The 63,298-nt window shown below is 44.2% G+C and overlaps 2 protein-coding genes across 8 annotated transcripts in view; one reads left to right on the forward strand and one right to left on the reverse strand.

Moving 5' to 3' along the window:
- Positions 1-18,368, forward strand: part of LOC308592844 (solute carrier family 2, facilitated glucose transporter member 5-like) — a 21,357-nt gene extending 2,989 nt beyond the window's left edge. The window contains exons 5-13 of the mRNA XM_081204774.1: positions 963-1,087; positions 1,397-1,549; positions 1,649-1,774; positions 5,546-5,733; positions 6,061-6,171; positions 11,399-11,500; positions 14,351-14,426; positions 14,536-14,663; positions 17,735-18,368. Coding sequence (XP_081060900.1) covers positions 963-1,087; positions 1,397-1,549; positions 1,649-1,774; positions 5,546-5,733; positions 6,061-6,171; positions 11,399-11,500; positions 14,351-14,426; positions 14,536-14,663; positions 17,735-17,902 — 1,177 coding nt within the window. The 3' untranslated portion in view covers positions 17,903-18,368. The remainder of the gene's footprint in view (positions 1-962; positions 1,088-1,396; positions 1,550-1,648; positions 1,775-5,545; positions 5,734-6,060; positions 6,172-11,398; positions 11,501-14,350; positions 14,427-14,535; positions 14,664-17,734) is intronic.
- A 15,361-nt stretch (positions 18,369-33,729) lies between these two features.
- Positions 33,730-59,443, reverse strand: LOC308592856 (solute carrier family 2, facilitated glucose transporter member 5-like). Of its 7 annotated transcripts, none has more exons than XM_081204821.1 (13): positions 59,337-59,443; positions 58,474-58,553; positions 50,643-50,738; positions 47,299-47,450; positions 46,479-46,603; positions 44,895-45,047; positions 44,675-44,800; positions 43,435-43,622; positions 42,576-42,686; positions 40,463-40,564; positions 35,596-35,671; positions 35,347-35,474; positions 33,730-33,964 (listed from the first exon to the last, which is right to left on the reverse strand). In XM_081204821.1, exons 2-13 carry the CDS (start codon positions 58,516-58,518, stop codon positions 33,791-33,793), a joined length of 1,476 nt encoding a protein of 491 aa, XP_081060947.1. In that variant the 5' UTR covers positions 58,519-58,553; positions 59,337-59,443; the 3' UTR covers positions 33,730-33,790. The 7 variants fall into 7 exon arrangements, with proteins under 7 accessions (XP_081060947.1, XP_081060950.1, XP_081060946.1 ...); XM_081204824.1 differs by having other exon boundaries at positions 46,479-46,528; positions 59,274-59,353; XM_081204820.1 differs by having other exon boundaries at positions 59,274-59,353.
- Positions 59,444-63,298: the final 3,855 nt, after the last annotated feature.

Below are 63,298 nucleotides of genomic sequence, written 5' to 3' on the forward strand. Positions count from 1 at the left end.
CTGCGGCTTTGGTAGCTTTTGGCCGCAACGTGGTTATAAATCTGCAAGATGAATGGAAATAGAATCATAGAATTGTAGAGTTGGAAGGGATCACAAGGGCCATCTAGACCAACCCCCTGCATTGCAGGAATCTTTGGCCCAATGTGGAATTCAATCCCACGACCCTGTGATTAAGAGTCTCATTCTCTACTCACTTTAAAAAGCATGCTCCGGGTGCCTCCCCACACTTGTAACCACCATCAACTGGTCTGCAATCCCCATAGTGACTCAGGTAGTTGAGGATATAGCCACCAGGGCTAAGTAAAGTTTCAAAGTTCTAGGCAGACAAGAAAGGAAGATAAGACAGGATCAGCACCTTGGAGAGGGACCAAGCAGTAAGCTTCAGGGCAGGCATACACAAACTCAGCCCTCCAGGTGTTTTGGGACTACAACACCCATCATCCTTAGCGAACAGGACCAGTGGTCAGGGATGGTGGGAGTTGTAGTCCCAAAACATCTGGAGGGCTGAGTTTGCCTATGCCTGCTTCAGGGGAAGTGAGGAAATACAGTTGCTGCAGACCTACATCTCTGCAGTAGCATCTAATAACTGGCCTTATGATATACCCTTTAAAAAGGTAGCTCAGAGGTAGAGCACAAGCTTCCATGTAAATGATCCCAAGCTCTGCACCCCTGCTAGGAACATAGCAGGGTTGCAAAAGCCAACTTACTAGACCTCATGGAAATGTCTGCTGAAATCCTAGAAAGGGCTTGGATAATTTTAAAGTGCTTAAGAGTAGGGCAGTCAGTGCCTTGCAGGTCTCCACCCATAACTAGCAAAGCGCAGAACCAAGTATCCATAGAAAGCTGAAGGCCTTATTGCAATTCCATAGCTGCTCTCCTACTGCTGCTCTTTTGGTGGTATCATATCTTCACTAGCCAACTCCCAACCCACACAAACTTTTCTGCTTTCCTTGTCTTTTCAGGAAAGGTACTTTGATTATTGCTAATGTTTTGTCCATTCTCTCTGCTGTACTCATGGGTTGCACACATGAGGTAACTACATATGAATTCAAAATGGTTGCACGCTTGGTGACTGGAATATGCTCAGGTGAGTCAGGGTACTGGATTGAGTGATGATGATGATGATGATGATGATTATTATTTTCATTAAACACATTCCCATAACTTATGCTGTTACCTGCCATGTCTCTGCATCATTTAACACAGTGACCTCTCATGCAGATTAGAAATAACTGGTTGGCATTTTGCATACCTTCGTGGGGAACATTTTGTGGTGCTGACCAATTCCTGTTACTTCCCACTAGGGCCTCCTATACACCGTGGAGATATTCAGATGTTTATATAAATCATGTCACATGCAGATCATGAATTATCCCTTGATTTATCATCTAACTAGGAATAATCTACAGTGCTGTTCCCATATACATTGGCGAGATATCGCCTGTAGAGCTGCGAGGATGCATAACCATGACGGCCAACTTCTTTTTTTCCATTGGTGTCTTGTTGGCTCAGACCCTCGCTCTTCGGGAAGTCCTGGGGAATGAAAGAGGTAATTTAGAGAAGAGCACCCTCTGCCGTATAGCAGATCAGAAGCACAATCCCCGTTGCTTTATTGTTTGCAATATCATCAGTTACCCTTCTTGCACAGGTTGGCCGATTCTGATGTGCTTTGCTGGGGTCATGCCAGCGTGTCAGTTCTTCCTACTGCCCTTCATTCCTGAAAGTCCTAGGTACTTATACATTCAGAAGAAGGATGAAGATGGTGCAAGAGAAGGTACAATACTATCAATTGTAGTGGGACCTTTAGGAGTGGACACCGTGCAAAACTCCTGTGATCATTCCTGGGCAACTCATATTTAGGATCTCATTAGGAATGGTGGATAGCTTTACAATACTTTGAACTGTACTGGGACCACTGGGTGTGGGCAACGTACACAGTGGGGGTACTCCAAAAGCCTGAAGAACATTTGCCCATCCCATCAGACAAGGGTAGGGAACTTTTTCAGCTCCAGGGGCCAGTGGGCCAATGTTGACATGTGGATGGGGCAAGCTACCTGTCAATCCCATAACATCCTGATGACATCACATGGTTGATGGGTGGGTTCCCCCCCCTACAGGTCAACATTTCCCATTTGAGCATGGGAAAGTGTTTCGCCTACCCTTTTAAAGATTGCTGGAGCCATCTTTTAAAGGTGGAGTAGCAGAAAGACCCAAAATAATTGTTTTGACTATGGCAGACCAACACGGCTACCTATCTGTAACAGAAAGACCCAATCACTCTCCTGAGCACAGTGGTAAGTTAACTCACTTTCAACGGGGGAGGGGGAAATCCTGCTTACTGCTGAGTGCAGCTGCACCAGAGAGTTTGCTACTCAACAAGATCACTCCCCCTTTGCATCGGATGACACAAAGGAGGAGCAATCCTACTTAGTGTTTGGTCTCTGCTTTGCCCAGTGTGGTGATCACACAGGGTCCCCGGACGTTTGACGGTCTATTGACCCTGTGCCACCACTGTAATTGCTTTCTTCGCTGCCACCAACCCGCTTCTCACAGGTACACACGGAGTCCAGACAGTTGTTAACATTAACAAATAATCAAGTTTATTTTATAGGCATGAACAAGCTTATGGTTTCAGTTAATTTTTCTTGGCAGTTTCTTAATCTTAGTTCCCTAACTGTCCTATTAGTTCCTAACAACTTCAAACTGATTATCCCAACTATCTATCTATCTATGTGACTCCACCTAACAGTCCTAACAGTTCCTCTCACTCTCTCACCACACACTCGACCAACCCACAGACTTATATCCTCCCTCTTCCTTCTCCAACTCCCAACCCTCAACTGACTTTCACACAACACCCACTCTAACTCCCACTATCAGTTTCCACTGACCAATCACATCACACTCATTTTAACCCTTTCCTTATGACCCACCTAGGAGGCAAACACCACACCCAGCATATCAATGGCTCTCAACAACCAGCTGGCTGTTGGGCATTTTGTGAGCTGCACAAAGTAGTTTTGGTCAAGCACTGCCCTTTTGGTCAGGCCCCTTCCTTGCCTGTTTGGCATTCAGTGTAGGTGTGGGTGGGGACTTCCGGGGTGGCGCCATCGGCAATGGCGGATTCCCTCTGATCCGGAGGGACCAGCTCCACGGGAAACGGGTCTTTCCCACTACGGCGAAGCAGGGACCCTTTTAAAAATCACAGGCGGATGAAGCCTGTGACCATGGGACTCGGCGGGCACCTTTAGCGCCCCCCAACCCGCAAAGGAACCCACTAACGGGCTCCGGAGTGAAGAGGGGGAAGTGACGCGGAGCTGAGAGTCAACTGCTTCTTCCGTGGAGCGAAGCTGCACAGCCGTTGCCGGAGAGCGCTGCCTTTTTCCTGGGACAATTTGGCTTTTAAAACAATTACCCGTGAGAACTTTAATTTCGGACAATTGGACTTTAAATAATGATTTGCGAGTAGGAAGGAAAATTGGACTAAGAAATTTACCTCAATTTGGCACTGAAACGGGAAGGTCTAAACAGGAAGTCAGCCTTCCGTTTCTTGTAGATAGATTAAAGCAAAGACATGGTAAACTAGAGTTCAGAAAATCGCTTGTAAAGGATTAACTTTCATCATTTAAAATTGTTGAACCCCCTTCGGAAGCAGGAGAAGAGGGGGGATTTTTTCTGGACTGTTTAAACCTGCAGAAGAGAGTGTAACGCAAAGTAACTTTCCACCATCTTGATCCTGGAGCGGGGTGTCAGGACTGACGTTCTTTGGGAAGCTCATTGACCAGAGACAAACGTCTTTGACAGATAGTTAAAAGAAGAGAAACATAGTGATTCCATTGTTCCCCTTCGCATTTTAAAGGAACAAATATTGACAAAATATCAGAAAAAGGAAACTTTGTTGCTAGATTTGCCTTTAAAAGAAAAGAACAAATAGAAGCTCTTCTCCTAGAGGGAGCCTGTGAAACTGTTACCAATTTTGAATCGGGGAGCTTGTAGCTGCAACAGATTACGATCGTGGGAATAGACTTCTGACCTTGCAGAACAATGTATTCAGAAGCTCTGCTGCGTGCTTTCTGTAAAACAAGTGCCCTACTGGAACAGCTATATGAGAAGACGGACTTGATGACTGTTGCGATTAGAAGTTTTGGACAGGTAGTGGGAAACTATATAGAGCCCACCCAGGAATCAAATCAGGAGTGTGCTTTGACAGAACAGATGAGGGAAGAGGATGTTGCTGAGCCTTGGGTGCCAGAGATGGAGGGAGCTGTGGCCCAGCAGGAACATGAGTTCTTGGATTTGACAAATGAACTTGGAAAAAGCCAGATTTGGAAAGATAAAGTTTGGTTTGGTTTGGAAATGGGGGGTTGGATAGACCCCCCTATGCAGGGATGTTTGGACTTTTCAAGTCTGGCAATGGGCCATGAGATGTTTGGGGTTGTGGGGGCTCTTAATTCTGGAGGGACTTTGAAACATGTTTTTAAATACCACATGGAGTTTAGTGTGGACTATGGAAAAGGGGCTGATTTGTCGAGAAGGGTCAAAAACACTGTTAAGTTGGAGTTCCCACGAGTGAAAGGAGCAGGAGACAAAGTAAAGTACAGGTATAAATATGAAGAAGAACCGCGGAAGGGACATGGAAGGGACTTAAGGGCCTCGGACATAAGATTACCAGGTTAATGCGCTAGATTGATGGGATAGAAAGGACTGACAAAACCTGGGACCAGGAGGAAGAGACGCTGGATGAAGATTGGAAAGGGGGGGGGGAATTTATTAGGATTGTTTTATAAAATTGATGAACGTTAGAAAAATGTTGGAACGAAATTATTTGGCTTTAGCAAAAATGTTTAAAGAATTATGTAAGAATATTATGGTTATGAGAAATTGGTATAAATAAGATTTAAGTTTTAAGGTCTTTTATAGTAAGATAAGATTAAAATAGATCAAGGTAATATAATGACAGAATATTATGAAATATGGAAAGGATTTGCTGTGAAAATTAATAACAAGGATACAAAAAAAAGGGAGGAGTGAGGAGGTCAAAGAAAGAAGGTAATGACAGTTAAGGATTTGAGAATATTGGATTTGTTTTTAAATGCTGGTGGTATATTTTTGTCTTTTGATTGTGCTGTGTTATTTTTTGATTTTGATTTTTATCAATTTGTATTGTTTGATTGTGGTTTGTTTTTTCTTTGTTTTTTCTTTTTTCTTTTTCTTTTTCTTTTCTTTTGTAATTCTAAAATTCTTAATAAATATCATTTTTTAAATAAAAAAAATAGGTGTGGGCGGGCACAGCTTGCCCAAAATAACTTCGTTGGCTAAGCTGGGAACCTCAGTGGGGCAAGAGTGACTCGCAGGCTGGAGATTCCTTACTCCTGTCATGGGATCTCAGCACTCCGTCATTATTGTATCATTCCTTTTATCCTGATGTTGTGATTAACACAGGGGCTTTGCACTGCCTTTAATTAGGTGTTTAAAAAACTTCATTTCCACTGACCCCTTTGCTTATTTTGGAAGTCACCTCCTTTCTGCCTCTACTCCCACCTAGCCTTGCAGATGTTGAGAGGACGGGAAGACGTGGAGGACGAGATGGACGAGCTCCGCGAGGAGTTCTTTGCTGCGAAGGCAGAAAAGCCCTTGAACACGCCCAAATTGCTCTGGAAGAGAAGCCTGCGATGGCAAGTCATCACTGTAATTACCTTGATGGCTTCCCAGCATCTCACTGGAGTCATTGCGGTAAGAGAGATGCAGGCCAAGGTGTTCTGAGGTTGAGTCAGGTGAAACAAAGACTTGTTTTGAACACAAAGTTCACAGGCGATGACACCAGTCATTCATGCAGTGTATCTAGGGAGATGGTCATATTCTCTGCACTCGGTTGATATTCTGTTCTCCAGGTCTGCAACTATCAAGCACCCCAGCACTCATTACAGTTTTAATTGATTGTACTTCTTTTAACATTTGATGTTCTCAGCCATGGACTCCATTGGGAGGGAGGGTGGGACAGAAATGTAATAAACAAATTACTTTGAGCTAAAACCTCTGATTGTTCTGGTCTAATTTCAGGCTTACTATTATTCAGAGAGAACCTACACGTATACACATATGGGAAAAGACAATGTCCGCTTCATGAGTATAGCTACCACTTTGAGTTTCTGCCTGGCAAACATATTTTCGGTAAGCATCTCCCGACTCCTCTCTCTCTCATCATAGCTCATTCGGTAGAGCATGAGACTCTAAAATCTCAGGGTTGTGGATTTAAGCCACACAAAGATTCTTGCATTGCAGAGAGTCGGACTAGATGATCCCCGTGGTCCCTCCCAACTGTACAATTATTGGATTCTAAGGTTTCATCACCATACATTTAACGCACATGGCTTCTCCCCAAGGAACCATTGGTGCTGTAGATTATCCTTCTTGGAGCTGCAGTTCCTGGTACCCATAGGCACCAACTCCTTAGGGCTGACTTGTCTTCAGCCCCCTCAATATTGTTGATCAGGGGGCTCAGCACCCCCCAATACTGAGGGGGCGGAGGAGGCCAAGCGCTGAGTGGACTGTGGTAAAGCATCAGTAGCAGGCTCTTCTGGAGCGAAAGAGAGGAGCAGCCGTGGCCACTGAGGGGACAGTGAGCAAACATTGATTTATGAACCTTGGCCAGGCAAGTGTTTGAACTGCTTCTTTGCCTCTTGAGAGACTCAAGAGAGACTCAAGAGAACTTAGAACCGATTGCTAAAAAGGTGCACGAGCATGATGCAACTCTGGCTTTGTGGGAATTACAGAGAAAAGAGAGAAATTTGAAATTGAGATTAATTCCAGAGAACGAAGGTGACAATCTCGTGGAGTTTTTAACACAAGAGTTCGCTGACCGCTGGGAAGATTTGGAGGAAGACGAATTTAAAATCACAACAGCGTTTAGACTGGGTAAAAAACAGAACAGAAAGACTCCGAGGGATTGTTTGATTACCCTTAGATCCAAGGAAGAAAGAGATAAAATATTAAGACTACATTTTGAAAAGGCCTTGCAAATTGGAAATTCAGCTGTACAGATTTTTAAAAACATCCCTAAATACATCTTGGATCTGAGAGCTTTCTATAAGGATCTGGTTTATCTGTTAAAGAAGAATACCATCCTCTTTAGGTGGGAATTTCCACAGGGACACATTCCACCACCATCAGAGGAAGAGCAACAACTTGGAGCTGTTGGAGGAGTGTCAGAAAAATAACAAGATGGCCCTGCAATTCCTTAGTTGGAATTGTAATGGGCTCAATATGCCTTTGAGGAGACGACAAGTTTTTCATATTCTGAACAGAGAACAACTGGATTTGATATGCCTACAAGAAACCCATATAACCAGAGCTCACAGGAGATTACTTATAAACAAAAGACTAGGACAAGAATTTATCTCATCAGACAAAGTCAAAAAAAGAGGAGTTGTGATCTATGTAAAAGAGAAGTGGGCTCCAAAAATGATGTTTAAAGATGAACAAGGAAGATATTTGGCAGTTGAGATACAAGTACAAGGAGAAAAATTTCTGATAGTTGGAATTTATGCACCAAATGAAGGTAAAGCAGAATTCTTCAAGAAACTTCAAGAAACTTTGACGGACTATTTGGATTACAATATGATAATTATGGGAGACATGAACGGTGTGGTCTCCACTAACATGGACAAGGCACAAAGACTGACAGTTACCAAGGAAGGGAGACTCCCTAAGACTTTCTTTGAAATGACGGAAAATATGGACTTAATAGACATATGGAGAACAAGGAACCCTCTTGAGAGAGAGGGAACCTTTTTCTCCCAAGCAATGACGACCTGGACCAGAATCGACCAAATCTGGATTACTAGTGGGATGGCTCCAAAGATTAAGAAGGTAGAAATCTGCCCAAAAACTTGCTCCGACCATAACGCCGTGAAGATGGAAATGAAACTTACAACAACTGGTCAATTTAGATGGAGGATGAATGACATCCTCTTTCGAGACAAGGAGATCCTCATGAAGGCCCAAAAAACTTTAAAGGACTATTTTGAAATAAACTTAAGGGCCGATGTGGAAAAAAGAGTGATCTGGGACGCAAGCAAAGCTGTGATGCGAGGTTTTTTGATTCAACAAAACTCAATAAAGAGGAAGAAACAGAATGAGAAAAAGGAAAAGATTTTGGAAAAGATAAAGGAAGGAGAGAAAAAATTAAGAGTAAAACCAAAGTCCCAGGAGATTTTGAGAGAGATTAAGTTATATCAAACACAATATATGGAATTGATGAACCAAGAGATTGAATGGAAGATAAAGCAAATGAAACAAAAGACATTTGAATCGGCAGATAAATGTGGCAAACTCCTGGCATGGCAACTGAAGAAAAGGCAGAAATTAAATACAGTTACAAGCCTAGAAGTGGATGGAAAGAATATATCTAAACCTAATGAGATTAGAAATTGCTTTTTGAGTTATTTTAAAAAACTCTATGCTCAAGGACCACAAAATGAAGAAGATATAGATAAATTCCTTGATAAATATGGATTACAAAAAATCTCTCATCAAAGTAAGATGGATCTGAATCAGAGAATAACAGAACAAGAGATAGAGGCTGCCATTCAGAATATGCAACTGGGCAAATCTCCAGGACCAGATGGACTGACTTCCAGATATTACAAATCTTTGAAGGAGTGGTTGATTCAACCATTAAAAGAAGTCTGTAATGAGATTCTAGAGGGAAAAAAGGCACCTGAATTGTGGAAAGAAGCGTATATTTCACTCATACCAAAGACAGAGACTGAAAAGACTCAATTGAAGAACTACCGCCCAATATCATTACTTAATGTGGATTACAAAAATTTTGCAGACATTTTGGCAAAAAGATTTTAAAAAGTGTTGATGGAAAAGATTCATAAGAACCAAGCAGGCTTTCTCCCAAAAAGGCACCTAGCAGATAATGTAAGGAACATAATAGACATTTTGGAAAAGTTAGAGGTGGATATAAACTCTAAAGCAGTGTTGATTTTTGTGGACACTGAGAAAGCCTTTGACAATATTTCTTGGAGTTTTATGAAAAAGAATCTTCATGGGATGGGGGTAGGCCAAGGTTTTGAGAATGGTATGGGTGCAATATATTCTGAACAAAAAGCTAAGCTGATTGTAAATAATGTAATAACTGAGGAACTCAAGATAGAAAAAGGAACACGACAGGGGTGCCCAATTTCCCCATTGCTCTTTATCTCGGTTCTGGAGGTGTTGCTGAATATGATCAGAAATGACCAGCAGGTCAAAGGTGTACAGGTCGGAGCTAAACATTACAAGTTAAGAGCATTTGCAGATGACTTAGTATTGACCCTGCAAGAGCCAAACACTAGTACGAAAAAGGTGTTAGAAATAATCCAACAGTTTGGCCAGGTAGCCGGATTTAAGTTGAATAAACAAAAAACTAAAGTTTTAGGAAAAAATTTAACAGATATGGAGAAGGAGAAATTTCAAGAGGAGACAGGGCTGACGGTGGTTAAGAAGGTGAAATATCTAGGGGTTTATCTGACATCTAAAAATTTGAATTTGTATAAGGATAACTATGAAAAATGTTGGTCAGAAATTAAAAAAGATCTTGAAATATGGTCAAATTTGAAACTGTCAATGTTAGGCCGAATTGCAGTGATTAAGATGAATGTATTGCCTAGAATGTTATTTTTGTTTCAAGCCTTGCAGATTCTTGACAAGATGGAATGTTTTAAGAGGTGGCAGAAAGATATCTTGAAATTTGTCTGGCAGGGCAAAAAGCCCAGAATTAAATTTAAAATATTGACAGATGCTAAAGAAAGAGGGGGATTTGCCCTGCCGGACTTAAAATTGTACTATGAAGCAGCAGCGTTTTGCTGGCTGAAAGAGTGGATGCTCCTCGAGAACACAGACATTTTGGATTTGGAAGGTTTCAATAATGCATTTGGTTGGCACACATATTTATGGTATGATAAAATTAAGCTGCATAGGGCCTTTAAAAACCATATTGTCAGAAAAGCATTGTTTAATGTTTGGATAAGATATAAAGATCTGCTGGAAAACAAAACCCCTAGATGGGTGTCTCCCGTGGAGGCTAAGGCAGTGAAGAAACTCAATATGGAGGTCGGATGGCCGAAGTATTGGGAAATCTTGGAACAGGAGGGAGATAAACTGAAATTACAAAGTCATGAGAAAATGAAACATAAAGTACAAAATTGGTTTCAATATCATCAAATAATGGAGTTTTTCAAACAGGATAGGAAAATTGGCTTTCAGGTGGAAAAATCAAAATTAGAGACTGAATTGTTAGAACCCAATACTAAGAATTTATCAAGAATGTATAACTTGCTGCTGAAATGGAATACACAAGATGAAACAGTTAAATCGGCCATGATTAAGTGGGCACAGGACATTGGTCATAACATTATGTTTGCTGACTGGGAATGGTTGTGGAACACCGGTATTAAATTCACGGCATGTAATGCCTTAAAGGAAAACATTATGAAAATGATTTACAGGTGGTACATGACCCCAGTCAAGCTAGCAAAAATTTACCATTTGCCTGATAATAAGTGTTGGAAATGTAAAGAGACCGAAGGTACTTTCTATCACCTTTGGTGGACATGCCCGAAGATTAAGGCTTTCTGGGAAATGATTTATAATGAAATGAAAAAGGTACTTAAATGTACTTTCCCTAAAAAACCAGAGGCCTTTCTCTTGGGCATTGTCGGCCAATTGGTGTCAAAGAGGGACAGAACTTTCTTTATGTATGCTACAACAGCAGCAAGAATACTCATCGCAAAGTATTGGAAGACACAAGATCTACCCACTCTGGAAGAATGGCAGATGAAAGTGATGGACTATATGACATTGGCTGAGATGACTGGCAGAATCCGTGATCAGGGAAAAGAGACGGCGGAAGAAGAATGGAGAAAATTTAAAAGTTATCTTAAGGACTACTATAAACTTGATGAATGCTAGAATGTCGAGGTTTTCAGGAAAAAAGGGATACAGTGATATAAGATCAGATTATAGAAAAGATTAAGACGACAGAGGTTGGAAAGGAATATTTAGAAGTTGCTAAAAAATTATGGACATTGGGATGCAGAAAGGGGGGGTATGGGCGAGTCCCGGAAAAGAGGTTTATGAAAAAATGTTATGAAACTATACGTGTTCGTATGTCTTTTTAAGTGTTTGTTTGTCTTTAAAAAATTCTGTAAAACCAATAAATTTTTTTTTTTTTTAAAAAAAAGAGGAGGCCAAGCGCTGAGTGGACTGTGGTAAAGCATCAGTAGCAGGCTCTTCTGGAGCGAAAGAGAGGAGCAGCCGTGGCCACTGAGGGGACAGTGAGCAAACATTGATTTATGAACCTTGGCCAGGCAAGTGTTTGAACTGCTTCTTTGCCTCTTTCTCTCTCTAGATGTTGTTAGTTGATTCTGTGGGGCGGAAGATTCTGCTTCTCTCTGGCTTTGGCATCTGCGGCATCCTCTGTGTTCTGTTAGCAATTACTGTGGAATTGCAGGTGGGTAATTCAAAAACTTTGGGCATCTGTATAGCCATTTTGAACCTGGGCACCCTTCCCTTTAGTATGTTCAGAGTAACTGGTAGCCATTGTTAGCCTTCTCCTCCACGAACTAGTCTAATCCCCTTTGAAAGCCATCCAAGCTTGTGGCCATCACTGTGGGGAGTGAGTACCATAGTTCAACTGTGTGCTGCAAGAAGGACTTCCTTTTTTCCGTCCTGAATCTTCCAATATTCAGCTTCGTTGGAAGTCCAATGCATACTCTGAAATTTAAAATCCAATAGGTTTGTCTGTGAAAGCTTCAAGACGTGAGTGACAAGGAATTGCAAATTTTTCCTGGAAAAGTCACTTGGATAATAATAGAATCATAGAATCATAGAATCATAGAATCTTAGAATCATAGAATCATAGAATCATAGAGTTGGAAGAGACCACAAGGGCCATCGAGTCCAACCCTCTGCCAAGCAGGAAACACCATCAGAGCATTCCTGACATATGGTTGTCAAGCCTCTGCTTAAAGACCTCCAAAGTAGGAGACTCCACCACACTCCTTGGCAGCAAATTCCACTGTCAAACAGCTCTTACTGTCAGGAAGTTCTTCCTAATGTTTAGGTGGAATCTTCTTTCTTGTAGTTTGGATCCATTGCTCTGTGTCCGCTTCTCTGGAGCAGCAGAAAACAACCTTTCTCCCTCCTCTATGTGACATCCTTTTATATATTTGAACATGGCTATCATATCACCCCTTAACCTCCTCTTCTCCAGGCTAAACATGCCCAGCTCCCTTAGCCGTTCCTCATAAGGCATCGTTTCCAGGCCTTGGACCATTTTGGTTGCCCTCCTCTGGACACGTTCCAGTTTGTCAGTGTCCTTCTTGAATTGTGGTGCCCAGAACTGGACACAGTACTCCAGGTGAGGTCTGACCAGAGCAGAATACAGTGGCACTATTACTTCCCTTGATCTAGATGCTATACTCCTATTGATGCAGCCCAGAATTGCATTGGCTTTTTTAGCTGCCGCGTCACACTGTTGGCTCATGTCAAGTTTGTGGTCAATGAAGACTCCTAGATCCTTTTCACATGTACTGCTCTCAAGCCAGGTGTCCCCCATCTTGTATTTGTACCTCTCATTTTTTTTTGCCCAAGTGCAATACTTTACATTTCTCCCTGTTAAAATTCATCTTGTTTGTTTTTGCCCAGTTCTCTAATCTGTCAAGGTCGTTTTGAAGTGTGATCCTGTCCACTGGGGTGTTAGCCACCCCTCCCAGTTTGGTGTCATCTGCAAATTTGATCAGGATGCCCTTGAGTCCATCATCCAAGTCGTTGATAAAGATGTTGAATAAGACCGGGCCCAAGACAGAACCCTGTGGCACCCCACTAGTCACTCTTCTCCAGGATGAAGAGGAACCATTGATGAGCACCCTTTGGGGTTAATAATAATAATAATAATAATAATAATAATAATAATAATAATAATAATTTATTTATACCCCACCCATCTGGCTGAGTTTCCCCAGCCAATCTGGGCAGCTTCCAATCGAATGTTAAAAACAATACAGCATTAAATATTAAAAACTTCTCTAAACAGGGCTGCCTTCAGGTGTCTTTTAAAGATAAGATAGCTACAGTGGTGCCTCGCAAGACGAAAAGAATCCGTTCTGTGATTCTCTTCGTCTAACGGTTTTTTCGTCTTGCGAAGCAAGCCCATTGACGGATTAGCGGATTAGCGCTATTAGCGGCTTTTAGCGGCTTATCAGCTTATCGGATCAGCTGATAAACGGCTTAGCGGCTTAGAAAAAGGGGGGGGGAGGAAAAAAAACCCGCAGGAACTCGCAAGACATTTTCGTCTTGCGAAGCAAGCCCATAGGAGATTCGTTTTGCGAAGCACCTCCAAAACGGAAAACTCTTTCATCTAGCGAGTTTTCCGTCTTGCGAGGCATTCGTCTTGCAGGGCACCACTGTACTTATTTCCTTCACATCTGAAGGGAGGGCGTTCCATAGGGCAGGCACCACTACCGTGAAGGCGCTCTACCTGGTTCCCTGTAACCTCACTTCTCGCAATGAGGGAACCGCCAGAAGGCCCTCGCCACTGGACCTCAGTGTCCGGGCTGAATGTTGGGGGTGGAGACGCTCTTTCAGGTATACAGGACCGAGGCCGTTTAGGGCTTTAAAGGTCAACACCAACACTTTGAATTGTGCTCAGAAACGTACTGGGAGCCAATGCAGATCTCTCAGGACCGGTGTTATGTTGTCCTGGCAGCCACTCCCAGTCACCAGTCTAGCTGCCGCATTCTGGATTAATTGCAGTTTCCAGGTCACCTTCAAAGGTAGCCCCACGTAGAGCGCATTGCAGTAGTCCAAGCGGGAGATAACTAGAGTATGCACCACTCTGGCAAGACAGTCCGCAGGCAGGTAGGGTCTCAGCCTGCGTACCAGATGGAGCTGGTAGACAGCTGCCCTGGACATAGAATTAACCTGCGCCTCCATGGACAGCTGTGAGTCCAAAATGACTCCCAGGATCATGTATTTTGATTTTCCCCATTACAAGGGATCTCACAGGGGCTTCACTCTTGATTTTCTGTGGCACCTGCTGCATTCCGTGGGCCAGCAGTGCTGTGGGGAAAGACATGGGAATTGTAAAGAAGGGAAATCCTTGAAGATCAAGGGGTTAATCAGTGTGGTAGACCCCAAACTCCCATCATCCTCAATCAGCATGGTGAAATGGAGAGGGATGACTGGAGTTGTGGCTTCGCAACTTGTGGAGGGCACCATGTTGGCTACCCCTACCCTATGTAAATGTTAGTTAGCAACTTTAGTAATACATAACTGACATATACCCAACTTTCCCTAACAGGACACCATAAGTGAGATGGCGTATTTCAGCACAGTTTTTATTCTCCTATTTCTCCTTGCACAGTGCATTGGCCCAAGTAAGTACCAAGCTCCATGGAGGATGTAAAGGATATGAATAGGAAAGATAAATTACTGAGTCAGTGAAAACGTTGCATTCAATGTTCTGAATCCTTTCTCTCTACCAAGATTCAACTCCGTGTCTAATTGTATTGGAGCTGTTCCTTCAGACATCGCGGGCCTCAGGCTTTGTGATTGCTGGCTTTGTGCACTGGTTCATGAACTTTGTATCAGGAGTGCTTTTTTATCACACAGAGGTGAGTGATTTTGATGGTCAGTTTTGATGGGGAGTTCATGGTTTGCTTTAGGGCTGTGCAGCAGATTTGGCTGAGGCCTGAAACAAATCGGGCCCATTTGGAGGGACTCCGTTTTTGGATGAGTCAGGTTCAGACGGCCACAGTTGACTGCAGGTCATGTTGCATGGCCCAGAACAATCCATGGCTGTTGGGGGTGGGGAATTAGGCATGAGGGAGAGGCAGGCAGGGTGGGGGGAAACTGCATGACTGCTGGATGCTTCATCCTCCCCACATGTCCCCTTCCGCTCAACAGCTGGGTGTGGGTGATACTGTGCAAGCAGCTTTCCTTTAGGATCTGGGTGTCAGGAGTGAGCCAGCAATAAATCACACTGTGCATGTTGGAGTTAACTCATTATTACCAGGTACACTACAGACTTGGTTGAATGTCAGGCCTAATGAGCAGAAGAGTTCATTCCCTGTGGTCTTACTCCATGAAAAGAAGAAGAAGAAGAAGAAGAAGAAGAAGAAGAAGAAGAAGAAGAAGAAGAAGAAAAAGAAGAAGAAGTTGATTAAAATACAATTTAAAAAACAAGATTAAAATACAACATTAAAACATTAGGATGCAGCCTCTTCACAGGAGGTGAAAGGAAAAAGAAAGAGGGGAAGGGAGTCAAACTGATTCTAAGCCAGAGGCCAGGCAGAACAGCTCTGTCTTACAGGCCCTGCGGAAAGAAATCAGATCCTGCCGGGCCCTGGTCTCATGAGACAGAGCGTTCTACCAGGCCGGAGCCAGTGTTGAGAAGGCCCTGGCTCTGGTTGAGGCTAATCTAACTTCCTTAGGGCCTGGGACCTCTAGGGTGTTGCTATTTATGGACCTTAAGGTCCTCCATGGGGCATTCCAGGAGAGGCGGTCCTTTAGGTACGAGGGTTCTAGGCCATGAAGGGCTTTAAAGGTCAAAACCGGCACCTTAAATCTGACCCTGTACTCCACCGGGAGCCAGTGCAGCCGGAAAAGCACTGAGTGAATATGCTCCCATGGCAGAGACCCTGTGAGGAGCCTCACTGCAGCATTCTGCACCCACTGGAGTTTCTGGGACAGCTTCAAGGGCAGCCCTGTGTAGAGCAAATTACAGTAGTCAAGCCTGGAGGTGACTGTCGCATGGATCACTGTGGCCAGGTCGGGGTGGGAAAGGTAAGGGACCAACTGTTGTCAAAAATCAGTTGTCAAGGCTGAAAGTCCCCTCTTCCCCACAACAGTCTTAAGTCCCTTCCTCTCTAGGGCTTTTTCCAAGCAATCTGAGACTGTGCCTGTATGCAGCCAATCTCTCCTCTGCCCTTTTCATGCCACTTCTGGTTCAGGGAGAAAAGGAGGGAGGGGAGCTTGTCACAGCAGAAGGAGGAGACACTTGTGACTCCTCACCAGCCGAACTCATCTTGGCCTCTTGACCTCCCTCCTCCTCTGCTTCAGCTTCTGCCTTTGATTCTAGATTTCACTCTGCCACAGACTCTCCCAGCTCGCCAAGTCCTGCTACCCCTTCAGCTTCTGGCATCTCCTCTTCCCAGCCTTCTCCCTGTGACCACTCATCGTCATCCCACCACCACTCCCTGGGCTCTGAGCTTTCCTTGGTGCTTCCTCAGCTTGTTCCTCCCACCATTCCTCTGTGCCCAACCAGTCCATGACACCGGGGATGGGGTGGCACCCTGGTCTCGGTAGGGAGAGGGGAAGGAGACACAAGTTTCCTTCCCGCACCCAACTCCTGACGGTGTTTAGAAAAGCTTTAAAAACCCTAATTAAAAATTAGCCCTGGCCACAAACGTATTCAGGAACAGATTGGGGTGAGGAGTTGGTACCCAGGTTGACCCTGGATTGGAACCATAAAACAGATGGCCAGTGGTTTGCACTGGTAAATTAATCCCAGCCACATGTAGCACTATTACCTCCCCCTCTAATTAAATCCACCCAAATATAAAGTCATATGGTTGTACCCCCTCCCATTTGCTTGCCCCTAGAAGCTTTAAGCTGTGAAGCAGTTTATAAATTTCTGGGTTGTTTTCTTTAAAAAGTTATTTGATGCCATATAAAGCATCAAAGCTATCAAGTCATTGTGCAACCACATTCCTTCATCTGCCCCAAACATGCCTCTCCCAAATCAGTCTCTATAGCCACAGCAGGCGCTGTAATGGTCCAGTGGTTTGGCTTCACTCACCTACCCACCCCAAGGCACATCTGAGACAGATGGATGCCAACTATTGCATCGTGGACTGGGGCTCGGAGCTACTGTGTAGATGCCCATGTTTTGGTGCCTTCTGCAGTAGTGATGTATGGAAGTGAGAGCTGGACCATAAAGAAGGCTGATCACCAAACAATTGATGCTTTTGAATTATGGTGCTGGAGGAGACTATTGAGAGTCCCATGGACTGCAAGAAGATCAAACCTATCCCTTCCGAAGGAAATCAGCCCTGAGTGCTCACTGGAAGGACAGATTCTGAAGCTGAGGCTTCAATACCTTGGCCACCTCAAGAGAAGAGAAGACTACCTGGAAAAGACCCTGATGTTGGGAAAGATTGAGGGCACAAGGAGAAGGGGACGACAGAGGACGAGATGGTTGGAAAGTGTTCTTGAAGCCACTAACATGAGATTGACCAAACTGCGGGAGGCAGTGGAAGACAGGAGTGCCTGGCGTGCTCTGGTCCATGGGGTCACGAAGACGTGACTAAATGACTAAAGAACAACACGGTCATGGAAGGGTATAGTAATACCTAAATTCAGGCTGTGTGATTGGTGGGCCATGTCTAAGCTCTGGATTGCTTCTTTCACATGACAATACCAGCATATTGTACTTCTCCGGACTCCGTATCAAAACATGACATTGATAAAGTGACTGGGTTGAAGAATTCACACTGATTCTGTAGCCTAAGCTAAAGCTTCCCCAGACTGACCCTCATTCCCCTCTTCCAGGGTGTGAATGAGGATTTAAACACACAAACACATACACTATGTGCATGATAGATACAGTAAGTAAATAAGCTTCCGTGATATGCTCATCTCCTCTCTTCCCAACCTACCTCCCCCATTTCCTTTCCAACTCTAGAAGTCGATTGGATCCTACTGCTTTCTGCTTTACTTCCCTGTCTGCCTAGCCACCTTTTTGTTCATCTTGAAGTTTCTCCCAGAAACTAAGAAGAAGACCTTTGTGGATATCAAGAGAATCATGTTGCTGCGGTCAGTCAAGAAGGTCACAGCCACGGTGGTTGATTAGAAACTCGAGAATCACCCTATGCAGTTATTTAGTTGGGATTTTTTTGTTTTTGTTTTTGAATTTCCAAACAAACGATTCTAAGAAAGCTCTTATTGATATCCTCCAATTGCTTTAGTTCAGCTAATGTAGTAATAATATAAGATTCCCTGCTGATCTAAAAAGAGTCTTCTTTTTTACATTCAGTCTTACCTGTGAAAACAGGGACAAACTGAGAAAGCAGCTTACCTACATTTTATTAGCTGCCATCGTTTCAATATTTTGGCTGAGTCAAAATATATGGAGATCGGAGATGGGCAGTAGCTCAGTGGGTTTACAGGAAAGAGGTCCTAGGTTGAACCGTGAGAATTTCCAGGTGGAGCTAGGAAGGATTTTAACCTGAAGACCTGGAGAAGTGCAGCCAGTCCTTGCAGACAGTATTGGACATACCAGTTGCCCAGCTTCAGCATAAAACAGCTTCCTCTGTTCATTGATTGTTATCTCAATGGCTTTGTTTGAGCTGCTTGTGTACAGAAATGGATACATTGAGGAGCAACTTGCTTGCAAAAATGTGCTCTCAGGCAAAATTGCATACACAATGTGCATTTTAGGAGAAATGCATGCTAAATTGCTGGGAAATTTTCATTAGGCAAAGGGAATGTGTTGAACTGAACCTAAGACTGGAATAATGAAATATATGTATAAACTGAAATTCATCATCCCTAGGGACACTTCTACATTTTGTTTTCTGAGTTTCATATTTAAATATATAACAAATCAGTTTGTCAGAGAAGTGTTTAGCCACCTCTGCTTTCTGTGACTGGTAAATGGCTCTGTTTTGCCCCCCCCCTTTTGTCTTTTTGAGATGCCTTTGTTTGTTTAATACCCTGCCTTTCTCCCGGTTCAGCACCCAAAGGGGCACATAGCATGAATGAAAACAGCTAAAAACACACACTATTAAAAACAACACTGAAAACACTGAAAACCTTTTAAGCACACTAGTCAATGTACAACACTCAGCCTCAGAAAACCCAGCCATAACAGTAACTGAGCACCCGAAGGCCTGTCTTAACAACAACAGCAACAAGTGTTTGTCTACCGGTGAAAGTAAAGCAATGAATGGGGGGCAGGCCCTAGTTTCCCATGGAAGGGAGTCAGCTCCACAATCTGAGAGCAGCTACCGAGAAGGCCTTATTTGCTGTTAACATATCGCTAGCATGGTTTGCCTGTAATGTCTCTTTTAATGGTTCAGTTACATCCCTGTGATTTTTAGAAGGTAAATTTCTAAGATGCATCTTGTCTCTTAATGCATAATGTATGTAGAATGCACACACACAAACACTAAACTGCCATTTAACAGGCTTATGACATATGTTTTGGGCAGATGATAATAGATCATTGGACAACTGTTGTTCCCACCCCACGTCTTATCAGCCTAAAGAGTAAATGCTACATTGGGCTTTAAAGGAGGATGCCATACAGAATACAACAGTCTTCAGCAATATGTTATGAGAATGTTGCCCCATATTGATCCTTGGAATGAGAAAAAATGGTTGTCACAGTATTTCTCAGTGCAAACTTTTGAGTGGTGTTGAACATGAATGAACCCTGTAGATCCATCCAATGAGAAAATGAGCAACACAGTATATTGACAAATCTAGAAACCAATCACACACATATGACAACTTACACACTTTGTGCCAAAAGGTTTAAGTTGCAATGTGCAACATGGATGTGAAACTGCTTTGAAAACTACTTGGAAACTCATGGGTGGTGGGGAGGTGTTGGAGAACAGGCCTGTGTGTGCCATGTTGCGTACCTTGGGACCACCTAAGCTAGCCTGCTGCTCTTGGGTACAGTGGAAGATTCTGACCCATGGCAAGGGTTGAACTAAAATTCCACTGCCAATCTATTTATACATGGACCTGAGGTACATCTTGTCCTTCACCAACCCCAGTATTTATTGGGGATCTATGTTCCATCCCTCTTTTATTCATATGTAATCACCCCCAAACAGGTATCATCTACCATTGCACCAAAAACAACCACCACTCCAAAGTTTGGCAGGCTTCGTCCCTTCATCGGGGTGACCATTCCGGCATCTTGCATTCAATGAGCAAAAATAAAATATATACAAACACTTCCTTTGTTTTTGTGTTTTTAGACACCAGACTTTAAAGTTCCCTACACGAAAACCCCTGGATGTATCTGTCTACAATTTGGTGGAGCAACTTTGCCTGCAAATTTAATCCACTTCTGTGAAAGAAAGAATAGCTATGCATATAGGGAATGGGGGCAACAGAGTCTTGTTTTTAACAGATTTCATTTGGTCCCAAATAACAAGAGGGCCTGGTGTTCTCTGGTCCATGGGGTCATGAAGAGTCAGACATGACTAAATGATTAAACAACAACAAGTTGAACTGGAAAGACACAGAGGCTCCCAAACAGTTTTGTGCTTCCCAAAGCTACAGATACAAGTCATATCTTGTCAATGACATCTGAAGGGCACCATGTCACCCACTACTCCTTTACTTCCATTTATTTGGGCATTGAAATGCCATCTGTCCACCACCCCATCTCCCAGGTATTCTCCTTTGTATGTAACATTACCTTTTCTACCCATTCCTCTCATAGTATTTTTTTCTTCTTCCTATGAAAATGACTAGAGAAATGGATGCAGTGTTCAAAATTCTACATCCAGGTTCAGGTACCGTAAGTGCGCTCTCTCTCTCTCTTTCTCTCTCTCTCTCTCTCTCTCTCTCTCTCTCTCTCTCTCTCATATCTAATGGCACAAAAGTCAAAATTTCATTTTTAAAAAACCAACCCTAATTTTATCTAGCAAAGGAACTAGAAAATTAATTACATAGAAGATTAGTGTGACAACATTATAATAAATGGACACCATGGAAGACATGAATGATTGAAAACTTAATATGAACCAGATCTGTAAGAAAGTGGAACTCTTAATATTTATACGATCCATTTAATAGATTTCCAATTTATTTTGGGGCACATCCATTTAATAAGTAACTGATTACCCTGATCTTGAGCAAATTGACCATAGTCCGTGGAGCTCCATTATGTACATCATTAAGTATGAGCTCATGCACTGGATTGTGGTGTGTTTGTATGTTTGTGTGTATGTGTTTTGGTTTATACCTGTACCCTAACCACCTCCTCTGTAGCCTATCAGGAGAGCTTAAAAATACTAATGAGAGCTTAAAAAAAGAAGAAGCAGTGATGGGCAATTACCTTTAGGTTTTACATAGCTAATTTGCCCTACCCTCTCAATATTGGAAGAACTTGTGATTTTGTCAGTCTGAGACAATGGGAAATGGCTGTCCCCTCTCTGTGTCCCTGCTAGCCCTTTCCATTCTCAGAAGCTATCCCTGATAGCCTCTTATCTCCAAAACACCTTTCTCTGCAAGTGTCAACTGTGTGTACATCCACATATATTACAGGAGAAAGTGCATGCAAAATGTATACAATTTAAATGCAATGCTTACCCTGCTTTTTTTTTTTAAGTCCAGAGAAATGAGTTGGATTGAGCTTATGGTTGAGCATACAGTGGTGCCTCGCAAGACGAAATTAATTCGTTCTGCGAGTTTTGTCGTCTTGCGATTTTTTTCGTCTTGCGAAGCATGGTGTCGGAAAAGTTTTGGAAAAGCTTCAAAAATCACCAAAAACCTCAAAAAAGGCTACCACATGGCGTGCTATGAGTTGCTCCTCGAAGTCAAGTCGCAAGTGTATTAACGGTTTTAAGAAAAAGGAAACAAACTTGCAAGACGTTTCCGTCTTGTGAAGCAAGCCCATAGGGAAAATCGTCTTGCAAAGCAACTCAAAAAACCAAAAACCCTTTCGTCTAGCGAGTTTTCTTTTTTTTTTTATAAATTTTTTATTGGTTTTACAGAATTTTAAAGAACAAACAAACACTTAAAAAGACATACAAACACGTATAATTTCATAACATTTTTTTCATAAACCTCTTTTCTGAGACTCCCCCATACCCCCCCTTTCTGCATCCCAATGTCCATAATTTTATAGCAACTCCCAATTGTTACTTTCCAACCTCTGTCATCTTAGTCATCGCTGTGTTCTGACCTTATATCACTGTATCCCTTTGTTCCTAAAAACCACAACACTCTAACATTCTTCAAGTTTATAATAGTCCTTAAGATAACTTTTGAATTTTCTCCATTCTTCTTCCGCCGTCTCTTTTCCTTGGTCACGGATTCTGCCTGTCCGTCTAGCGAGTTTTCCGTCTTGCGAGGCATTCGTCTTGCGAGGTACCACTGTATATGCACAACTCTGGGAATGCCTTTCAGTTCCAAATCAGTATGTAGAGTGGTATTCTTTATTTGTAAGTTACAGTGGTACCTCGGGTTAAGAACTTAAATCGTTCTGGAGGTCCATTCTTAACCTGAAACTGTTCTTAACTAGAAGCACCACTTTATCTAATGGGGCCTCCCGCTGCCACCGCGCGATTTCTGTTCTCATCCTGAAGCAAAGTTCTTAACCCAAGGTACTATTTCTGGGTTAGCGGAGTCTGTAACCTGAAGCGTCTGTAGCCCAAGGTACCACTGTATTGAACTGGAAAAATAAACTCTGGGTAATGTAAGACACATATTTTTAGTTTGTACAGGCACCGATCATTTTAGGCACATCCAATTGATGCATGATCATCAACACACGGTTCCTTTTGGACCCAGAAGAAGGCAGAATGGGGGCGGAATGGGGTGGGGCATAACATTTCCAGAGATCAGAAAGAGACTTTTGTCTGTGTTTGGATACAATTGGGCACCTTTTTGAATAAAAATGACAGATTGAACCTTTCAAAACTGCACTGATTTGAACCACTGATTTTGAAAGTACACTGACCTTTTTTTTTTTGCTCCTTTTAATTTCTGAGCAATACTGAGTTTGAGACTGCTAGTATAACATAAAATATAAAAGAAGGAAAGGTGTGTTTCTCTCTTTTAGTTGGTAAAGCAAATATCTGGATTCTTCACTGTCCATTTGAGGCGAAATCTCTGAGAAAGTGGGATTGTGGGAGGAGAAAAGGAAGAGAGCAGCTGACAAAATATTTCTGTTAATAAAATGATTGCATGGATAGCCAGAGGGAGAATGACCTAATGTAAAGGGGATGCATTAGGATTTACAGTAACATCAACATACGTAGCTATTCCATATTAAGGAGACAACCCTACAGGTCAGTTCTGAATTGCTAAGAGACAATGGTAATTTTAGTGAGGAAAGGAAGCAGACATAATCAGGACTAAATAACAGGGTTTTTTCCAGCTGCATTGAAAAATCTCAGGCTTCCTGTTTTTCTCCATTATTATTTCTCCCACATAACATCATGGGATACAATCAAAATGCAGTATCAGTCAATCAACAATTGCAATATATTCTGCTGCAGTTTCTTTGGAAGCGTTTAAATTGTGCAAACTTTCCTAAAGTACAAATTTTCGATGCATTCTTCACCCTAAAGTATGTTTCCACTAGTGCTGTCCGCGGTCTAGAACTGAAGACTTGGGCCCAGACTGAAAGCCTTCATGGAGTGGGCTTGTTGGTGGATTCAGCCTGGTTATGGCACATTAAAAGAGCCATGATGGATCAAGGGCCCATCTAGTCCTTTGAGAAGGCTGCAATCAGGACATGAGCTCATCAGCACTCTCAGAGCTAGGAAAAGCACTGAACAATCATCAGTCGTTTACCTTTCTCCAACTCAGGCCTTATGCTTTTCCATCTCCAAACCCCAACTCCAAACTCCAAACTTTGGCTCCTCAAACAGAACTGCACTGGTTACACATGTTCCCTGCCCCCACAAAATCTGACATTCATGCAAAAGCACGCACAAGTCCATTACTTGTGGAGCAGATTACCAGATGTCTTGGATGGAGAGTTGTGGTTGTTATTGGTGATGGTGATAGCAGTACGCTGCTGAATACCAGCTGCAGGAAATGCCAGGAACGCAGAGTGCTCTTGCACCCAGGACCTGCTTGCCAGGTTTTCACAGTTTCCTTCTGTAAGAACATGTAGCTGGGCTTGATGGGCAAATTGGGGCATGTTGTTGTTTAGTCGTTTAGTCGTGTCCGACTCTTCATGACCCCATGGACCAGAGCACGCCAGGCACTCCTGTCTTCCATTGCCTCCCACAGTTTGGTCAAACTCATGTTGGTGGCTTCAAGAACACTGTCCGACCATCTCATCCTCTGTTGTCCCCTTCTCCTTGTGCCCTCAATCTTTCCCAGCATCAGGGTCTTTTCCAGGTAGTCTTCTCTTCTCATGAGGTGGCCAAAGTATTGGAGCCTCAGCTTCAGGATCTGTCCTTCCAGTGAGCACTCAGGGCTGATTTCCTTCAGAATGGAGAGGTTGGATCTTCTTGCAGTCCATGGGACTCTCAAGAGTCTCCTCCAGCACCATAATTCAAAAAAATGGGACATACTAGACATATTAATACCACATAGGCTGAGCCTGGAGGATAGTAGCTTCTGAGTAATCTATCCTCAAGGCACTATAACAGTTGTTTTGGCAGCAGCATCTCAAAAGCAAAAGCCAAAATGTTTTGTTTTGTAATTTATAATATATGAGAAGCATCACAAGCCTCCTACATAACTGCTGTGAATGGCATTAATAGGGTTGCCATATCTTGAAGAGCAAAAAAGAGGACAACCCAAGCTGCTGCCAGCCCGAACCAGGGAAGCCAAGGAGCCTCTTTCCCCAGTTGGGACTGGCAGCAGCAGCGGTTTGCAGAGCAGCCCAAGTCTGAGCCCAAACCGTCCGAGCCTCCCAAAATCTCCCAAACCTGGACATTTCCGTGAAAATGTAAAAATCAGCCCGTTTGGGCATGCTGGCTGGGATCACATAGTGAAGGAGGAAAAAGCTGTAATAGATGGGGGAACAGCTATAAACATGTGCTGGGAAAGAAACACATTCTCCATGCAATAGTTTTTTTTCCACAAAGTAAGCTGGGTTCTGACCTCACAATTTACTGAGAGCCAGTGTGGTGTAGTGGTTAAGAGTGGTAGACTCGTAATCTGGTGAACCAGGTTCGTGTCTCCGCTCCTCCACATGCAGCGGCTGGATGACCTTGAGCTAGTCACACTTCTTTGAAGTCTCTCAGCCCCACTCACCTCAAAGAGTGTTTGTTGTGGGGGAGGAAGGGAAAGGATAATGTTAACTGCTTTGAAAATCCTTAGGGTAGTGATAAAGCGGGATATCAAATCCAAAATCATCATCCTCCTCCTCCTCCTCCTCCTCCTCCTCCTCCTCCTCCTCCTCTTCTCTTCTTCTTCTTCTTCTTCACTCCCCACAAGAACAAGTGAGTGTTCAGTCCAGTCCTGCAATTTAAACATGATATTGCTGTGTTTGGGGGCATCAAAGTTCAACCATGGGACACCTACCAGCTCTTGCTTGCGTCCGAAGCAGAAAGAGTGGAGTGGAAGGAGAGGAGTACCAGAGGTAGGGCATGGCCCCTCTTAGCAACATGGAGACTCCCACTGAAAAAAGTTCCAGGTGGGGTGATGGTGGAGGAACATGACGAGGAGGAAGAAGGTGAGAAGAAGCCACTGAGGAGCAGGAGCAATGGCAAGAGCTTTCTTCCCCTTCCAAGGGAAGTGGGTCCAGTGGTCTGCCCTCTGTCAACAAGGAAAACCAGGAGTGAGCTGCAGCCCTCACAAAGCCCCGGAGGATGAAGAGGATAGCCCACATCTCTTAAGGCATCACTCTGGGATCCCACATAGCAGTTGCCTGGGCTGTTCCCAGGCACCTCCTCTGAACCAGGTTGCCACTTAACTAGGTGAAAAGAAGATCAGTAAAGTCCCTGGTTTAACATGCCAGAGACTTTGTTGTTGTTGTTGTTTAGTCGTTTAGTCGTGTCCGACTCTTCGTGACCCCATGGACCAGAGCATGCCAGGCAATCCTGTCTTCCACTGCCTCCAGCAGTTTGGTCAAACTCATGCTGGTAGCTTCGAGAACACTGTCCAACCATCTCGTCCTCTGTCGTCCCCTTCTCCTTGTGCCCTCCATCTTTCCCAACATCTTTTCCAGGGAGTCTTCCCTTCTCATGAGGTGGCCAAAGTATTGGAGCCTCAGCTTCAGGATCTGTCCTTCCAGTGAGCACTCAGGGCTGATTTCCTTCAGAATGGAGAGGTTGGATCTTCTTGCAATCCATGAGACTCTCAAGAGTCTCCTCCAGCACCATAATTCAAAAGCATCAATTCTTCTGTGATCAGCCTTCTTTATGGTCCAGTGCCAGAGACTTAAGTTTGGGGTTAACGGGGCACAGAGGTAAGGGAGACCTGCGTGTACTTTCAAGGCAACCATCAAAGGGGAAAAGAGACACCAGTATGGTGCTGCATTCAATGCTACTCAGAGTAGAACTAGCATGAGCTACAATGCACGTGTCCCTAACCTACTCCCTTCTGAGGTCACAAAAGTATTGAAAAAGAAGCAATTTTATCTCATCCAGTCCCAGCCCTTAAATAGAAATAGTAAACACAAAAAAAATTGGATGGGATCATTAAGTGTGCAGTGCTAATATGTGTAGCTTCTTCTGTTCCTGGAGCGCTGCCGCAATGAAGTCATTCAAATTCTCCCTGTTTGGCTGGCAGAGTGCTTGCTCAGGAGAAGGGGGAGGGGGCATCCAAGAACAAGCTGTCCCAAAGGAAACCGCCAACAAGGACAGCCGTTAGAAGAAACAACCCAGAGACATTTGCAAAGAAAACACACACACACGCCTGTGTTTCATAAGGATTCAAGTCTGAAGGGTGTTAACAGTAACTGATTTCAACACTTCCTTGAGGCCTGATCTTTCCTCTATTAGCTCTTCTGAAGTGGTGGTTTGTGTGGGGAATGGTTCTAAACACTCTGAGTTGTTCCATCGCCCACAAATGGGCCCTCTTTTTTTTGAACAGGGGAGTGACAGTCCTCTGATGGGGGTTGCAGAATGGCAGTATCCCAAGGCTTCGGGGTTCTGAGGCAAACTTTTCATAACTTACAATGCCTGGGAATGAATCCAGGACCTTGTCCATGCAAACCTCATGTTCTTCCGCTGAGCTAAAAACAACAACAACCAAAGACAAGTGTGGAGCCTCAACCATGGAATTAAGGATGCACCAGAATTATGTAAAAGTTCCAATTCAGATTCAGTTCAGATTTCATATGGACTTCTAGAGACAGCTTAAGAGCCCAGTTCAGAATGAATCTGCACCAATCAGAAGCTGTGCCTTGGTTTTCAAACATTTCGGAAGTCAAATGGACTTCTGGAACGGATTAAGTTTGGCGCTTTTGTTTTTGCTATTTATTTTGCATTTTTTGTTTTTTGAGGCTTTTTCGCTTCATTTGTTTTTGTGACTGTGTGGAACCCAGTTCAGCTACTGATTGATTGATTGATTGATTGATTGATTGTGTGACTGCGGAAATGGATAAAAGCCCCCCTATCCAAACAATGACTATCATCAGTGCAGGTAAGAAAATAATAATAATTTTATTTTTTTATCATCTACAATAGTGTCATATTTATTTTATACTACAGGGACTTCCGGGTTAGCGCCATCGGCAATGGCAGAGTTCCTCTGACCGAGAGGAACCCGCTCCGTGAAAATCGTGTCTTGCCGCCGCGGCAAAGGCGGAGAACCTTTAAAAATCCCAGGCGGAGGAAGCCTGGGAACGTGGGATTCGGCTGACACCAGGAGCGCCTCCCCTACTCGCAGGGAAACCCTTTTTCGGGGATCTGAAGCAACTTGGGGTGAGTGGCGTGGTGTTTTGAATCAACCACTACTTTTACGGAGTGAAGCCGCACAGCCGTTGCCGGAGAGCGCTGACTTTTTCCTGTGGACAATTGGACTCTAAACAAGTACCCGTGAGTAGAACGGAAAATTGGATTAAGAAACATTTTAATTTTGCACTGAAGCGGGAAGGTTCTAAACAGGAAGTCCGCCTCCCGTAAATAGATTGAAGCAAAAACTTTGCAAGCTAATGTCTGGAAAGTCGTATATAAAGGTCTAAATTTCCTTCAGTTATTACCACCAAAACCCCTCATGGAAGCAGGAGAAAAGGGGGGGAATTTTTGACTGTTCAAGCCTGCAGGAGAGAGAGTAAAGAAAGATAAATTTCCACCGTCTCAAACCTGGGAATGGGGTGTCAGAGACAGAAATTTATGGGGAAGTTCATTGACTGTGAATGGAATGTCTTTTGACAGATAGTTAAAAAAGAGAAACAAATTGATTCTAATGTTGCCTTTTGCATTCAAAAGAAACAAAATATTTGAAAAATGAAAGTAACTTTCTTTTGTTGGTCCTGCTTCCAAAAGATGGAAACAAATAGAAATTGTCTCCTCTAGAGGGAGCTTGTTAAATTGTTGCTGGAGTCGATCTGGGGATTTCACAGCTGTGAAGATTAGGATCGTGAGACCAGACTCTGACCTTGAATAAAAATGTGTTTAGAAGAAGCTTTGGTGCTTGCTTTTTGCAAGACAAGCGCTTTGCTGGAGCAGATGCATGAGAATATGGATTTGATGACTGTTGCAGTTAAAAACTTTGGACAAACGGCGAATACCCATATAGAAATCATTCAGGAACCAACCCAGGAACCTGTTTTGACAGGGCAAGTGCAAGTGCAGAAGATAATGGAGGAGGTTGCTGTTGAACCTCAAGTAACACAAATGGAGAGACTCAAGGCCTTGCAGGAGCATAAGCCGCTGTTCTTGAAGTTTGAATCTGGAGTGGACCGGGGGGGGGGGGTCCTGGGGTTGTAAGGGCTCTTAATTTTGGAAGGACTTTGAAACATGCTTTTAAATACTTTCTGGATTACAGTGTTGACTGTGGGGAATGGGACTGTGGGGAATGGGCTGATCTGCTGAGGGGAGATGGAGATATTTTTGGATTGGAGTCCTCCCGAGACCTACCCCCCAATGAGAAAGGAAAGAAATTAAGAAAAAGATCAACAAAAGACAAAGTAAAGTGCAGGTATAAACAAGAAGAAGATCTGCAGAAGGGACATGGAAAAGACTTAAGAGCCTCGGACATAAGATCACCAGGTTGATGGATTAGATGGAATGGACAAGAAGGACTGACAAAACCCGAGACCAGGAAGAAGAGACGTTGGATGAAGATTGGAAGAAAGTTTTTAAAAATTTATTTTGAAAATTAGTGTAAAATTAATGAGTATTAGGAAAAATGTTGGAATGAAACTATTTGGCTTTAGTAGAAATGATATAAGGAGTCATGTACAAATAAGTATTAAGTTTTAAGTTTTAAGGTTTTTTATGGTAAGATAAGGTTAATAAATTCAGGTAAATTGAATGACAGAATATAGTGAAAGATGGAAAGGATTTGCTGAGTTAATTAATAGGTTAGATTGTTAAGATAAATTATATAACAATTAAAATAAAAAAAATCCTTCCAGTAGCACCTTAAAGACCAACTAAGTTAGTTCTTGGTATGAGCTTTCGTGTGCATGCACACTTCTTCAGATACACTGAAGAAGTGTATTTTATTTTGACTATGGCAGACCAACACGGCTACCTATCTACTATATAACAATTGAGAAAGATGGAAAGAATTTGCTGAAACAATTAATTAAATTAGAATACAAAAAGGGAGGTGTGAGGAGGTCGATGAAACAAGTAAATGAAAGATAAAGATATGGAACATTGGATGTGTGTTTTAATGTTATTGTTATGGATCAGTGGTCTTGTTAGATTGTAAAATTCATCTTAAATTGCTGTTTTAGGGGTTGTTTTTAAAAGTCTGGAACAGATTAATCTATTCTGCATTACTTTCTAAGGGAAAGCGCACCTAGGTTTTGGAACGCTTTGTTTTTGGAACGGACTCCCGAAAAAGATTGAGTTTGAGAACCAAAGTACCACTGTATCTGAAAATAATAATTATTTGGGCAGTTCACCAGCATTTCTACTCACAATCACATTGGATCTGGGTACAGAGATGCATATGAGCCCATTCTGGTCAATTAGATTGTCATCTAGGTAAAGGTAAAGGGACCCCTGACCATTAGGTCCAGTTGTGACTGGGGTTGTGGCACTCATATCGCTTTACTGGCCAAGGGAGTGGCGTACAGCTTCCAGGTCATGTGGCCAGCATGACCAAGCCACTTCTGGTGAACCAGACCAGCGCACGGAAACGCCATTTACCTTCCCGCCGGAGCGGTACCTATTTATCTACTTGCACATTGACGTGATTTCGACTGCTAGGTTGGCAGGAGCGGGACTGAGCAATGGGAGCTCACCAGATCGCGGGGATTCGAACCACCCACCTTCTAATCGGCAAATCCTAGGCTCTGTGGTTTAACCCACAGCGCCACCCGTGTCCCAGATTGCCATCTACTGCTCTGAATTTACTTGGAGGAGGGCTTTAAGCATGGCAGCACTTTGTGGAATAGCATCCCTGTTGAGATACGACAGCACCTGCTATCTGCATTTTCGGAAAACAACTGAAGGCAGTTTTGTTCCAACAGGTTTCCCCAGCTGTATAAATGGGCCTTTGCATTGCTTTTTTCTCTCTAGAAAAAGATATTTGATAAGCAATAATGCTTCTCTGAGGGGAAAACTCAGTTTATAGCACCTTGGGTGCTATGTTTTAACCTTTTTTTATTATGTGAACTGTATTTTTCTCCGTTCACAGCTGAATGCAATCATTTAGGGGTAGGACTTGGCCAGATAACTCCATTCAGATTTTCACCAGATTTCCAGGGCCAGTGGCAGTGCTATCTCTACTTAGAAAGGTAGAAGGTGACATCTTCTTTTATTTTTGAGATTAGCGGCATGGAACAAGCCAGGCATGATATTGACTGTCCTTGAACTCTGTCATCGGCTGCAAGTGTTGCAGAAATAACAGCCTGCGTGAGACTGAAGCAATCTTGGACAATAGGAAGATGGTAAAAAGCTCCACAGCTGTGGTTCAAAGTCATAAAACGATGCATACTGAATATGAAAAAGCAGAGGAGATGAAGGAGCCGCCTGAAGACCAGATCCAGCTGCTGGGACTGCTCTGTGTTGCCCCAGCAGACAAGCAGAAGTATAAACTTATGGTATGAAAACTTGATGGTATTGTACATTCAGTTGGACCAATATTATTTTGTGCCATGTTTTGCCAATGTGCAGAAGGAAACATGGGCACTGATAAAATATCAGGATGAAATGATACATAATATAATTAACTGATGAAGCATTTCCACCCGTTTATGTGCTCCTGAACACCATAGCTTCTAAGCCATGTGAAATAAAGTTGGAAAATGAATGGTAGGTAAAACCAGTTAATCATAAAAATCATCATGGGGCAGGGCACCATGCCTTAAATGCCCGCTGAAATTTTAAGAAGTCTTTAGGTGCAAGAAGTTCAGTCTCAGACAGAAAGATTCCATCTAAGAATCCATATCGAGGTTCCTGCTACTACTTTTGTTGTTGTTGCAGTGTTTCATCACTAAAGCGATGTCCACATGTGCAGATTGTTGATGTAGTTAGGAAGAGAAAAAAGAGCAAAATAAGCAAAGCTGTGACAAACTGTGTGCATACTCAAATTCCACAGTGATCTTTTCTATTAAGGAATCCTAGATTCACAAGAACTGGGGTTCTTAGATGGATCTAAGGGAATAGTAAAGGAATAAAATGGTTATGGGACATTCTCTCATCCACATGATTTATAGACCAATCCTGCAATCCCCTATGTGTTATATTCTTTTAAAACCCCTTTCACTCAGTAGCCAATCTTTGCAGTAGAGAAATCCAACAGTTAATTACATGCTGTATGTATGAAGAAGAGTGCTCTCTTTGAGGCCTGGCCCTACCATTAGACAGCAACTTATAGATATTTATTAAGAGAAGAGGGAGGAGAGTTTAAATTGAAAGAATTTGAGGACTTGAGAGGGCATAACATTGTTAGTTGTTTAATGTATGGTTATTGTGTTTTTATTTCTGAATAGTAGTAAATAGGGTATTTTATGACTCCAGGGACAGAACAACTTGGCAAGCTTTGAGTACTGTACCTCTGTATTTGGGACAATTGTTGTTTTGCAATTTCAAAATATCTTGGTTCCGTCCTACCTTCTCTCATTACTGAATGACCTGCCCCTTTTTCTTGCACTGAAAAAGAAACTACCCTTTCTTCCTCAGATACGGAGAGTGCACCATTCCATCCCATGGAAGCAATTAAGCACTAGCAAATGTAATGTTTCTGAAGAACCCTTGATGAGGCAGAAAATATATCTGCAAGACTTGCACCTCTTTCCAAGATTTTTTGCCAGGAGGAACACGCTGATGAATGTCACATGCTGCTCTGAATTCAGGGAAGGATCTGTTGGATCTGCAATGTCCTCATTCCAGTCCCAAGCAGATGGAGAGTTTGACACACACACAACTACAGCTTTCCGTTTACAGTTGCCTTGACATAGACACAGACACTTGTGGTCCAAGACATCTGCCTATATCTCCCTTTTAGTATAAGCATTAGATAGGAATCACAGCACTGTGATTGGAGAAAAAGGATAGCCCTGGTAAAATCACTTCCTGATTGGAAGCTGTACTTCAAGGATAGGGAACTAGACCTGGGCCCAGATTGACAGGTGTATGGTGCCCCACCTGTTGCTCACCTGGCATCATTATGACAGTGGGGCTGCCAATACCAACCAGAAAATTGGCACCAACAGCTTGCTTTGAAAGGAGAGGGCTTCCTTCCTTCCTTCCTTCCTTCCTTCCTTCCTTCCTTCCTTCCTTCCTTCCTTCCTTCCTTCCTGGTATTCCTGAATGAATTGCTACTTTGAGCATTATATTTGTGTTTATTACATTTATATATAACCCTTTTCTTCCAAGGAGCTAAAGGTGGTAACATGGTTCTGTTCTTCACCATGTCATCCTTACAACAACCAACCCTTTGAGGTAGGTTAGGTTGAGAGATGGTGACTGGCCCAGTGTCACCCAATGAGCTTCCTGGCTGAGTGGGGATTTGAACCCTGCAGTCTCCCAGGTCGTAGTCCACCACTCTAACCACTACACCACACTGGCTCTCAGGAGATGGCTTCTGGTCCCATCAGCTGATTGATGGCGAGAACAATCCTTTCAGAAGTCTCTGTGTAAGTGGATTGAATGCAAACCACTTGCAGACAGAAGTCAAAGGGCTGGTTCTCCACACTCATAAGATGATTGATAGTCCTTGTAAGTGGTTTACATTCAGACTGTGAATTTTCTTCAGACTACTTAGGACATGAGCAGTAATCCAGTTAGGTCAAAAGGCAGGCAGTGCCGGCTTAGTACTGAGGTTTCATAAATAGGGAGTTAAGCCTGAGTTAAACCTGACATGAGGGAACTGGTCCTTCAGATACTGTTGGACCCCCAACTCCCATCTCCCATGAATTTTGACTATGCTGAGTTCAGCAGATATGTATTAGTCCAATAATTTCAGGAGGGACATTCCTGAGAAGTTATCCCCAGCATGAGTTACGCATTTCTTCATCTCTCCTTACAGGAATCGACTCAGACTTAACAGGCCTCTGTTTCCTAAGCTGCCATTGCTGCATATCAGTAACAAATAAATAAAACTGAGCTGCAGCCAATTCCAGAGGTGCATCTAGTTCAGCCCAGCCCAAATATCAGCCACGCAATATTCACAAACAACTGCAGAGGTCTAGAAGGGTAGCAACCGATGAGGCGTATGTCTGTTGTTTTCTTGAAATATTCCCACTTTCACAGAAAAGCCAGGAAACTGGGGTGGAGTGGGATGAGAAAAGAAGGTCTTGTCTTCAGCCCAGAAGGGAAGTTGCTACTATTGAAATTTAGTCAACTGGGCATAAAGAGTTGAAGGATAACAGTAACTACTCTTTTGGAATCCTTCCATTTGTCTTAAAAATCTATTTAATAGACAAACAAACAATCTGCCGAAAGGGGTGCTTCCTGAGTTTCTACTTTTCCGCCTGCTTCTGGATGTGGATCTTCACGGCCTTTTTCAATGCTGTGCGTCTCCTGATACCCACAAAGGTCCTGTTTTTCGTTTCTGGGACATACCGGAAGATATAAAAAATTGTGGCTACAGAGATAGGCCAGAAAAGAAGGAAAATGAAGGGTCCAATATATGCCTAGAGATGAAAGAAAAGGAGAGGGGAGGAAAGAATCAGAATCTTTTTATTCACCTGTTGTTCAAATATTCTCCTTGACTTTCTCCCACAAAGAGATCAAGACCAGTCATCCTCTTACCCTTGCTGCCATATTTGCGCCAGATGGCAGTTCAGGATGAGGGGTAGATTGTGAAGCTCCTGTCATTTCTGCCCCATATTGGCCTGCCTCAGTTTTGCTTCATGCTGTCTTGCACATTGAGGGTTGGGACCTTCCTGCTGCTACCACTTGTCCCAGAACCTTGCCAGTCCACCCAAAAACCTAGCTCAGTCTTTCTTGCCTTGGAAGGTACTATTGGTCTTGTGGGTGGGGGAGGAGACTATGCAGAGTCCTCCCTACTGTTGTGCTGCTCCCTAATTATTGAATGACCTCTATCCTTATGACCAGGGCTGGCCCATGACATTTTGGCACCTGAGGCGAACCACAGAACAACATACACATCCCACTGGGGAAGAAGGGGCAAGATCTGTATCAGGAACAGGGTTGTGGTGAAATAAAGATCTACATCAGGAAACCAGCAGCACCTCCTTTTTGCCAAGAGGTCAGTGTAGAGGTGGCATGGTGTGTGGCGGGGCCCAGATCCAGTCTCCAAGCTGTGCATGCTACAGCTGTTGCTGCCACCATACCTCTGTTGTAAGGAATAATGACTGGTGTCTCTCTTCCTTGTGGCGAGAGAAAACCAATCACAGTTATGAACACATAACACTGCCTTCTACAGAGACAGACTACTTGTCCATCTAACTTGCTATTGTCTATGCTGCCTGGAGGCAGCTCTACAGCTTCTCAGACAGAGATATTTTGAGGACTTCCGTGGAGGTGTCTGACGTTCATTCTGGGACCTTCTGCATGCAAACCATGTGCTCTGTCAGTGAGATGTGGGTTATCACCTGAGAGCAAGAGTGATTTGCCCAAAGACATGGGTTGCTCATGGGCTTCATGACCAACTGGGCATTTGAACCCCAAGTCTACCTACTAAATGTAGAAGCCGTGGCCACCTAGAAGTTGTAGGGTTCCAACTCCCATAAGCCCTAGCAAGAATGGTGATTATGCAGAGATGTTAGAATTTAAAACCCATCAACATCTAGAAGGGCAAAGTTTCCCCATCAATACACCGAACCCAGCTGACAAACGTATGCTGCATATTTCTGAAACAATCTAACATTCAGCTTTAACAAAACACACTGACTGGGTTGGGGAAGGGGAAGGAATAATGGCAGATAAATCAAAATCACTCTAAAGACTTGTGGGTTTGGAGGGGGACAATAAGGGTGTGGGAAGGGGTTGAGCTTAGTTTAGTGACTGAAAAGATGCACTCTTTATCAAACTGACATTCAAAATCACTCACCTCCGCATAAATGGTTGTCATGTCTGCAAAATAGCTCGTTAACCAATGCACTATTCCTGCGATCACAAGGGCTGATGACCGAGATGACTGAAGAAACAACTCCATCACAATTACAGTTGGAACAGGACCTAAGTAGAGAGAAATGATTCAGAAATTAAATACCATCTTTTCACCTTTTGGGGGGAGTATCTATTGTATTCATATCTTTTGCATCATCTAAAGAGCACAGAACATCATCTGAGCACTTACCTGTTCCTAAGCCTTCTCCAAAGATGAACAAGAGGTCAACAACTGAGCTGAAATACACCATTTCTGGGAAGGTGTCCTGTTGAAGAAAGTAGGGTAGTATTTCCATTACATACTGGGGGTCATTTATACCTGGATTTCATGTGTCCATATTTAGGCAACATTTTCCACATGTAAAAGGTAAAGGACCCCTGACAGTTAAGTCCAGTCGTGAAGGACTCTGGGGTTGCGCCGCTCATCTCGCTTCACTGGCTGAGGGAGCTGATGTTTGTCCGCAGACAGTTTTTCCGAGTCATGTGGCCAGCATGACTAAGTCGCTTCTGGAGAAACCAGAGCAGCACACAGAAACGCTGTTTACCTTCCCACCAGAGTGGTACCTATTTATCTACTTGCACTTTGACGTGCTTTTGAACTGCTAGGTTGGCAAGAGCTGGGACCGAACAACAGGAGCTCACTCTGTTGCGGGGATTCGAAACGCCGACCTTCCGATCAGCAAGCCCTAGGCTTAGTGGTTTAGACTACAGCACCACCCATGTCTGAACATGTAGTCCCTCTCAAACAGCTCCTATTCTGCATGTTCCTCCCTGTAAATTCAGATTTCACAAATCCAAGGATAATAATAATAATAATAATAATAATAATAATAATAATAATAATAATAATATAATATTATTTATACCCCGCCCATCTGGCTGAGTTTCCCCAGCCACTCTGGGCGGCTCCCAATCAGTGTTAAAAACAGTACAGCATTACATATTAAAAACTTCCCTGAACAGGGCTGCCTTAAGATGTCTTCTGAATGTCAGGTAATTATTTAGCTCTTTGACATCTGATGGGAGGGCGTTCCACAGGGCAGGCGCCACTACAGAGAAGGCCCTCTGTCTGGTTCCCTGTAGCCTCACTTCTCGCAATGAGGGAACCGCCAGAAGGCCCTCGGCGCTGGATCTCAGTGTCCGGGCTGAACGATGGGGGTGGAGACGCTCCTTCAGGTATACAGGACCGAGGCCGTTTAGGGCTTTAAAGGTCAGCACCAACACTTTGAATCGTGCTCGGAAACGTACTGGTAGCCAATGCACATCTCTCAGAACCGGTGTTATGTGGTCCCGGCGGCCACTCCCAGTCACCAGTCTAGCTGCCGCATTCTGGATTAATTGCAGTTTCCGGGTCACCTTCAAAGGTAGCCCCACGTAGAGCGCATTGCAGTAGTCCAAGCGTGAGATAACTAGAGCATGCACCACTCTGGCGAGACAGTTCGCGGGCAGGTAAGGTCTTAGCCTGCATACCAGGTGGAGCTGGTAGACAGCTGCCCTGGACACAGAGTTAACCTGCGCCTCCATGGACAGCTGTGAGTCCAAAATGACTCCCAGGCTGCCCACCTGGTCCTTCAGGGGCACAGTTACCCCATTCAAGACCAGGGAATCCCCCACACCAACCTGCTCCCTGTCCCCCAAAAACAGTACTTCTGTCTTGTCAGGATTCAACCTCAATCTGTTAGCCGCCATCCATCCTCCAACCACCTCCAGGCACTCACACAGGACCTTCAACGCCTTCACTGGTTCTGATTTAAAGGAGAGGTAGAGCTGGGTGTCATCTGCATACTGATGAACACCCAGTCCAACCCCCCTGATGATCTCTCCCAGCGGCTTCATATAGATATTAAAAAGCATGGGGGAGAGGACAGAACCCTGAGGCACCCCACAAGTGAGAGCCCAGGGGTCTGAACACTCATCCCCCACCACCACTTTCTGGACACAGCCCAGGAGGAAGGAGCGGAACCACTGTATGACAGTGCCCCCAGCTCCCAGCCCCTCAAGACGGTCCAGAAGGATGTTATGGTTGATGGTGTCAAAGGCCGCTGAGAGATCCAGCAGAACTAGGAAACAGCTTTCACCTTTGTCCCTAGCCCGCCGGAGATCATCAACCAGCGTGACCAAGGCAGTTTCAGTCCCATGGTGAGGCCTGAATCCCGATTGGAAGGGATCCAAATGGTCCGTTTCCTCCAGGCGTGCTTGGAGTTGTTCAGCAACCACCCGCTCAATCACCTTGCCCAAGAATGGCAGATTTGAGACTGGGTGATAGTTGGCCAAATTGGCCGGGTATAAAGATGTTTTTTTAAGAAGCGGTTTAATGACCGCCTCTTTCAGCGGGTCTGGGAAGGCTCCCTCACGGAGGGAAGCATTCACCACCCCACGAAGCCCATTGCCCAGTCCTTCCCGGCTAGCTTTTATAAGCCAGGATGGGCAAGGATCAAGGAGACAAGTGGTTGGTTTCACTCGTCCAAGCAGCCTGTCCACATCCTCGGAGGTAACAGATTGGAATTGATCCCATGTAACAGGACCAGACAGAACTCTAGCACTCTCCCGCCCTGGCCCTGCTCCCACGGTGGAGTCTACCTCCTTCTGAATCTGAGCAATTTTATCTGCAAAAAACTTTGCAAAATCGTTGCAGGAGATCTTGGGGTCTTTACAAGGCCCCGGTGGTAAAGGTGGTTCCGTTAAATTGCGGACCACCTGAAAAAGTCTCCTGCTGCTGTTTTCTGCAGATGCAATGGAGGCGGCGAAGAAGGCCCTCTTCGCCGTCGCCATTGCCACTTGGTAGGCTCGACGTTGAGCTCTAGCCTGTGTCCGGTCTGATTCAGAATGAGTTTTCCGTCACCGGCGCTCTAGCCGTCTCAACGATAATCCAAATAAAAATAAAAATAATCCAAAAAAAAAAAAATACAACTCCATTCAAGGCAAAAGACACATCACCTCACTTTTTTCCCAGTGGGATGAAGTATCCTTTTTGGCTACTCCCATTTCCACACACCCTACCTCTCCATAACACCAATTCTGTGTGGGTAGCAGTGGCACCTATTTTTATGATCTCTGCTGTTTTGTTTCCCATTTTTATTTTTATTTTAATCAGATTTGTGCAATTCAGGAACTCAAAAATGATGAATTCTCTAGATCTCCTTGCTTCATCTCTCTCCCCCCCCCACCCTTTTACCATTGATTATAATAATCTTCCTGTTTTGGAACTGAAAATGCCTATCTTTTGGGGATTGAACGTAAAATGAAGTATGCCATAGAAGTTTGCAATGAATTGGGGATGTGTGGATATGCGCTCTCTGTGCTATTGTGACAGATGCAATTTCTTTGAAAATGCTCATTGTCATCTTAGCTGATTCCTGCATGTATGCCCAGTTTGTGAAAAATCAACACATTCTTAAAAAAGCAACCTGGAAGACAGGACTAAGACAAAAGGAAATGCCAGCTGGTACTAATGGGAACGAGTGGATTTTTTCTTCGATTCCAACTGCAAATGTACATGTGTGTGTAGGAAACATGGATTCAAACAGAGGAAACATGGATTCCACGTGAGATTAGACTCAAATGTGGATGAACTCCTAATGTCAGGTGTCCTTCATGTAGCTCAGGGGCAATCAATGTGGCATCCTCCAGATGTTGCTGGATCATAATTCACATCATCCCTAATCATTAACCATGCTGGTTGAGGCTGATGCAAACTGGAATCCAACATCTGGAGTATAGGAACTCTTGGTACATCCCATATTTGCAACTGCCACCTCTTAAAAAATATTTCATTTATTTGCTTTTCTGATAACATTCCACATCAATAAAGCAGAAGCAAAAATGATACAAAAAAGAAATATAGTTCCTTTCAAAGATTTTAAATAATCGACAAAAAAATCAGAAAACATTCATTGACTTCCTATCTTCTCTTTCCATGGTTCTTTTAACCCTTCTTTTCCTCGTGTTTCTTTAGTTCACCCTGTCTATCACAACCGCTTTTATATTCTTTAATTATTTCTTACTCTGTTGAAATTTTTTCCATCCTGCTAGGTAAAATGTTTGCTCATAATACTTTCCCATATATTATGTAAATAGTATCTGGTCTTCTTTACATCTTTCATCGTTTTGGTTTCTTATTCCAGTGGTTATCCCTGCTAACTCCACATATTCTAACAGTTTAATATGCAGTGGCGTAGCGTGGGGGATGCAGGGGGGGGGCCAGCCGCACCGGGTGCAACATCGGGGGGGGGGGCGCTCACACTCTCAGCTCTCTGCCCCTACCTGGCTCACTCTCTGTCTCTCACTGCAGTGCTGGCTGTGCGAATCCGCTTCGAGCCGCCGGGTCGCCGCCCACTGTGGAGGGGGGGTGCCAGGCATGCGGTGCGGAGAGAGAGCAAGGGACTATCTGGGGGAGGGACAGTGCAGCGGCCGCCCAGCGCAGCGCTGAGCGCGGGAGAGAACCACACCAGACCAGACCAGGCAGCAGCAAGAAGAAGCTGGCAGCGGCGGCAGGTTAGGGGTTAGGGGGCGCAAATTACTTGCCTTGCACCGGGTGCTGACAACCCATGCTACGCCACTGTTAATATGCCAGACTACTTTCATTGGCACTTTATCATTTTTCAATTTTTGTGCTAATAATATGCAGGCAGCCGTTGTGGCATACAGAAACATCTTTCTTTCTTTATTGGAAACTTCTGTTGTTATTAACCCCAGCAGTAGTGCTTCTGGGTTTTTAACAAAAGGTTTTTTTAAATCATTTCCCAATAATTTTAAATTATGCTGCATAACCACCACATGTGGTAGAAGGTTTTATATTAAGCAATTACCATCTCTTATTCCATAGAACTGCTGGCCCAAAGAGTGAAGATCTCTTTGAGAGCTCTTGCCTTGGAGTGGAACACCCACCTGACTTTCACAGGGAAAATCAGAAAATGGAAAATATTTCAAGAAAATAAATGTTCTGTCACATCTACTGCCTACTTGCCCAGTACTTTGGAGCTGTTACAGAGGAAGGAACAGAGGCAAAGAGCAGAACCCTTAGTCATTCTCAGTTCCAAATGCCACCAATCACAAACCTGTAGTTCCAGGCTCAGGGTTAACAGAACACAGGAAATGATACTCATTCCAAAGCCAATGAGAAGCATCAACCTGTGCCCCTTGGAATCAGTGAGATAGGCCTAAAGGGTATAAAGAGAAAGAAAAAGATCTTCTTAGCTACAAGCTAGTTAGCTTATGCCTTTACCTGTACAGTTGGCAGAAAGCACTATTAAAGATAAAATTAAAAGCATATATACAAACAAGTCATGCTGAAGAAATCCTAGCTTGGTTTCTCTCCCTGCTAATGACACTTTTGGATTTCTTTGAGAGTGTCAGTATAAGAAAGCATAAACGATGCATACTGGGGCAATTCTCCCCACTAAAATCTCCCCACTACACGGTGGGCAGCTCAAGGAAAATGTTGTCCGTAGCACATGGCAGCTGTGAAAAAAAGTGAATTCTCTGTAAGGGATCAACAGGGAGGAGACTGAAGAGAAAACTCCTGAAGTAATAATGCCATTAGACAAAATTTTCACAACAACAATATCACAGCATTGGAAAAGGTGTAGAAGAGTCCAGCCATGATTATAAGGTCAAATAGTTCAGTTGCTTAAAGTATGGTGCTGATAACAGCAAGGTTGCAGGTTTGATCCCCATATGGGACAACTGCATAATTCTGCATGGCAGGAGGTTGGGCTAGACTCAGGATCCCTTCCAATGCTGTGATTCTATGAAGTAACTCCCCAGTTTGGAAAGAGTTGAACATTGGGGCAAGAGATTCATTTGGGGGGGGGGAGCAAAGCAAGGGGGCACATGGTAGAGGTGTACAGAGATATCTTAGCTAGCAGTCTTTAGGTAACAACTGCATCCCAGGCTCAGAATAGGAAGCATTGGATCCCCTGGCCTCAGTTATCCAACCCCAGCTCAGCCAATGATATAAGTTGGCAGAACTGGGGGCAGTGTAAGTTCCAAAAAAGGGGATATTCTGGGTGTGTGGCAGGGATGGGACCAGAGAGTGATGACTTAAGCACATTCAGCCCAGTCACGTGACCTGGCAATGTGGTGTAGAGTGCTATTTTAAAGGCTTGTTTAACAACAACAACAACATTTTATTATTTATACCCCACCCAGTTTCCCCAGCCACTCTGGGCAGCTCACAGCACATATCAGAACATACTAAAACATCAAGCATTGAAAACTTCCCAATACAGGGAAGCCTTCAAATGTCTTCTAAAAGTCAGTTGTTTGTTTCCTTGACATCTGAATGGAGGGTGTTCCACAGAGAGGGTGACTCTACTGAGAAGGCCCTCTGCCTCGTTCCCTGTAACCTCACTTCTCACAGTGAGGGAGCCAGTGGAAGAACCTTGGAAGAGGATCTCAATGTCTGGACTGAACAATGGGGGAGGAGACGCTCCTTCAGGTTTACTGGGCTGAGGTCATTTAGGGCTTTAAAGGTCAGTGCCAACACTTTGAATTGTGCTCAGAAATGCAATGGGAGTCAATGAAGATTCTTTAGAACCTGTGTTATATGGTCCCAGTGACCACTCTCAGTAACCAGTCTAGCTGCTGTATTCTGGATTAGTTGTTTGTTTCTGGGTCACCTTCAAAGGTAGCCCCACGTAGAGCGCATTGCAGTTTCCCCTCTGCCATGGTTAAGCAGAGTAGCAGCAACCCTAAAATTGGATGTCATGTACCTTGACACCATGTAAATGTACACTGGCTTGCTCTACACCAGCTTCTTCTGTATAGGATTGCTCCCTTCTGCTTTCTCAAAGGATCTTGGGAACTGCAGTTCTATGATAAAAGGATGTGAGTTTTCTTTTCTATCTCAAGTGAAGAAAAAATAAAAACATCAAACATATTAAAACAAATTTGAAAAGGGATTTTTCTTTTAAATAATAATAATAATAACCTGCTTCAGTCAATTTGCAGTTTCCATGAACCGCATTTAAATCTATGTTCTCTTACAAAGAAGAATGAGGGAACCTTCATAGACCTACAATTCCCATGATTTATTGAGGGCGGAGGGAGCTGTTGCACCATAAATAGCCATGGAAGGGATGTAAACAGTCGCAGCAAAGACCAGTCCTTTTAAGAAGACTGATTTTCAAGAATTAGAAAGCAAGAGAATAAAAATCTGGGGAGGCTTACCGTAAATGCGGTTGCACAGCAATAAAAAGCAATTCCACCTATAACAGTCAGCTGGATGCTATCTATTTCTACTCCCATAGCCAGGTAGATTCTTTTTGAGTAATAGTATGCCTGAAATCAGACCAACACAATGGAAAGCCTTGAGTGACTGGAAGAAACAACTGGTGGTCACCTAAGGTTATTAGAAATTGAAGACTCCACTTTGGGCTAATGTGAGAAACAGGATGTTGAACTCAGTGTTCTGATTCTGCAATGTTCTTTCTCTCTCTCTTTTTGGACTGAACCTTGTATGTCAGCTGCTCTTAGTCTAGAAGACAAACTACTTCCAGGTTCCTTGCGACCCAGTGTGGTGTAGTGGTTAGAGTGGTTAGACTAGAACCTGGGAGACAAGGGTTCAAATCCCCACTTGCCCATGAAGCTCACTGGGTGATCTTGGGACAGTCAATGCCTTCACAAAGATACAGGGAAATACTGAGCACAATTTATCATTTATATGGGGCAGGACTTACTTGCCCCCCTCCCAATTTTTTTATTGACACCCATGTTTCCAGGAATGTTATGTATTATTATAAAATGGGTGAGTGAGTGAGTGATTCCTAATCATTAGCCATGCTGGCTGGAGGTGATGGGAACTGGGGTCCAACAACATTGGCTGGGCCACAGATTTCACAGTAGGGTGGGTTGGATAGTCCCAGCCCCTGGAATAGAATCCGGAGAACAAAACAGCTCCCTTGGTGAGAAGATCTAGGGCATTCCTCGAGACAAAAAGTGATAACTGGTGCCTCTGAACTTGGTTTGAAATGGACCCTCATTTTACCAGGCTCACCCTCCTAACATCTTAGGATCTTGCTTTCCTTACCGAATTGAGGGCAATGAGGTGTTCTCCACCAATCAAGGCAACTATGGGGAACACTTCTCGTCGTAGACTTGGGGTCCTCAGCAGTTTTAGAGGAGTCATATTCTTTTCTTGCTTCTCAGTGATGTCCTCCAGCTTCAGCTCTTGAATCTCATCCTCCACATCATCCCTTTCTCTTAGCTTCTTCAGTACTGGATTAGAAAGGATTAGACGTCAAAGGAGGAAAATTCCCCAACAGCATAGGAATCACTATGGCTAACCTAACCCAACAACCAGCCCTCCTCCCTCAACAAACAAGCCACACTGCAGTCAGCTGAATGCAGCCAACCAAGCTCGGGACCGCCCAATCTCTCAGGTTAACAATAAAATGAAATACATAAACAAAGGACCTACCCACATGATGCTGACACAAACCTACTAAACTAAAAATAAGCAATAGAACAAAAGAACAATAACACATCTCTCTCCCCTCCCTTTTCCCCAAATGCAAGATGTCTATGACAAAAGTGTCTCTCACTATATGTAAAAGAACTGGGAAAAATACTATGAATTGAAATTGGAGGCAATAGATATATGTTTGCCTCTTTATCTGTTTTGTAATATAAAAAACTTGAATAAAAATTAAAGTACATGGCTAGGCATAAGCTAAGACATTGTCTGAATGCCTGCCAGGGCCCCTTGGCTCTCATTTTGAAGAACTGGGTGGGCACAGTCATTTGAATAGTTCTTGTTCCAAGTGATGGGCAAACAAGAAGGCACTTCAACAAGTAGGCTGAGTCTGTTTGTTGCAGTGCATCTGACAGTGTGTCCTTGGACACTGGGCCTGAATCTGTATGGCCAGCTCACTGTCCAACTCAAGTTTTGTGTATCTCTGGTTGCTGGAGCAATCTGTCCCTCCTCCGCTAGGATGTCCAACACCAGTGGAGTACAAATGTCTCCAAGCAGACTGCTTCCCAGCAACAGACACAGAGAGCAGATCCCATTCCTCCTCTCCCTGTGAGCAGCCCTGCCACAACATCTCCATGTGGTTCATGGCAATGGGTTGTAGTTTAACTCCTATTCAGAGTAAACCTATTGAAATCAATGTACCTAGGTTAGTCATGTTTATTTACTTCATTGGATCTGTTCTGAGTAGGACTAGTATTGGGTTCCACCTCATGTGTATCTGCTTTGTTACAGAATGGTTGTTGATAACTCTATATTAAGAAGATTAATAGAAACTGTACAATTCAGAATATTTTACCTTGTCTTGCACTCACTACATCCTTCCTCTGGATGAAAAGATACCTAGGACTTTCAGGAAGGTAGGGCAGCACAAAACTTTGAAGTACTGGCATGATTACAGGAAAGGTTGCCAGAATTGGGTGACCTAAGCAAGGAGATAGTGTGGTGATAATGCGGGGGAGAACTGTGCTGGAACATTTTATATGCTGTAAGCCAAAATATTAATTCTTTTGAATTACCTCGTGGGGCCCCAAGAAGTTGCTGAAGAGCAAGTATCTCAAACAACAGATAACCGAGAGAAGAAAACAGATGATGCATCATGGTTATGCCTCCCCTCAGGCTTTTAGGGGAAATCTCAAGAAGATACAGAGGGACAACACCGAAGATTATTCCTGGTTCGATGATAAATTAAAGCACAATTCACAATGAGTGTGTGGCATAATGTGCAGAAATGTATAAACAAGTGTATGATTTCAAGGGATACTTCACAATATGCACATGGTGTGATGTGCAGAAATGCATAGGCATGTCTGCATGGCACAGCGAGTCACATTTTTGCTGCATAAGATGCACCTGACCATAAGACGCACCTATTTTTTAGAGGGGGAATGCAAGGGGGGGAAATTTTTTTTTAAAGAGAGCACTGAGCAGAGCCTGTAGGCATCCCAGGCTCTGCTCGGCGCTTCCTTTCACAAGCCGCGTGAAGTGTGTGTGCGGCGCTTGCAAGCTTTTCCCCAAGGAGGGAGGAGGGCAGCCCATCACTGAGGGGCTGCCCTTCTCCCTCCTCAGGGAAAAGCCCCCGAGAGCCACACACATACACTGTGCGGCTCTTGGGGGCTTTTCCGGGGGGTGGGGGAAGGGACTGAGGGGCTAAGCCAGAAGCTAGAACAGCAAGAGGGAGCACTGCACAGTGATCCCTCTCGTTGTTCTGGCTTCTGGGATAGCAGCGCAGACTGCATTCGCTCCATAAGACGCACACACATTTCCCCTTACTTTTTAGGAGAGAAAAAGTGCATCTTATAGAGCGAAAAATACGGTAGGTAGATTCCTGTGATGTCATGATGTCCCCTGTGGGCTTCTGCAAAATGCCATTCTGTCCTTCACAACTTGTATGCATGGCCAGTGGGTCAAACTGCAAGGTGAGATGGCATTTGACACCATAGATATGAAGATTTTGCCCACTTGTAAGCAAAATTGAGCACAGAAAGTCAGGGTCCTGAATAAACACAGAAAGGTGTTCTCAGCTGCTGCCTCTCAACTTTGAAAATTTCTTTCCCATGCTCCTTGCCAAAGCCAGAGCATTTGACACCATAAATATGATGATGCATTTAAGCCAGCTCCACTGAACACGCTCAGCGCAGTTGGCAGAAGGGCCAAAGGAAGAAGAAGACCAAAGACTGAAGATCATGGATGGAGTCCTGTCTCATTGGACTGGTTGCCAAAACCCTGAAATGGGTTCAACCTTCCTGCAGGAGGCTGGAACAGACATACAGTATGCCCAATGCCTGAGCCAAAGTTCCACCTACATCTGTAGCCAATAAAGTTGTGGCCATTTTTAAACTAGATGGTTGTCTGAGTTCATCTTATCACTCCTTAATAAACAACTATATGACATCTAGAAGACATCTGAAGGCAGCCCTTTTTAGGGAAGTTTTTAATGACTGATGTTTTAATGTATTTTTAACCTTCTGTTGGAAGCCGCCCAGAGTGTCTGGGGAAACCCACCCAGATAGACGGGGTAGAAATAACCACCTTGCAACGGGCCTTCTTTTTCTTTTCTTTTTTTAAAAAAGCAAGATGTTGAATCCAGGACGCTGACTCACCTGAACATATTCCACTATAGAAGAAGGTGAAGAGGATGCCTCCATAGAATCTAAACTTGCGCGAAAAAAGCAATACCACAGAAGAGGTAATGCATAAAAAGTTAGTTATCACTAACGCACCTTTCCTGTAAAGACAGTAAAAGGAGATTGGGGGTGCGATACCAGGGAATGTAAGGTACAATCAAAAGACCAGACAATTGAGAAAAACTATGGAATTGTAATACAGTCAATAATGTTTGGGCAATAATTTCTTTTGGTTTTGCTAGTTTTGAAAACAGACAAAAAGTACCCAAGGCACTGAAGTTCCCACTGCCAAGCCTGGTAAAATTGCCCAGGAACCCTCCCCGCCCCCACCTACAGATTTCAGGAGACATTGCTCAAAGTTTATATATAACTGGAGGGTGTCTTCCCACCTTCTTAAAAAACAAAGTTTCATTACCTGACTAATGGTCATCAAATAGGATTTGAGGCACCTCATTAAATCATACTCTTTCTTTCCCTGTCACATCCCTCTCTGAAATGGCTAGTAATAGGGGAAGGTGATCTGACATCACTTAATTTCCCTCCTGAGTTTCCCTTTACATGTGGTTGAATGTCCTGGGCACGGGGAATGAAACCAGCAATACTGATGACATTGTATCATTTATTTGATGTTACGGGGGGGGGGGCATGTAGGTCAGCAGCCCCACCACCACCATGACAATCATAGAATCATAGAATTGCAGAGTTTGAAGGGACCCCAAAGTCATCTAGTCCAACCCCCTGCAAAGCAGGAAAGCAGGACTAGTGTAGTTTACCTGTCACGTGTTTATTTTTATACCTGCCATATCTCTCCACCAACCAGCCAACAACAAGGGCCCCAGCAATGTTTCCAAAGAACATGAACGTCATTTCAGTTGCGACCAGGCCTATCTCAGAAATTTCGACCTGCACCTCAGTATATCCTGTTAAGTTAAAAAACTCCCGAATGTCCTGTGAGAGAAACACATAACGTTCAGGATTAGGACCCCTCTAACAGATTATGTGACAGGAAAAGCTAAGAGCACCAGAGCTGTAGGAAACCCTCAAGAGCACGGCCAGTCAGCCAAGCCCACATTCCCAGCACGTTCACACTCTTGTCTCAGCAACATCTATGCTGACTTAGTTCTGTCCACAGAATGGGAGATGGAAGAATCCCGAAGGACAAGCTCTAAGGGGAGCTGGTTTTATCTTGTATGTTTACAGGTATGCCCTGAGATCTACAAATGAAGGGAAGTATACCACTACTACTACTACTACTACTAATAATAATAATAATAATAATGATAATGGGGCGGGCGGGTGTGCGGGATTCCTTGCTCCTGAATGGGGTAACTGTGCCCCTAAAGGACCAGGTGTGTATCCTGGGAGTCATTTTGGACTCACAGCTGTCCATGGAGGTGCAGGTTAATTCTGTGTCCATGGTGGCTGTCTACCAGCTCCACCTGGTACGCACGCTAAGACCCTACCTGCCCGCGGACTGTCTCGCCAGAGTGGTTTGTGCTCTAGCTATCTCCCGCAATGCATTCTACGTGGGGCTACCTTTGAAGGTGACCCGGAAACTGCAATTAATCCAGAATGCAGCAGCTAGACTGGTAACTGGGAGTGGCCTCCGGGACCACATAACACCGGACCTGAGAGATCTGCATTGGCTCCCAGTGCGCTTCCGAGCACAAGTCAAAGTGTTGGTGTTGACCTTTAAAGCCCTAAATGGCCTTGGTCCTGTATACCTGAAGGAGAATCTCCACCCCCACCGTACAGCCCAGACACTGAGATACAGGGCCGAGGGCCTTCTGGCGGTTCCCTCATTGCGAGAAGTGAGGTTACAGGGAACCAGAGGGCCTTCTCAGTAGTGGCGCCCACCCTGTGGAACACCCTCCCTTCAGATGTGACGGAAATAAGCAGCTATCCTATCTTTAAAAGACATCTGAAGGCAGCCTTGTTCAGGGAAGTTTTTAATATTTAATGCTGTACTGTTTTTAACATTTGATTGGGAGCTGCCCAGAGTGGCTGGGGAAACTCAGCCAGATGGGTGGGGTATAAATAATAAATTATTATTATTATTATTATTATTATTATTATTATTATTATTATTATTATTATTATTATTATTATGCTCTGCAGCCCTTGTTTGTTCATTTATTCAGAAACAGCCTGCTCCTGATGCGGGATGCATTCATAACTTGACCATAATGGTCCCTCAATTTTTTATACAGAATATTTTTTTTTTTAAGGCTCAGACTAAAAATCGACGTAGCTTACAAATTATAGGTCACCTACAACACAGGTGAATCCAGTGGTGGTGGTTTGAATTACAGTGGAGCAGTTGGAAGGGATATGGGGTGAAATGGAATGGAAGCCGTGCATTTTCACTGTGCATCCATGTACGTGAAGATTCGCATGCATGTGCAGCAGGGGCCAGATGAAACCCCCACCCTAGTCAGAGATTGAGGTCTTCTAGAGCAGGGGTGGGGACCTTTATCATCCCATAAGATGCATCCTGCAATAAGCAGCCTTTCAGGGGCCGCATTCTGGCAGTCAGATTTTATCATGCTTTGCGTTAAAGTTTTATTTGATTGCTCTAAGAGAAGAAGAAGAAGAAGAAGAAGAAGAAGAAGAAGAAGAAGAAGAAGAAGAAGAAGAGTAGTGGTAGTAGTAGTAGTAGTTTGGATTTGATATCCTGCCTTTCACTCCCCTTCAGGAGTCTCAAAGCGGCTAACATTCTCCTTTCCCTTCCTCCCCCACAACAAACACTCTGTGAGGTGAGTGGGGCTGAGAGACTTCAAAGAAGTGTGACTGGCCCAAGGTCACCCAGCAGCTGCATGTAGAAGAGCGGAGACGTGAACCCGGTTCCCCAGATTACGAGACTACCACTCTTAACCACTACACCACATTGGCTCTCAGTGTGATTATCCATTCTAGCAAGCAAGGAGGTATTGCAACAGTTCCAGCCTGGCAAAAGGAAATGTGAGGCAGGACTGATGAGAGGATTCACCTAGTGACTTCCCAAGGGCCAGAGAGAAAGAGGTTATGGTGGCATGAAGTTCCCATCTTGTTGAGCTCATATATACCCATGAAGCTTTAGAAAAGAGGAATCCCCACCCTCTCTCTGCAAAAACAAATTTACGGTCAAGTAACAGAGTAAACCCCTTCATGAATCACTGGCTTGTCATGGTGAAGGGGCTTGAATAACTCAGAGAAGCTATGAGCTATGCTGTGCAGGGCCACCCAAGACGGACAGGTCATAGCCGAGAGTTTAGACCAGGGGTCTGCAACCTGCGGCTCCGGAGCCGCATGTGGCTCTTTTACATCTTTGCTGCGGCTCCGGATACTAGCGAGGGGAGGAGGCGCATTGTGCGCCCCAACACTCCCCACTGTGGCGGGCGCTGTACTGGCTGTGACGTCGCATGGGGCGGTGCGTGCGTTAGTCACGCACCGTCTCGACGTCACCTTCCCGCCCGCTGTCAGATCATGGCTCCGGAGATATATTTGTTTTAAATGTCGCAATGGTTTTGCAGCTCCCAGTTGTTGTTTTTTCTTCGGAAACGGGTCCAAGTGGTTCTTTTTGTCTTAAAGGTTGCAGACCCCTGGTTTAGACTAAATGTGATCCACCTGGAGAAGGAACTGGCAATCCACTCCAGTATTTTGACAAGAAAACCCCATGGACATAAAAAAGGAGAAGCTTTGAGAAGAAAGTGAGAGTTTCCAAGGCATACTCTGGTTCATGGGGTCATGGAGAGTCGAACGACTATGACAACTAAACAACAACAAAAACAGAGTAAAAGTGTGCATAAAATGAATCCACTATTAAATGTAACAGTCAAAAAATGGATTATATTAAGGAGAAATTGCTTGCACAAATCTATACAGTAGTCAAAACGTAAGACAAAAAATGAAAAAGATTATTAGAAAAAATATTAAAGAGTTTTCTTTTCACACAAAAAATCAGCATCTCGCTGCAGAAAGGTGGGAGACTAAATCTAAGATTGGGAAAATGAGAAACTGTTGAAACTGAAACTGGAAGATCCTTTCACCCCTACCATCAAATTACCCTGGACAAAATGTGGCCCTCAACAGCGCAAAAAAGCCCCCAGCCCTACTGTAACCCCTGTATTAAAAAGCCATCTCCACTGCATGCCATCTTACCATAGATGAAGAGAAGAGTACCCCCATACTGAAACCGTCATGCTGTGATAGGAGGCAGGAAGCCAATGAAACCCAAATAAGCATCTTTGACAAGTCCTACAGAAAGGAGCAGCATATACTGTGAGGAGAATGTACAGGTCAAAATACAGGTGGACAGCTTCTTACACAGAACAGGGGTCAGCAAACATTTTGAGCAGGGGGCCGGTCCACTGTCCCTCAGACCTTGTGGGAGGCTGGACTATATTTTTTTGGGTGGTGGGGATGAACCAATTCCTATGCCCCACAAATAACCCAGAGATGCATTTTAAATGAAATCACACATTCTACTCATGTAAAAACACCAGGCAGGCCCCACAAATAACCCAGAGATGCATTTTAAATAAAAGGACACATTCTACTTGTGTAACAACACGCTGATTCCCAGACCATCCACGGTCCGGATTTAGAAGGCGATTGGGCCAGATCCGGCCCCTGGGCCTTAGTTTGCCTACCCATTATATAGAAGTTCTATAAGCTTGTGGGTGTACTTTCTGCACCATTGGGTTCTCTCATTGTGTGGATCCCATGTGTGGACAGCAGGAGCATAGGGATAGATGTAGCACTGGGGGAAGAGGCAGAGAGCTACTCCCTGATGCACCTGGGATTGCCCTACACCTATTTAACAACACATGAATAGGGCTAGTGTCTACCACACTGTTCCTCTGCATCCTAACACTGAGAGCACATTGTTTCTGGTATCTTTCTGGAAGCACCCAAGTCATAATTGGCATATTACTAGTCTATTTATCATGTTTCTCCCCACTTGGACCATCAAGGTCCATTGCAACTCCCATCACGTCCCCAGGAAGCATGGATGTTCCTGGAAATATTCCTAAATACACTGTAAATACTGGAAATAGGACATCCAGATTCCAAAAGGGACCACATTTAGTTGGAAATGAGAAGCCACATGTTCTTTGTCTCCACCCCATCTTACCCTACCCACTTGTTCAAATTTTCAAATTTCTCAATTTGTCTTCTCTGTTTCTCGATCTGCAAAAATTGGTACCTGGAATCAATTTATATTCAGTTAGCAAAAAACATTTTTAAAGGGCTTCCCATGTTCACTCAAGCTCCAAAATACTGGGAAATTGAAACTGTTCGGGTTCACACCCTGAGCAGATGTGTGGTCTGTGCAATATGGATCTGGTATGGCATCCTACCTTGTGGTTAGTTCAAGCTTCACCACTACCTTGGAGCTGGGTGACTTTGTACAACAGAGCCGATACAACAGAAGCTGCCAATACAACTCTGCTGCCAACCAAAACCATCCATAGAAATGGAGCTGAACGTGATCATCATCCAGTCCAACCCCCTGCTTGGGGGTAAGATAGGCACAGGTGAAAGACTGGAATGAGGCAGATGTTTATTAAGGGAAAAGGCTACTCTTTGTTGGCACTTTGCTGATCAAATTCTCTCCCCAGCTATCCCAGGACCCACTCTGATGTTTGCTCAGCATGCAGTAAATCCCCCCCCCCCACACACACACCCTGCCACAGCTGTTAGCTGTACATCTATTCTGCTGCTCATGTTGTTTCTTGGTTATGACATTCCTACGAAATTGCTTAGCTCAGGATTTTGATTTTGTAAATTATAATTTACATAATGGAGGTTAACATGGAAACATGTTAAATAACACATTGCATTACATTGCATGAATAAAATGATGATATGAATTGATTACTATTAATAGTAATACATAGGTATAATGCTATTATACCTTAATATACTGTCTTATCAGTTCTTTGTTATACTATATCAACATATTAAATAATCATAGAGATTTAATATATAAATTGCCTTGGATCCATGCATAGAGAAAGCACAATGAAAGCTGTTCATTGGTACTACAGTACTCTAAGAACGACAAATTCTGAACCGAAGCTGGATGAGTTGAGGTTGGTTTAAATTGAATGAATGAGTGATTGTGTGATGGGATGATGAGCTGCTTGTGCGTAAAATCGTAGTCCCTCAGAGTTTGTTCAAGCCCACAAACCTCTGTCTGTGACAGAGGCCCTCAGACATGGCTGCTCTAGTCACTTGCAGATTCCGACAGTGGTTGCTTTCGGAATTGTTTCCAGCATAAAAGCTCCTTAACGGAAACACGTCTTCTGGACTCACGGCGTGACAGTTTCTGGCGAGGAGTGGGTCTCCCTATGGGAGCTTCAGATACCTCCCCACTGTTCTCGCTGGACGTGTCCCTGAGCCCTCCCTCCTGCTCGCTTTCCCTCAGAGATCCACCTCTCCCCCTGCTGGTTCCTGCTTCAGCTGCTGAGTCTCTCCCAGCCTCCGTGAGCCCTTCCACCAGAGACCCACCTCTCCCCCTGCTGGTTCCTGCTTCAGCTGCTGAGTCTCTCCCAGCCTCCGTGAGCCCTTCCACCACCTGTTCCTCCGATGGCAGTTCCCTGACATCCACCTCCCCTCCAGGGCCCCCTTCACCCCCTCCCGTTCCCTCTCCTCTGGGTGGTGAGGAGGTAAAACCCCGAAAAGAATCCTCTTCATCTTCAGACGTCTTGAACATTTCCCTCCATCGGTCGCCGTTCCGGCTCGCTGAATCCTCCTCCTCCTCGGAATCTGTGAACCCCTCCAACTCCTCTTCTTCGTCGGTGGTGGCAAAGTATTCCCTCCGGAACCTCGCTACAGGCTGAGGTTTACGTGGGAACCTCTGATGAAAAGTTTCTATTAAAACCTCGTCATTGACATCCTCTGCCATGACCCAGGTGTTTTCCGACTCCGGTTCCCCTTCCCACATTACCAAATACTCTACTTGATCTCCCTTCCACCTGGAATCGAGGATCTCCGCTACATGGTAGCTTTGTTCCCTTTCCTCCATTGCTGGTCCCCGAGTGACCCTCCCTTCTCTGTCCCCCTTATACGGTGACAGCAACGACCTGTGGAAAACTGGGTGCAGCTTCATGTGGTTCGGTAACCGGAGTCTGAAAGCCACTGGGTTGACCTGTTGCGTGACTTCAAATGGGCCCAATCTTTTGGGTCTTAACTTCTTACAACCCCCTTTGAAGGGTAACCCTTGGGTTGACAGCCACACCTGGTCCCCCACCCTAATGGTTTCACCTACTCTTCTGTTTTTGTCTGCCTGCCTCTTATATTCCTCCTTGGCCCTGTCTAAGTTAAGTTGGAGCTGGCGATGGATCGCTTCCATTTCTTCTACGAACTGTTCGGCAGCTGGAACGCTCCATCTCTCCCCTCCCCCCCCCCTGGGAAAGCCCTGGGATGGCACCCGTAATTAGCCAAAAAGGGGCTCATCCCCGTGGACACGTTCTCTGCATTGTTGTAGGTAAATTCCGCCAATGCCAGCTTCTCCACCCAATCATTCTCTCTGTCATTGACATAACACCTCAAATATTGCTGGAGGATGCCATTGGCTCTTTCCGCCTGCCCATTGGTTTCCGGATGCCGGGCAGTCGAAAAATTGACCTCTACATGCAGTAAGCTCATGAGCTTCCTCCAGAACCTGGAAGTAAATTGTTTCCCTCAGTCTGAAACCACCCTCAAGGGGGCGCCATGCAACCTAAACACATTTTCTACAAACAATTTAGCTGTTTCTTCTGCCGTGACAGCATGTGAGCAGGCTATAAAGTGGGCCATTTTGGTTAACAGGTCTACCACAACCATGATGGCTGTTTTCTCTCTGGACTTTGGCAGATCAGTCATGAAATCTATTGCCACTGCTTCCCATGGTCTTTCAGGTGTGGGTAGCGGTTCTAATAACCCTGCCGGTGCCCGCCTCTCCCCTTTGGCTCGCTGGCATTGGTCACACCCTCTCACATGCTCCCGCACATCTTCCCTGACCTTGGGCCACCAAAATTCCCTGGTAACCAGCCACATGGTTTTGTGTTGCCCCAAATGCCCTGCTGTGGGGCTATCGTGCAGCTGCTTGAGTACCTTCTCCCTCAAATCACCTTCAGGTATATATAACGCTCCCTTGTAATACAACGCCCCGTTTCTCTCCTCAAAACCTCCGGGTTTATCTCCCTCCCTCCTGAGACCCCTGAGTTTGTCCTGGGCGTATTCATCATTCTCCGTTCCCTCTACCAGTTCTCTTTGCCCCACCAATGCTGCCCCACACACCCAGCGGTCCTCTGGAATGACATGTCTTTCTTCGGGTGCTCCCTCCCCCTCCAAATATTCAGGTTTGCGTGAGAGAGCGTCCGCCCTAACGTTCTCTGGGCCTGGCACGTAACAAATCTCAAAGTTAAATTTGGAGAACTCCTGGGCAAATCTCAACTGCCGTTGGTTGAGCACTCGTGCCGTTCTCCAATACTCTAGGTTCTTGTGGTCAGTGCACACTTGCACCTTATGTTGTGCGCCAATTAGCAGGTGCCTCCATCTCCGGAAAGCCTCATGAATAGCAAGAAGTTCTCGGTCATACACCGTGTAGTTCCTCTCGGATTTGTTCAGTTTTCGCGAAAAAAAGGCACACGGTCTCCACTCTGACTCCTCCTTCCCTGGCTGCAGAAGAAGCACCGCCCCTATGGCTCTGTCTGATGCATCTGTTTCGACTCTCATCTTTTTTTGTAAATCCACATGCAGAAGTTGTTCTTTTCAGTTCCTCAAAAGCTCGCTCCGCCTCCTCAGTCCAAACGAATTTCTTCTTACTGCTGAGACAGTCCGTAATGGGCGCCGTCAGGTGGGCAAAGTTTCGGATGAACTTACGATAAAAGTTCCCAAACCCTAGGAACCTCTGCACATCCTTCTTTGTTTTGGGTGTTTTCCATTCCAGCACTGCCTGGACCTTGCTGGGATCCATGGCCAATCCCTTGTCTGACAGGCGGTACCCCAGGAACTCCACCTCCTTGGTATGAAACTGACACTTCTCCAGTTTCACCCACAGCCGGTTGGCTTGCAGCCTGCTCAACACTTCTCTGACGTCTCTCACATGCTGCTCCTCATTCTCAGAATACACCAACACGTCATCTAGGAAGGCCACACAATTCTTGTAAAGCAAAGGCCCCAGTACGTGGTTCATAAACGATTGGAAGCACGCCGAGCCTGCTTGTAGGCCAAATGGCATAACTAAATATTCAAATGCCCCCAAAGGGGTGAACATGGTGGTTTTCCATTCATCCCCTTTCCTTATACGTATCAGGTTGTACGCCCCCCTTAGGTCCAGCTTTGTAAAAATCTTTCCCTTCCGCACCCTGGTCAAAATGTCGTCAATCCTGGGCATAGGGAAGGCCAATGGTTCTGACACTGCGTTTAACCCCCTGAAGTCACACACCAGTCTCGGCTTGTCCGTGTGTTTTTTATCCACAAAAAACACTGGGCTACCTCCCACCGCTCTGGACTCTCTGATGAAACCTCTCTTCAGGTTCTTGTCAATGAACTCTCTTAGCTCCTGCATTTCTCTGTCTGACATGGCGTACAACTTGCCTACAGGAAGCTGTGCCCCAGGGAGTAAATTGATTTGACAGTCAAAGGGTCTATGCGGGGGTAGTTGGTCAGCTTCCCTCTCGCTGAACACGTCGCTGAGATCTGCGTATTGTCGTGGTACCTTCACTTTCTCCATTACTTCCGTCCCTGCTAGGGTGGCTTGGGCCCCTGCTGAACCCTTTCCCCCTTTGCAGTGTTCCAAGCAATGTGCTGAACCAAAGGAAACCACTCTCTGATGCCAGCCCACCAGCGGATCATGTAACGCTAGCCAGCTCATCCCCAAAATAATAGGAGCTCCTCCCAAGGTGGCCACATTAAACGCTATCAGTTCGGTGTGCCTTGCCACCTTCATTATCATTGGGACGGTCTGCAAGCTGACTTCTCCTCCCAACAACTCCCTGCCATCGATCGTGGTCACCTGCAGGGGGTTGCTTAAAGGGATCGTCTGTATCTGGTGTTCAGCTGCAAACTCTTTGCTCATGAAATTGCAGGAGCTGCCTGAGTCCAACAGCGCCTTTATCTTTAGGGGGTGTCCGTTTTGCAGCTCTAGCGACACTTCTATCACTAGGGCAGGTTTAGGAGGTTCTGGCGTGGGCACTTTCACTGCTCTTTGGCCTGGCTGCTGTGCCCCGACGGTGGCAACCAGGCGTTGGCTTTTACTTGCTCCGGTTTTTCCTCCTCTCTTCCCTCAACAGCTCCCACCATCCCTTGCCATTCCTTCCTCTGGGGGCAGACTCTGGCAAAGTGACCTGGCTGTTGGCAGAGATAGCATTTCCGGGCGCCTTTTCCCTCCTTCTTTCCCCCCTCACTGGGCTTTGAAACTGCGCGCGCGCGTGCTGTTCCGATTTCCATCGGCTCTGCCGGCGGGAAAGTTGTCTCTGGAATGTCTGGAATGCGGAACTCCTTCCAACGTTCCCCCTTCCCTTCCCGCCTCTCCAAAGCTCTCGCCTCCTGGCGCGCTCCTATGGTCAGCGCAGATTTGGTCAGCTGATCCATAGAATCCGCCCTGGGACCCCGGGAAAGTTCGTCTTTCACAGCCGAAGCCAGACCTTCTTCAAATAGCATTTGAATGGGTTCCGCCGATAAGTCCCACCCCAATCTGTGAACCAGCATGGTGAACTCAGTCCAGTACTCACGGACAGATCGGCTCCCCTGTTTGCAAGCCATTAGCTGCCTGCACACCACTCCCTGCTCAATATCGCTGGAAAACATCAGATCCATGGCACGAAAGAACCTCATTGTGTCCTTTAGGACGTCATTATTCGTTGCCATCAGGGGTCTCACCCAGTCTCTCGCCCCCTTTTCAAGATGCCCAATCACGAAAGCCACTCGCGATTCCTCGTCAGGGAATTCATCAAACTGCACATTGAGGGCATATTGCATCTCTGTCCTAAAGGCATGGTAGTCCTTGGGGTGCCCCCCCAAACTTCTGTACCAATCCTGGTACCTTTCTGGGGAACTGGGTGGCTTTTCCCCTTTTGTCTGCATCCTGAGCCCTTCTCTCCTCAAGCCTCGCCGTCTGCAGCGCTAGCTGGATCTCCAACGCCCTGTACCTTTCCTCCAGGCTTGGCCCTGCTCCAACTCCTGCTTCTCCGGTTCCGGCTGGGTCGCTCATGATGCCTTCTCCTGCACAAACAACTTACAAAGACTGTCGGAATGCTGTGATGGGATGATGAGCTGCTTGTGCGTAAAATCGTAGTCCCTCAGAGTTTGTTCAAGCCCACAAACCTCTGTCTGTGACAGAGCCCCTCAGACATGGCTGCTCTAGTCACTTGCAGATTCCGACAGTGGTTGCTTTCGGAATTGTTTCCAGCATAAAAGCTCCTTAACGGAAACACGTCTTCTGGACTCGCGGCGTGACAGTTTCCGGCGAGGAGTGGGTCTCCCTATGGGAGCTTCAGATACCTCCCCACTGTTCTCGCTGGACGTGTCCCTGAGCCCTCCCTCCTGCTCGCTTTCCCTCAGAGATCCACCTCTCCCCCTGCTGGTTCCTGCTTCAGCTGCTGAGTCTCTCCCAGCCTCCGTGAGCCCTTCCACCAGAGACCCACCTCTCCCCCTACTGGTTCCTGCTTCAGCTGCTGAGTGTCTCCCAGCCTCCGTGAGCCCTTCCACCACCTGTTCCTCCGATGGCAGTTCCCTGACAGATTGAATGAATGAATGAATGAATGAATGCATTCTGGGGGCATGGTGAGGGCAGGACCAGAATGGGGAGACTTTGTATGGCTCTTAAGCCCATTCAGCTAACATCAAGTTATTGTCCATAGGTTTGCACCCTTAGAACGACAAATTCTGCATCAAACCCAAAGTACTAGGGGTACCTTTTGGAAGTCTGGAAAAGATTTATGCATCAACTTAGATTCCCCATAAACCTCATTGTTTGGACAAAGTCCTCCAAGCTCACCCGTCTCCTTAATGCTGCATTGACGAGCTTCTTATTTTTAATCATGTTTTCTTCTGTAGCAGTCAGAAAATAAGGCTCACCTGTTGGGGAACAAGATAGTGTTTCCGATTTGCTCCAAGCACTAGATTGATACAGCAGGAGTAATTATGACATATGTTGGATGCATTAGGATAACTGATGGACCTTCCTTGCTCTGCCTGGTGAATGTGCTGGTAAAGCTTGTGACATTAGCTTAGAGGAAGTTGGACTATGGAAAATAATCAAGTCAATGCTTGGTTTTTACTTGATCTTTGATGGGGTTTCTTCTTCTTCACACTAGCTGCTTAAATTTTAACACTACTTTGCAATATTGTTTGCACTTCTAATTCAAAGCTAAAAGTTGCATTTCCTTTGGCTGAAGATCTTTTGATAAAGCTTATTGTTGCATAGTAGTTGAAGGCTCACAGGAGTACAGCCATGCAGATCCGAGTAAATTGAGCATTGCTGCCTGACTTTTTGAATTCTCCTTGGGGATACAGGGAAGGATCTGCCATAATAAATTATTATTAATATTATTCATTTATTAAATTTGTATTTCATGACTTCATAGATTATCAGAGCACAACTGGCCATCACCAAATCATTGGCAGTGAGATAATCATGGCAGGGAACCATGTTAGTCCTCTTGCACTGACCTTTTTAATATTTGCTGAAATTCCTGAAGGATCTAGTACAGGAGCTATTGAGCCCAGTGCCATTAATTGTATAAATAACCACAGAACTGGCTACAGATGGAATCTGTCTATAGGCAGCCTCCCCACCTGGCTGTGAGGAGTATTAAGCAGATTAGTGTTTGATGAGTAGGCAAGAGTTCACAAACTTACAGTAGCTTTCTCTTAATTGTGAGGAGAGAGGAACTGAGCCAAGTCCTCCTTTATATTGGAACAAAGCATTCAGAACTATGGCAGTGTGGTGAGAGCCAATCAGAGGATGGATGTCTGAAGGTTCCAGGAAGCTGTTGACAGTTGAGATGATGAAATATCTCTGCTTGCAGTGGAGAATGGTTTAGGGTTGCATTCTGACGATAAATTAATGTGGGTTATTTGGTGGGACAATAGGTCTAGAATACCAAATCTGGGAAATGATTGAGCTATGAATCTGGAAGTCCTCATCTGGCATGCATGATTGCATAGGTGGCCCTAGACAGACTACATCCTGTCTCCACCTGCAAGATGGATTTAATCATAGTGACCTACCTTCCAGAGTGGTTCTGAGGACCGCAATATGATGTCCTAGAAGGGATGGTAAATTGCTTTATACAAATGCTACATCTCATGTAGCTTCCAATGTTTCACGTTTCATAATAGGAAGCTGTTTTTTGGGAACATGTCAGTTCTCATGCTGGATATCCATGTTCTAACCACTGCCTTTCCCTGCCAATCCTGTCCTTCTCAACTGGAGGCTCTTTTACCAGCTAGCATATGGTGCAACTCTATATTAGCCGCTCCTCCATTGATAGGGCTGGCCCAATACGTTTTGGCATCTGAAGTGAACCACAAAACCCACCACCTCTTCCCCGGCTAGGAAGAAGGGGTGGGTGAAGAACTACATCAGGAACAAGAGGACTATCTATCTATCATCTATCTATCTATCTATCTATCTATCTATCTATCTATCTATCATCTATCTATCTATATCTATCTATCTATCTATCTATCTATCTATCTCTATCTATCTATCTATCTATCTATCATCTATCTATCTATCTATCTATCTATCTATCTATCTATCTATCATCTATCTATCTATCTATCTATCTATATCTATCATCTATCTATATCTATCTAGCTATCATCTATCTATCTATCTATCTATCTATCTATCTATCTATCTATCATCTATCTATCTATCTATCTATCTATCATCTATCTATCATCTATCTATCATCTATCTATCTATCTATCTATCTATCTATCTATCTATCTATCTATCTATCTATCTATCATCTATCTATCTATTGCGGTCCATAGACCCATAAAACAGTTTCAAAACAAGATACAGTTAAGACAACCAAACAACAGGCGAAAGAGACTGAGGTAGTGATATGTCTAGAGCATGATGGTCTCTGTTTCTTGTGACCTCTGAAAGAAACTTTGCCATGGTCACTGCAATATCATTTGACCTATCCTTCAGAAGGTATTTAATATGGGAGGCTTCAGATTCCCCCCACAAATTTGCTAGTAAGGGTTTGACCAGTTGATCCCTTGCTCGCTCATACTGCCCACAATGCAGTAGGATATGGTTTATGCAATCGACATCATGAGAACATAAACAAAGCCTATTCTGATAGGGGATGCCACTCAGTCTACCATTTAGAACTTCCAATGGAAATACATTTAATCTAGCTTTGGTAAATAAATGCTGATAGGTGGGTACGGACAAATTCCTAAGATATGAGGCCAACTGGAAGTCATGCCCTTATTGGATTCCAGCTGCAATCGGGCCACAGATTACATTGGATCTGGATCGCAGGTCACTATGTGAGATGTCCCAAAGCTTTTGCCTCAGGGATACAAGGGTGGTGGCGTAGCCCAGTTGATACAAAAGGGATGGTGACAGTCCAATTGAGGTGGCTTTTCTGGCCATAGTTTTCAGCCATGGACTGATAAACTAAGACAGGGCTCAGCAAACTTTTTCAGCAGGGGACTGGTCCCCTGTTCGTCAGATCTTGGGGGGGGGGGGCTATATTGGGTGTGTGTGAATGAATTCCTATGCCCCACAAATAACCCAGAGATGCATTTTAAATAAAAGGACACATTCTACTCATGTAAAAGCACACTGATTCCTGGACTATCCGCGGGCTGGACTTAGAAGGCGATTCGGCCGGATCCGGCCCCCGGGTCTTAGTTTGCCTACCCATGAACTACGTAAGAGGAGGATAAAGATCGGCATCGGAAGCTGCTCCTCCGGTGGGTCATGCCACATGAGGAGGTTGCCTTACCTTGCCTGGTGGGTGGAATGGCCCTGTCCATTGATATGGAAGGCAAGATTATGCTTTAAAAACAATTGGGGGAGGGGGGAGAATCATCTTAAAATATGTGCTATCTAACCTTTCAACTTTTGATGATTATATTTTTATAAACAAAACAATTTTCTGCCTAGTAAGTGGAATGCAAACCATAATCTAATTTTCATTACAACTCTCTATTCTCTGCAGCCATACTTCTGAATTAGAACATGTTCCTTTCCTAGGAATATTCTTTCCAATATATGCAACTTTCATAATAAATTTGTTGTAAATCAGCAATAGATAGATATAGATATAGATATAGATATAGATATAGATATAGATATAGATATAGAGATAGAGATAGAGATAGAGATAGAGATAGAGATAGAGATAGAGATACAGATACAGATAGAGATAGAGATAGAGATAGAGATAGAGATAGAGATAGAGATACAGATACAGATAGAGATAGAGATAGAGATAGAGATAGAGATATAGATATAGATATAGATATAGATATAGATATAGATATAGATATAGATATAGATATAGTACCCTTAGGTAAGAACACTGACAATTTGTGGACAAATGGGCCCAGAGTTTTTGTTTGTTTGTTGTGCTAGACACCTTTGAGGATGAAATGGATTTGGCAACTGATTTACAGACCTCCAATCAGCAATGGCTGCACCCCTGTAGCTATTTTCTGGAATTCTGGCAAGATTCATTGCCATCAAAAGGGAAAAACTTGCTTGCAAATTTCTTCACCTGTTTTTTTCTTCTTTAAATGTTTCTACCTTGAAATCTAAATGTAAGGGTGTCCAAGACAAGAGTCGCTGGACCTATTGATTTAAAACCAGTATATAATGGTTACCATGTCTGAATAGTTTGTTCACTTCTCTTAGAAAGCCATTTTTAGGAACTTCCAAATAGTAAAACAAAAACAAAAACAGAAAATGCAAGTGATCCCCAAACCATACTGGTTACCCTTGTGGGAAAATTGATGCAGGTATCTTTCTGAAATTTTGCTTTTAGAAGCAAAATTTAGTACCCTTAATAAACAAATTGTATATATGGTTTGTCCCTAGGTATTAGTTAAGTACATAATAGTTAAGACCATAAAATAAGAAATTATAAGCCTCTGCATTAGATTTTTATTCACATTTCATACATTCATATAGATACCATTTTCCTGTAACACGGAAGCACAAAAAGTACATTGCAGTCAAAACCAAGTGCTGAGAGCACATTTTGTACTTTAAAAAGAGGGGCAGAAGATACCTGATGGAACATTTCATGGTTAGGAAAGTTGCAATGTACTGTTTCAAGGCTTCGTGATTGAATAAAATTAAAGAAAACAGGATGAAGTGTTGAAGATCTTTTTGGAAAAAAACACACCTGCTTTATAATCTTTTATCAGTCTAGGAATTAGAAATGTTATTAGCCAATTACACAACCTTTGCTTGCTACCATCTCTTGAATAATCTCTGCAAACCAGTGTGAATCCTGTGTTGCTGAAATTTGGACAGGGTATGGTCCTTCATCGATGGAGATATTTGCTTTTCTATTTAGCTTTTGCATTTGGAAGCCTATAAACGTTTGCTTTGCTATGATGGGGTGTGATCATTGTTTGTTTTCTTGTTTATGCAGCAATGTTCTTTTATTGCTATGGACGATGTCTGATGCAAATAAAGTTTCATTCATTCATTCATTCTGCTGCCATTAAATAAAAGATTGTACCATATGCGTGTGTGTGTGTGTTTGTGTGCGGCCACCATGATGAGCAGCCACAATGATGGGCAGTTAGTCCATTGTAAAAAAAGAAAAATGATTTACCTC

Source organism: Podarcis bocagei (assembly GCF_964188305.1).
Source record: "Podarcis bocagei genome assembly, chromosome: 8".
Lineage (NCBI taxonomy): Eukaryota > Metazoa > Chordata > Lepidosauria > Squamata > Lacertidae > Podarcis > Podarcis bocagei.

Excerpts from the sequence above, each read along its gene's own strand:
- LOC308592856 (XM_081204821.1), bottom strand. The coding sequence starts at position 58,518 with ATGATTAAAAATAAGAAGCTCGTCAATGCAGCATTAAGGAGACGG. Across the intron at positions 47,451-50,642 it reads TACTCTTCTCTTCATCTATG|GACATTCGGGAGTTTTTTAA; the intron begins GTAAGATGGCAT and ends TTTCTCTCACAG. Across the intron at positions 44,801-44,894 it reads ACTTCTTGGGGCCCCACGAG|GTCACCCAATTCTGGCAACC; the intron begins GTAATTCAAAAG and ends CTCCTTGCTTAG.